The following is a 72089-nucleotide window of genomic DNA, read 5'->3' on the forward strand; positions in this document are numbered from 1 at the left end:
CCCGATCGTTATCTCCTCGCACCCGCTGGTGCGAGGGAGTTCCCGGCCGCGTGTGCTTCACGTGCTCCCCGGCCATTGGCGGGGGAGGATCTTGGAGGCGGCCGTGGCGCGCTCTGCATGCGGCAGCCATCTTCTGCCTCGGCACACACATGGCTGGGTCGGTTCAGCGGGTCGGCTCCCTATACCTCTCCCATATTTGCTGTTTATTTCTGTGCAGGTATTTTTCTTAGTGGGTTACTCAACCCCTTTGCTGTTTAGGTTATTTGGTTCCCTATTTCTTGTTCAGTTTGGATATTTGACATCTGTTACTGCCCTGTACCTGTAATAGATATTTAAAGGTACAGTACTTGGTCTTTTATTTTATTCTGCTCATTATGCAAGCTAGGGGTGAGGGTTCTGGTAGCCCCAGCTACCCCATTATGGACCCCTCTCAGACCCCTATCACTGGGGAGATGGGCCTTACACCCTCTCAGGGTTCCAGGCCCTTATTGATTCTACCATGCAGAGGGCTCTGGCTTCGGCCATGGGGAGCGTGTCCTCGTCCCTCTCTCACACTATTCAGCAGGCGCTGACACAGCCTTTGGCCCCTACCATGTTGCCTGCTCCCCTGCCTGCACTACAGCCTCAGGCGAGTTGCAAGGCACAGGCAAAATTTAAGCATGTCTCTCCAGATGTGACACAGGTGTTACCTGCCCTGACTGACGTGCCTATGGCCGTTCAAGATGGCGCGTTTACGTGCAAAAGAGCTGCTGGCCCGGGCAAAATCGGGCCGGAAATGGAAACGGGCGCGTGCCCGTGATGGTGATGGATCGGATACCGATCAGACTGGAGAGACAGACTCGGATCCCCCTGATTACGCCTCCTATGAGGAAGGGGGCTCCGGCGATGAGGCGGAGTTTGACGCTTCGGCGCTTCCTCCGGGTGAGGGGCAGGACATTTGTGATCCTCAGGGTTACCCCCTGTTCGATCCCAATGACCTTCGCCATCCTCGCTCAGCGGAATGGGACCCACCCGCGCACATTGCCAGTTATCTGGCACTTCGCATGCGTGCCCCTCTTTCCAAAGAAGGGCGCAGTAAATTGAGGGCCGAGTGCCCGAGGCCTTCGGTGCCTGATGCAGCGTGCAAGACGCCAGAGGTTGACCCTCAGATTTCCCAGTTCCTGGCTAAAACGGGTTGGAAACCCCGAAAGGGGCTGGAATTTTCGCTGCATAATTGCCAGGACAAGATCCTGGACACCCTGGGCCCCGCTGCCAAGCTTAATGAGCTTTTGGAAGCAGCTAAGGCTGGAACAAAACCCATTGACTTCGATGAAGCGATTGGGTGGGTCCAGAGATTGATTTGCCTTCTCGGCAACGCGAATACAGCCATGTCGGCTGAACGCCGCAAGGCGATTCTGCTCAAAATTGAGCCCAAGTTAGTTAACCTTGCGGTGAAGGAACCGGGTGCCTCGGCCATAGGTATGCTCTTTGGAGAGTGTTTTGTTAAGGATTTGGGCTCCTTTGTACGTACCTTCACCGCTCTCGATAAGGCCCAGTCAAACCTGAAACGGGTTTTTGGCCCTAAGGTTTTCCATGGGGCCGGGAGGTATAGGAGCCCGGCCGTGGAGCTCGAGGTCCCTCGCGGACTCACAGAGGTTCCTTTTCTGCCCCCGAGCCTACCAGGACTATAAACCAATGCCCTTCTTTCCCTCACGTGGGAGACCGTGGCAAAGTCGAGGAGGTCGTGGACAACCCTCGTACAGATGTCCTTACGGTGAGTACCCCAAAACGTATGTTTTGCAGGACAAGTGTGGGGGGCAGATTAGCACTATTTCTCGATATGTGGGGTATGATCACCACAGATGTATGGGTTCTGGATACGGTCAGGGGTTTCCGCCTAGATTTGTTGTCTCCCCCTGTCCATACTTTTATTCCACAGGAACTGAAACTGCCGGTAGAGCAGTCCGAACTAATTACCGGCAGTTCACATGTTTTACTTGTATTAACTACATGGTAATTGTATAGTGCGACATATGCACATATGCACATAATATTCTGACTAGGATGCACTTTATATGCAGGTCACGTGATTTTGATATGTTACACTCAGATCCTAAGTTTGGAGTTTACCACCTATTTCTTTGTTTTACAGCTTGATTCGTTCTGATGAAGTTTACCAGTTTGACGTTTGTTATTTACTGCAGTGGATGTTTCGGTTTGGGTCTTCGGTTCAGAAGGCAAAGAAGAGGAAGTGGAAGTACACGGATAGAGACTTATGGACTGTTCCTAGAGACTGATTGGCTGCCCTGTTACTAGGCAGATCTGGTTGTATCTGTTATATATTGTTCATATTTTGAACAATTTGAAAAAAATTTCTCTTTCAGTTATATATTTCTCTTTGCTGCTGAGGAATAAAGTAAGAAAGAGATAGCATAATACTCGCCTCCGTGTCATTAATAAAATCATGACTTTACGTCATGTTATTAGTAAAATCTGGGAATTAAAAAAATGTTTTTCCAGAGGTTGAAAGTCTGTCATGTGTTCTTTTTTTTTTTTTTCTATTGATGCTTTAAAGATATATTTTATACATATATTCTATATCAGGTGTAGACAACCTAGGGCACATGTGCCATGCACGGCACTCAAGGTGTCTTTCCGCTGCACTCAAGGCTGCTAGAGCCAAGCAGGCTCTGGCCTATCAGGAGTCCCAGTGACACTTCAGATATCTGCTAATATGAAAAGGTGGTGTAGGACAATCCTCAATTTATGCACTGCAGCATATAGAGGAAGTGATGTCAGATCACTTCATTCCAGCACTTGTAAATGGTCCACACTGTAGTAGAGGATAGGTATTGGATCAGCGCTGAGTGATCTAATAGGAATGGGGACAAATAGAAAGCTGCAACCTATGGGTATGAGGTTCCCTCTAATAACCTCAAAGGAAAAATGGCAAAAACACAATAATAGGTCGCGCTATAAACAGATAAATGTATAATAACAATGTAAAATAAATAAATAACAGGATAAAATTAAACAAGATCAAAAAGACAAAAAGAAGAGGAATAAAAATATTAATATTAATCCACTTGCACACACTCTAACAGTGAAGAATGGAACAATAATAATGAATATATACTGAATATAAAAAAAGTAGTCCCAATACTTAATAGTCTGCTTGTATATTCCAATAAATTAGTGGAAGGCTTGGTATGTAGGAATTTCCAATAAAGAAGATGGATCTTCTAATTCATGGGGTGTCTTGACTCCGTGGTAGACATAAAAAGACAAAGCAAAGAAACTCCAATAGTGCAAACTGAGGACCAATAAGAGCAGGATAAATATAAGGGAGGTATTGTACTCACCTATTATTGAGCATAAACTAGCTCAAGTATAATAAGCATTCAGTGGCGTCTGCCCCCCACTGGTGGGATAAGGTGAAGATAATTCCTCGGTATAAAAAAAAAGGGGGACAAAAACAACCAAATATAGTGCTCACTGTAGATATGATAAAATAAGTATAAACAGTAGAAATGCAGGTACTCACATATGAATGAGCAGGATATACTGCTCAATCTATTCGTTTGGGTGGTATAGTCCCCACCTAGGATTCTTTAGCAGGTATCAGCTTCACAGTAATATATGACCAGGTAAAATAAATAAATAAAAGGATATATGGCAAAATAATTGAAGGTAAAGCCAATATTCCTTTAATAAAATAATCAATATATAAAAACAGCCAAAACGCGTTTCGCCACACTGGGCTTTATCAACTGGCAATAGTAAAAATCAGCCTGGTACATAGATGCTTAAATAAGCTAAAAACACATGCTTATTCAAATTTTTGCGCCAAAATGACGTCATCAATACACAGTATAAAATACAAATACATATTAAAACAGAAAAAATACAAGTCCATAATGATAATAATATAAAAATGAATGAAACCTTTTATTCTGGCTTTAAAACGAGTGTTATTGGGTAAGAAAGATAAAAATGAAAAAGGGGTACTCGATCACGTGATCGCGGATAGCCGCGATCACATGGAGTTCCCTAAAGCCTATTGGGAAGTGTAGTGCACAGCGCAGAGCATGAGAGGACCGGATGGGTGGAAGGGACAAATAAACACGTGATCGCGATCATCCGCGATCACGTGGCATACCGCAATGAGCATTGGGAAATGTAGTCTAGACGGAGGTCGGCACAACAAAGCACACCTCCGTCTAGTAAACAAGCAAACTACATAAAGTAACTGCACTTTTGGTCGAAGTGCATGGTGCAGAGTGTACAGGAAAAATAAAAACAAGCATAATGAGGATAAAAAAGAGAAAAGGGGGGGAAAGGCAAACTCTGGAACAATGAGAAAGTGAAGAAAGAGAAATGTATATGTGTAAACAGAGTATGGAAATGTAAATATGTATAGTGAAAATGTGTGTGTGTGTATTGGGTATACAGGGGTGGGAAGAATATATACAAACTGGATAGTTGCCTTATGAAAGAATAGAGACACCTTCTGAGTAAGTAATAAGAGATAAATATAAAATGTGCTTTGTTGTGCCGACCTCCGTCTAGACTACATTTCCCAATGCTCATTGCGGTATGCCACGTGATCGCGGATGATCGCGATCACGTGTTTATTTGTCCCTTCCACCCATCCGGTCCTCTCATGCTCTGCGCTGTGCACTACACTTCCCAATAGGCTTTAGGGAACTCCATGTGATCGCGGCTATCCGCGATCACGTGATCGAGTACCCCTTTTTCATTTTTATCTTTCTTACCCAATAACACTCGTTTTAAAGCCAGAATAAAAGGTTTCATTCATTTTTATATTATTATCATTATGGACTTGTATTTTTTCTGTTTTAATATGTATTTGTATTTTATACTGTGTATTGATGACGTCATTTTGGCGCAAAAATTTGAATAAGCATGTGTTTTTAGCTTATTTAAGCATCTATGTACCAGGCTGATTTTTACTATTGCCAGTTGATAAAGCCCTGTGTGGCGAAACGCGTTTTGGCTGTTTTTATATATTGATTATTTTATTAAAGGAATATTGGCTTTACCTTCAATTATTTTGCCATATATCCTTTTATTTATTTATTTTACCTGGTCATATATTACTGTGAAGCTGATACCTGCTAAAGAATCCTAGGTGGGGACTATACCACCCAAACGAATAGATTGAGCAGTATATCCTGCTCATTCATATGTGAGTACCTGCATTTCTACTGTTTATACTTATTTTATCATATCTACAGGAGCACTATATTTGGTTGTTTTTGTCCCCCTTTTTTTTTTATACCGAGGAATTATCTTCACCTTATCCCACCAGTGGGGGGCAGACGCCACTGAATGCTTATTATACTTGAGCTAGTTTATGCTCAATAATAGGTGAGTACAATACCTCCCTTATATTTATCCTGCTCTTATTGGTCCTCAGTTTGCACTATTGGAGTTTCTTTGCTTTGTCTTTTTATGTCTACCACGGAGTCAAGACACCCCATGAATTAGAAGATCCATCTTCTTTATTGGAAATTCCTACATACCAAGCCTTCCACTAATTTATTGGAATATACAAGCAGACAGATTAAGTATTGGGACTACTTTTTTTATATTCAGTATATATTCATTATTATTGTTCCATTCTTCACTGTTAGAGTGTGTGCAAGTGGATTAATATTAATATTTTTATTCCTCTTCTTTTTGTCTTTTTGATCTTGTTTAATTTTATCCTGTTATTTATTTATTTTACATTGTTATTATACATTTATCTGTTTATAGCGCGACCTATTATTGTGTTTTTGCCATTTTTCCTTTGAGGTTATTAGAGGGAACCTCATACCCATAGGTTGCAGCTTTCTATTTGTCCCCATTCCTATTAGATCACTCAGCGCTGATCCAATACCTATCCTTGTCTATCCATTTCCCTCTGGTGATAGCAGCTGAGTGCTCCATAGGTACTATGTCTATTTTTGATTATAGACGTAATTATACTATAGACATCAATCATGCTTTTGACACAAACAATAGCGATTTAATTTTTAATGAACATCCAACTCATAATCAACAAGATCTATTTAGACAACTAGAGAAATCCTTAACCTCAGAGATAAAATTAAAATGGGAAATAGCAACTCTGAAAAAGTACATTGACGAGAAAATTACTCCAAGAGGTCTAAGATTGTATAAATTACCTACTACAGATCAAGACGATGAAGAGTTTATGAATGACTGGTTTAACAAACTGGAGGTATGCACCTTCGGCCTCATGGAAACCCTAATCATAAAGAAAAGTAAGAAACTCTCTATTCTAGATATGGAGATAAATAACCTCAAAGATAAGCTACTACCCTTTACAGAAACTCACTCCTACAAACAAAATTCAGTCTTAATACAAAGTAAAATTGAAAAAGTAGAGACGGACACAAAACATATCAAAATAAAAAAATATATAAGAGACAAACAAGATTATGGCAATAATCAAGTGAGGACATATAATCTACACAAAAAATACACCACTGATACATTCACAACTAAGAATAGAAATCAAAATTATGAGCACACTCACCATGCTAACTCTTACCGTTATAACAAATCTTCACATCACTCTTCCCCACCGCCACCATACCGTCACCGTCAAAACAATTACTATCCTCAAAACAGACAAAGACCTCCCACCCATTTCCAAAAAGATTATGATAGACAACACTCTTCACCGAATAGATACAGAGTATCACACAACTACAAAACATCCAACCATCACACCAACAAATATCACAAATCACCAGATTACCAAAATTTCCCTCACCGCACTACCACAAATAAGTCTAGCTACACTCAATCCACAACACCTACACCAAGACCCCAAAGACCTAGATTTGGCCATAAATATCCAGATGTTCCCAAGTCACCACCCAATTACTCCCACAACAACAGGTACCAATTACTGTCGATTGACTCAGAGATTGAAGAAAATTTTTTAGACATTCGCACACACAATCTACCTCACACACAGACCCCATACCTACCCAGAACAAGGAAAAGAAGCTTAAGTATAGAGGAGGGAGAGGTGGCAGAAGACTACAAAAGAGAAAGGAAAGAGAGACAATAATAAATAATATAGATGAGAAAAAACTTGGAATTTTTAATCTCTCCCAAAAAGTTTTAACATCCACTGAAATTTTGGTTTTAAGTAAAGGTCTTAAATATGCTCCTACTAACGCTTTTAAACCTTTCCAAGCCTTTCTCGACATTAATAAATTTGTAAGGAAAGCTACAATAAAAAGATTTTTTAACCATAACAGTCATATCTCCACAGAATCTAATTCAGCCTCACAATATCCTAATTCAGACACACCTAAGGAAAGCTCTACTACACATACCGTTTTAAAAAATCCTTCTAAATTTTATCCTGCTAATTTTAAATCAGGCCCTATTGAAGTTTTCGAAAAACTGGTTCTCAAAGATTTCGATAAAATTAAATACAATAAGTATGATCATCAAAACCTCACTCAGAAAGAATGGAAAGCGTTAAAAGAACTTCAAAAAGATGACGAAATCGTCATAAAACCCGCTGATAAAGGCGGGGGTTTAGTTATTTTATCTAAGTCCATGTACATAAAAGAAGCCAATCGTCAGCTTAATGATGTTGAGGTATATAACAAATTATCTTATGACCCTACCCCCAATATCAAAGATATTTTAAGTGAATTTTTAAAAGATGGAGTAGAGATGGGAATTTTAAATAAACATGAATTAGATTATCTTAATATCCTTTACCCTAAAATTCCAGTTATTTTTTTTCTTCCAAAAATACACAAAAATGCTGAAGAACCCCCTGGAAGACCCATAGTGTCGGGTATTGGATCAGTTTTATCCAATCTTTCAGAATATATAGACATTTTATTACAACCCCTGGTTAAACAAACGAGATCATATCTGAAAGATTCTCTGACTCTTTTATCTTTTTTAAGTGATTTTAAATGGTGTCATAATTATATACTGGTAACTTGTGATGTACAATCATTATACACTATAATCCCACACAATATTGGATGCCAGGCAGTAGAAAGGATTTTAAAACAATACAGTTCCATCCCAGATTCTCAAATTAATTTTATTATACAAGGTATCAATATAATTCTTACCAATAACTACTTTTGGTTTTTAGATTCATTTTATATTCAAAAGAAGGGTACAGCTATGGGAACCAGGTTTGCCCCCAGCTATGCTAACCTCTTCATGGCGGATTGGGAATCTGTAGCTATTTGGGGTGATCATTGCTGGCGGGCAAACCTGGTTTCCCATTTCCGTTATATTGATGACTTATTTTTTATTTGGCAAGGCTCAGAAATGTCTCTTAAACTGTTTTTAGACCATTTAAATGTGAATGATAGAGGTATTGTTTTAACTTCAGAATTCAGCAATACGTCAGTGAATTTTTTAGATTGAAATATTTTTATCCAAAACGGATGCATCCAAACAAAAACTTTTTTTTAAAGAAGTCTGTACAAATACAATAATAGATCAGACGAGTTGCCATCATAAACCTTGGTTGGATGGCATCCCAAAAAGCCAATTTCTTCGCCTCCACCGAAATTGTTCATCTACAGCTGATTTTATTGCCCAATCTACCTCATTGAAAAATATGTTTTTAGAAAAAAACTATGAAGTAAATAAATTAGATGTAGCTCTGGAGTTGGTAAAAGAGAAAGAAAGGAAAGAGCTCCTAACATATAAAGTGAAAAAAGCAGATCCCCCACAATTGCCTATTATCTTAGATTTTAACAACAAGAATAAAACCTTAAAGAAAATCATAAACAAACACACATATTCTGAAACAAGACGATCTTTTAAAAGCCTACATTCCAGATAGACCTAATGTTATATTTAGAGGAGCGCCGAACTTCAAAACAATCCTTACCAAAAATTATACAAAAAAAAGTGTACAACAAAAAAATAATTTTTTATCTAAACCTAAAGGTTGTTTTAAGTGTAACAATTGTATTGTATGCAGAACCACAAAAGGTACCACAAACTCTAAAATTACTCATTTTTCTTCCACTATTACAAAAACCTCTTATCCTATTAAAGACTTCATTGGTTGTAACACTAAAGGTGTTATATACCTATTGGAATGCCCATGTGGACTCCAGTACGTGGGCATGACTAAAAGATGTCTTAAAGTAAGATTGGCAGAACACTGCCGTAACATTAAAAGAGGCTATGACAACCACTCAGTTTCTAAGCACTTCACGATACACAATAAAGACCCGACACTTATGAAAGTTATTGGGATAGAACACGTTACCCTCCCATGGAGAGGAGGTAACATTACCAATATCTTGGGCAAAAGGGAAATGTATTGGGTTTTTCAACTCAGAACCCTTGCCCCACAAGGACTCAATGCAGAATTTGATCTTTTTAATTTTTTATAATATACTATATTATTATTTCTCTTTCCTCTGCTCTCTATATTCATACCCTTTCATTCATATTCATATATATCCTTCCATATTTATTTATTTATTTTCTTATCTATTTATTTATTTATTTTTTCGTTATTTTATTATTTTTCTATTATTATCTCAATATTTATTTTTATTCTATTTTTATTTTATTTTTATTAATTTTACTCATATATTTTTTCTCACATTTATTTTTTATATTCTTATGCTATAGTAGAAGTAATAATTTTTCTTATTCTTACTTTTTCTTCTATGACTATTTAATTTATTTTCATTTTATATTTATCTCTTATTACTTACTCAGAAGGTGTCTCTATTCTTTCATAAGGCAACTATCCAGTTTGTATATATTCTTCCCACCCCTGTATACCCAATACACACACACACATTTTCACTATACATATTTACATTTCCATACTCTGTTTACACATATACATTTCTCTTTCTTCACTTTCTCATTGTTCCAGAGTTTGCCTTTCCCCCCCTTTTCTCTTTTTTATCCTCATTATGCTTGTTTTTATTTTTCCTGTACACTCTGCACCATGCACTTCGACCAAAAGTGCAGTTACTTTATGTAGTTTGCTCGTTTACTAGACGGAGGTGTGCTTTGTTGTGCCGACCTCCGTCTAGACTACATTTCCCAATGCTCATTGCGGTATGCCACGTGATCGCGGATGATCGCGATCACGTGTTTATTTGTCCCTTCCACCCATCCGGTCCTCTCATGCTCTGCGCTGTGCACTACACTTCCCAATAGGCTTTAGGGAACTCCATGTGATCGCGGCTATCCGCGATCACGTGATCGAGTACCCCTTTTTCATTTTTATCTTTCTTACCCAATAACACTCGTTTTAAAGCCAGAATAAAAGGTTTCATTCATTTTTATATTATTATCATTATGGACTTGTATTTTTTCTGTTTTAATATGTATTTGTATTTTATACTGTGTATTGATGACGTCATTTTGGCGCAAAAATTTGAATAAGCATGTGTTTTTAGCTTATTTAAGCATCTATGTACCAGGCTGATTTTTACTATTGCCAGTTGATAAAGCCCTGTGTGGCGAAACGCGTTTTGGCTGTTTTTATATATTGATTATTTTATTAAAGGAATATTGGCTTTACCTTCAATTATTTTGCCATATATCCTTTTATTTATTTATTTTACCTGGTCATATATTACTGTGAAGCTGATACCTGCTAAAGAATCCTAGGTGGGGACTATACCACCCAAACGAATAGATTGAGCAGTATATCCTGCTCATTCATATGTGAGTACCTGCATTTCTACTGTTTATACTTATTTTATCATATCTACAGTGAGCACTATATTTGGTTGTTTTTGTCCCCCTTTTTTTTTATACCGAGGAATTATCTTCACCTTATCCCACCAGTGGGGGGCAGACGCCACTGAATGCTTATTATACTTGAGCTAGTTTATGCTCAATAATAGGTGAGTACAATACCTCCCTTATATTTATCCTGCTCTTATTGGTCCTCAGTTTGCACTATTGGAGTTTCTTTGCTTTGTCTTTTTATGTCTACCACGGAGTCAAGACACCCCATGAATTAGAAGATCCATCTTCTTTATTGGAAATTCCTACATACCAAGCCTTCCACTAATTTATTGGAATATACAAGCAGACTATTAAGTATTGGGACTACTTTTTTTATATTCAGTATATATTCATTATTATTGTTCCATTCTTCACTGTTAGAGTGTGTGCAAGTGGATTAATATTAATATTTTTATTCCTCTTCTTTTTGTCTTTTTGATCTTGTTTAATTTTATCCTGTTATTTATTTATTTTACATTGTTATTATACATTTATCTGTTTATAGCGCGACCTATAATTGTGTTTTTCACACTGTAGTAGAGCAGCCTGGAGCTGCTGTTGCAGCTCCTGTCCTTGACCTGTACCTGGCCAGTCGGATCCCCACTGGAACACAGGGAAGCCACCAGCACTGCACCACCACCAAGCCTACATGCACACAACCCCACATGCAGCCTCTCACATGCAACACCCCAAACAGCCCCTCACATACACACACTACCAAACACACAATGTGACTTATCCATCAACACAAACAAGTCCACAAGCACCCCCCATACACAGCCCACATTCATAGGGACACGATACTAAAAACTACTCATGAACATATAAAATATAATAGCTCATATACGCACAAATACAATGATACAAAGCAACTGCAGCATAAATAACACAAGCAGAATATGGCAACATACACACCTCAATTTAAAAAAAATAGGACCGGCACGCTACGGGCCATCACAATCTTATTTCGGCACAGTGCTGCTAGAAGGTTGCCTGTCCCTGTTCTATATCATTCTTTTTTATAACTCACTTTGTAATACTTGTTTCTTTTTCCCTCTTTTACATATTGTGTGTGTTATGTTGGACTTGTAATGGTTTAATTATCCCTTGAGTACACTGGGAGTATAATGGCAAGCTGAACACTCATCTGAGATCGATTTCCAAGATGGCCACCGAGTAAATGGAACACAAAAATGGCGGCTGAAACACAATACCCGGAAGTGATGCGGTACAACCTCATGGGCACCAACATGGAGGCTGCGAGGTGTGCCGATACAGAAAGACACTTAAGGGCGGATCTGAGCGCTTGTTTGGCGCCAAACTGTTTTTTAAAGTTCTGCTTTATTCCTGAGGAAAACAATTGTTTCTTTTCCTGCACTTTACTTCAGTGTCACACTCAAACCTTTTTACCTGAGCCAGTTAAAGGAACAGGCTCATGAAAATGTAACCATCATTTATTCTTATTATTTTATATTGATGCTCTGCTGTATTATCCTATGAGAGTTCTCTTTTTTTCTGTCCATCCAGAGACTTATTACCTCCTATAAGGATATGTATATCCAATTTGTATCACTTTTATATACATGGTGAATGTGTTTTATATGTAAGACACTTCATATGCTGTTCACTTACAGTATTTATGGTGTGTGTTTTGGTTTTATATTTGCGCTGTTCACTTTATTCATTTTTGTGGGTATTTATATGATGAAATTGTAGTGATTAAGTTCACAGTGAACACAGCTGCACTTTCTTCACTTTTTAGCGCCGGTTTTGCACATATTGCTTGACTCTGACTTTCAATAATAGATCAATTTAGATTTTTTTTCTCAGAGGTGTAAAGTCTGTCATGCGTTCTTTTTCTTTTCTATTTGTGCTTTAAGGATGACAATGTGAATACATGGTGCTGCACGTTTTGTAATATATTATTCTATGTTGACTGGACACATTGTATTCCTACTAAATCTATTAACTCTGAACAGCATCTCCCTTAAATCTCTGCTAGATCTGAATGTAAATAATGCACCTATAGAAACAGAGAGTATCCCCTTTTAGTTGTTTATTTATTTATTATATTCATATAATACATTTAAAATTGTGTAATTTGCTGTCTCAGGTTTCCCATTACAACCTTGATTTAATAAGCTTTACATGTGAGCCAATGCTGTTAAAAAAAACTTTCCAAATGCTATCAGAAACAACTAGATCACGATTAGTCTATAGCATTTTTTTGTAGATAAATCATTTAGAAGAGATTAGTTAATGTTATATTTACTTTTTTTTATTTTTTTACCAGGTAGAATTTGTTGCAGGCATTACATAGAATTTTTTTGTTCTTAAGAATTTCTTGCCATACGTTCATGTGATTACCTTTTAGTAATCTCATCAAAAAGCCAATAAGGTTGAAAGCAGAGACATGTGATGCAATTTGCATGTAGAAACTTTAATTTTAGGACACTAATGGGGAGATCCTTAAATCTAAATTAAAAAACAAACACTCCAACATTTGAAATACATGTATTTATTTGTAACAGTGTAGTGTTTCCTCTAATAGACTGAAAGACGCCTTTGTTTGCCATCTTAATATTTTGTATTCTAAATTTTGCACAACATAGAGTTATAGTTTGTATCTATTCTTATTGTCAATGAATTTGTGATCAGTTGTATTTTGCATTAGCACTACATTGTTGTGTGTGATTTCATAGCATATTGCATGACGTCAGTTATGTTTATAACATATTAGGAAACAATACAATTAAAAGGGTGTCACTCTATATATGTGCTTCTTTATTACATGTTACTAAAATTAACAAAATCTAGTTTTTGTGTGTGTTTGTCTCTAAAACACTGACAGGATGATCCTATCTTTGCATTCTCACTACGAACAAATGTAATCCTTTTTTATTCAGCAATACAGTCTAAATGAACCATTGTGATTTGTGTTTACATGACACATAGTTTGTTTATGTAGCTTAACATACAAATAAAGTTATTGTCCCTATTAATATATTTCATACTAACACCAAGGAATTCTCACCATAATGTGTATGTCAGTTATAAGCATTATTTAAGAATCTTTCCCAATCAGTACCACAAGTATTGAAAAGAACAGACTCTTGTTTGCACCCTTGTTGGATTAACACTCAAGCCATTTAGACTCGAGGGAAAATGACTTCCAGTGTATTGAAGTGTGTATAAAGGTTAATGTAGGAGAACTAAGGCCAACATCACGCAGGGGACAAGGTGATCTATCACCTAAGGGCAGAGGAAACCTCAAACCTTCATGTCATGTCCAAGATGTGGACAGGCTCGGAAAGAAAAACTGGCATCCATGGTGACAGCACATGTTCCTCTTTAAAGAACTTGTCACAGCTGCTGTTCCATCTGCCAGAAAATAGCACGAGGAGCCTGTGGGGCATTCTGTACCATGAAGGTGACCACAGACAGTTAGGGACAAAAAGAGCAAGTCTCGAGTTCCCTAAGGAGACTTGTGTTGTGCTATGTATGTCCATCTGAAGTACCACCACCTTTGCAGTCACCATTTTTGTGAGCTGCCTGTGCTTTGTAACATTCACAGACTTCAAACAGTGCCTCAATACTGGGTTTAACATTTATAATTAAACCTTTTTATACCAATCCTTGTGGCATTGAAAGCTTATTCCATATATCTAGATGCATGAGGGTTTATATATATATATATAAATGCTTACTCTGTTTACAGTATTTAGCATTTTTGTCACTTTGTGTCTTTCCAGAGTTGTCTTGTCTTTTACTTGGCCTCTTATACTGAAATTCTATGTTTCTGTGTGTCCGTCATCACACTAACTTTTTTTCCTGTTTCTTATATATATTTTTTTTTTTATTTCTTTTTACTTGCTTATAAAGCAACCACATGTTTCCAGAGTTGCCCAGTAGGTAAATGAAACACATTCTATTTGTCTATCTACCTCTTTTATTTTTTTGTTATTAACTTATTAGCTCCCTCATGTCAAATAATGTAACAGGATCATTATGATATATTAATATTTGCATACTTTCTGTCATGAGAGGCTTAAAATAAATACATAACAAAAAGAAGAAATATCTCTTTCTAAATAATCCTCCTACATTGCTTGATATATTTAGATGTAATAGGAGAGATCTATACAATATAATCTATAAATCTACTGGGCGAGTAAATGGGACACTCCAAATCCTTAAAGCACTTTAGCTTGCTGAAGTGCTTTATGTAAAAAGAGAGTGTCCTCTTTTTTTCATTTCACAAAAAGTGCAGGTTTCAATAGAAATAGACACTTTTAAAATTAAACATTGTTGCACCCCTTGGCTGTCAATCAGACAACAGGTTTTGTTACTTCCTGGTTTGCTTAGCTCAGTAAAGCTAAACTGAAGAGGCAGTAATTGCCCAGAGCACCTGCATTGCAAATATGTATCATTGGGAAATCATTGGACAGCCATAGAAATAATGAGTTATTTTAGAAGGGGGAGGGTTTGCAAAGGCTTCAGACTGGAGATCTGCAGTTGTTGCAAGCTATTTTTATATATACTCCCATTAAAAAAAAAAAAAAACTGCACAATTAAATGCATGGATGTTTTTATTTGGGCTATATCTACTAAACAGTGATTTGACATGTTATTTATTTCTTTATCTGGAGTGTCCCTTTAAAACTTGGGAACCACCCAATTACCTGTTGAGAAGTAGAATAGCATATGTCATTTAAAACACTGAATGGTATATAATAAGGCATTCAGTGACATTCAGTGACATTAACTGTCACTTCCTCGAATTTTAATATTTTTACTTTTCCCTATATTTAACAAATAAATATATTTATGGGGGTAGAAAATAAAATGACATGCAGAAACCCAAATTACATGCAGAAACACCCTCTTTATCCTGCAGCTGGGCACCCCCATCTTATCTCTCTGTCAGTGTTATAAGGACTGTCCTTTGCTTGTGGCACTCAGTGTAGATAAACGTACACAGGGTTGTTCACTAAAATGAGAATTGCTGGGAATTCAAAGTGAATTTCAAGTTTAAGACCATAATAGCTGAACTGGAAGCATGGCTGACTTGGAGTATTTCTCGAGTTTGGCTATTTTAGCCTTAAATTTGAAATTCAATTTGAATTCACTTTGAATTCCTGACAATTCTAACTCCATTTAATAGCCATGTCAGAGAAGAGGAGAAATGAATCAATGTTTCTATTTATTCTCTTCATTTACAATTTATGCCCTGGCTTTACCTTGTTTGAACTGGATTATTCTGCAATTTGCTAAATCTTTAAAGGAACACTATAGTCACCAGAAAAACTACTGCTTATTGTATTTGTTCTTCAATCCCTTCAGGCATTCAGTAGTAAACACAGTTTTTTCAGAGAAAATGCAGTGTTTACAATACAGCCTAGGGATACCTCCACTGGCCACTCCTCAGATGGCTACTAGAGGTGCCTCCTGGGGAAGTGCTGCACAGTGTACATGGAGAAACTGAACAATCCTCATAGAGATGCATTGATTCAATGCATCTCTATGACGAGATGCTGATTGGCCAGTGTGGTGTTTGGCTCCTTGGCAATCTCAGCCAATCCCATGCCCTACCTCCTTGGCAATCTCAGCCAATCCAATGCTTTCCTACACAACATCATTGTGATTGGCTAAGATCATAACTTCTGATTATGTCAGCCAATGATGCAGATCAGAGGCAGAGCCAACACCAGCAGATTGGAATAATGGCAAGATTATACTATATTTAGGGAGGGAGGGGGATTAGATAGTGTTTTTTTAACACTAGAGGCTCAGGGTTTTTGTTATATTCATGTAACAATACTTATTAGAACTTTATTTGCTTTAAGTAATCAGGAAATATGTGTGTAGGCTTTTGTCATCGGATATGGCAACGTGTATGTAGTGTTTGCAGTGCTCTTGTGCTTTGTGATGGTTGGTAACTTTTGTTGTTGTCTTTATAGTTTAGCAAATTCTTTAAAGTTGTTACGTGTGATAAGGGTACACCGGTTCCTTCAAGTTGTCAATGAACATTTTTCTGAGAGATTGTGATTGCTTAAGTTTGTCTGCTTGATGTAAAAGGTGAAAAGTATGATTGTGTCAGTATTAATTTTTCATCTGTGTCCGTTAACATTTACAGGGTTATTTACTAACTGGACAATTCAAAGTGAGCTTCATGTTTCCTGTTTGGCTATTTTGACCTTAAATTTTAAATTCCTTTTAAATTCTCACTTCAGTGAATAGCCCTGTTAGATAATCAAATAATATAAGAAGCCCACTAGCAATGTCTTATCATTATCTATTTTTGTTTTCATGAGGTATATGGTACTAATAAAGGTACATTGATTTTGTTAATGTGTTGAATGTTTTTCTTTGGAATGATTGTAATTGCTTAAGCTTGACCACTGACGTTAGTTATATACCTAGGGATAATATCCCCACCATGTTTTCTGTGAAACATATAATTTATTCAATTGATGGTCAACATACAGAACGTGCTGCCCTGCAGTATGTAGAAGTCATATCAAGTAATAAATCAATCAGGAATCCTGCAGCGTACACATTGTACATAATGCAGGGCAGCATTTTCATGTGCTGCCAATCACCATGATGAAGCTATGTTACATACCCATTTTTTCCCAAACCAATAATGTCAAAAGTGCTATTGAAAATAATTGGAAAAGTGTAACTGTGATTGTGTCAACAGCTCATCGAAAGCTATTACCATGTGAATGAAATAAAATGATATACTGTGATCAAGGAAGTAAACTAAAATGTGTGGCCTTACAGAAGAATAATCAGTATTGTCTTCTCTTTGTGCTACCCTTGTCATATAGAATATGTAATTGCACAAAAAACTGTACCTAGAGAAACGTTTGAGAATTAGCAGGTGCAATATCTTCCTTATACAGGGTCTTCAAATATTAACTTGGAAATTAATATTAGAAACATCTAATTCCATAGGATACAGCTGATCTGGTCACGCTTTAGTTTTTCAGGCCCAGAATATGGTTGTACTAAAGTCAGATCCGTAAGCCACTATGTTACTTGTTGGGACACATTTCCAGCAGTTCATGTGTTCAATAAACTTTATATCTTTGAAACCTGTAATGGGGTAGTGGAATGTCATCCATTTACCTGCCCCATTTCCCCCTCACCAGGCTCTCAGTGTACTAGAAAATTGTCCATTCTGTAAACGCACCTCCCATTACACAGCTGCCTGGAGACAGCATTGCTCCTTGCCCTTCTCTCGCGGGTCATGAAGCTTTATGAAGAAAAGCGTCTTTCTCTCTTCACTCCATGACCTGCTCTTTTTGTTTGTGGTTATTTTAAGAAATAAAAGCTTTTTGGCTTTTCGTCTTACATTTTTCTGTTTTGTAACACGAGTATTGTCGATCCATATATCTTTATAACCATCCAGCCGAAATGAGAGTACCAGCATAGAGGGGGATTGAAGAGAAGGTCTGTTTCTTACTTTGTACGATTAACCCATTAGGTGCTGAGCTTCCTATTATATGAAATTACCATCTTGGAAATCTTTAATGGACATTATACATGTCTTTAATTAGGTATATGAGGCAAGCATGCAATATACTTATACTGTACAATACCAAGGTATCAGACTTGTATACAATATCTTAATTCACACTTTGACTCAAGCATAGAAAATGTCACCAACGATGAGGAAAAAGTACATTATTTGTAAAAACAAAAATGTACCTTTTTATACAAGTTGGAATAATACTGAAATAGTTTATTTCATTAATAATGCTTCTGGCTTTCACTTGTGTCTGCATTTGTGTTGTGAACAATATTTATTAAGATACATTAAAGGGACACTGTAGGCACCCAGACCACTTCAGCCCATTGAACTGATGACAGACAAAATCAGTTTCTACACTTTGGTTGTGAGCGTGCCATCAAGTTTAAAGAACCACTATCGGCACCCAGACCACTTCAGCTTAATGAAGTGGTCTGGGTGCCAGGTCCATCTAGGGTTAACCCTGCCTGCTGTAAACATAGCAGTTTCAGAGAAACTGCTATGTTTACACTTGGGTTAATCCAGCCTCTAGTGGCTGTCTCATTGACAGCCGCTAGAGGCGCTTCCGTGCTTCTCACTGTGATTTTCACAGTGAGAAGACGCCAGCGTCCATAGGAAAGCTTTCCTATGAACTGACTGGATACGCGCTCAGCTCTTGCCGCGCATGCGCATTCAGCTGCTGACGTCGGAAGAGGGAGGAGAGTCCCCAGCGCTGAGGGAGCCCAGTGCTGGAGAAAGGTAAGAATTTAACCCCTTCCTACCCTTAGAACCCAGCGGGAGTGGGACCCTGAGGGTGGGGGGGGGGGGGGACCTATTAACACTATAGTGCCAGAAAAACAAGTTTGTTTTCCTGGCGCTATAGTGGTCCTTTAAGCTTGTAACTCCTTCCCGCCTCCCTACGGTCTTCATTATATATTTTGTTTGTTTGACTGTTTGTTTGTCTCTTTATTCTCACTACATTGTGAACTGTCTGGAATTCAGAGTGAATTCAAATTGAATTGCAAATTATAGACCAATGTAACCGAATGTAAAAATTTGTGAGTCAAATTTTTTTTTGAGTTTTCCTTTTGGCTAATCTGGCTTAATCTTTGAAATTTAATTTGAATTCCTGACAATTCACGTTTAGCGAAATGAAAGTATTTTATAAATTATTCTGTGACTTCCCTTCCTAGTAAATAAGGGACTGCCTTTAGCTGCAGGCAGACCCACTAACCAGGGCATCTGCAGAGAACTTAAAGTGTAAATAACCTTTTAGTTTTTAATGTATTTTAAAAATATATATATATATATATATATTTGATGCATTATACATGAAAAGAGAATCATTTCCCCTTCTTTTCCATAGTTCCCTTGATTTATATAATGTAAAACTCTCAACCCTGGCAATACTGTTGATGCTCTTTTAGCAGTAGGCATGTAGAGGAACAGCATAGCGTTAGGAAAACAAACATGTATTCCTAACACTATAGTGTCCTACCCTCTGTTTAGGTTACGTCCCCCCTCCTCCCGTGTGCAATAAAAAAGTACATATACTCCGCCTTTAGTTCTCACAGAACCATTCTCTCTCCTGCTAGCATTCCACCTTGAATGATATCATCCATCTACATGATCTGAGCCAATCCAATGCATCCCTACAGGGACGTATCAGGAGGATAGTCTGTTTGCGCTGCAAATCACCACGCTTTGCTAATCAAATGCTCTCCATGAGAAGCACTTGATTGATTAACCGAGTGATTCAGTTATTGCAGCAGAAGTTAATAATCTAATTGTCCTCTGTGTGTTAAAAAGATGCTTAATCCTATGTATCTTGAATCATAAACTCCGTTCCTCATACAAAAAAAGAAGGTTTAGGAGGAAAATCACTTGCAACCTACAGAGCAGAGCAAAAAGATGGTGTATATATTTAGAACACCTACCCCTATTTGGGAGTCCTGTCAGTGGCTGTCAGGAAGACGGTACTGTTATTATTATTATTATTTTATTATTTATATAGCGCCATCATATTCCGTAGCGCTGTACAATGGGAATGTTATGAAGTGGGCTGGATGCCCTTGGAAGTCAATGTGTGCAGATGACATATTATTAGGTAAGGCAATGCATTATGAACAGAATCTTTCATATGTAGAGAGGAATTTGGATGAAGTGGGGGACCTGACAAAAAAAATAGCCAGGAATATTTGTAAAGATTTAACAAATGACCTCATAATCCAGTTCTAACAAGGCAAACATTGCAACTGAAACATTGTTTAATTTCTCATCTTATCTGTATGCTTTCTCTGTGCTGACTGTTGGTTACAAAGGGCACAGTTTATAACAACTAATAGAGAACTTAGAAGTATATGGATAAGTTAACATAATATTACAAATCCAGGGGCGTGATTGTTCTCCTTTTAAATAATGAGGATTTGAGAATAAATGAATACAATAGACTAGCAAAATTGTGCCATGTAAATCAATGGCTGCAAAGACTTGTAAGATGTCGTTATAAAAAGGGGTATTGACCTGATAGAGAAAATATAATTTTGCCTCCACTGACATAGAGCAATGGCAGGTGACAAATCTAAAAAGAAGAGAACAGGGACAAACACTGTCACTTGAGGCATATGTATTTATTTATTTTAGCAAGCAACAATTCTGAATCTGGCAGTCATACAGCAAAACACATTGGGCCATAATAATAGTAACAACCGTGTTTAACCAGGAATGGTAAATTCAGATATTCTTTGGTTTCCACGTAATCTTTGTAATATCTACATTATTGATACCACTTTTGTTCTATTTTCACTTGCAGTTTATACATAAATAGCTCATTATATGCTGGAACTGTTAATATTATTCTATATCTGAAAGTCATGTCATTAGAAAGGAAGACATGGGTGGCAAGAGGTTTAGTCCTTCCAAATATTCCTTTGTAAATCAACTTTAGTGACTTACGTTATCCAGAGGGTGGCGCCAGAAGTCTTAGAAGCAAAGTGGAAAGTGGCAGAGAGGATTAAAAAGAGTTGAAACATTACATCAAGCAATAGAGAATTCTATAAACATTGGGCTATCTTTACTCTCTGCACAGGCTCTTGATTGGCTGCACGATTAAAATACCAAATGCTGATCAGAGAGAATTCATAGCCCTTGTCTTGGTACAAAGCTCAGCCTATTGTAAAGGAATGCATTCGCGAAAATCTTGTAGTAAATGGTTAGAAATAGCTGTGGGCATTCTGTAACTAAACTTGTCTTGGATACTTTTAATAACAAAGTTCACTGACAACCAACTTTGGAGAAAGGCCATGATATATATTGTTTGCTTAACGTATACATTTTATGAACAGTGATAAATGAGTCATAAAACCAAAAATCAATATTTATGGGCAAACCTCTCAAAAGTTTGAGAGGTGCAACCAATACATCCTTATTAGCCCAAACTAATTATGGGGTACAATCATTAAATAATTAATTGACACATTAACAGCTGCCAGTCAAGTAAAAATTCAAGGTAAATTCAAAGTGTCAAAGTTGAAAAATATTCTAAGTTAGCTATGCTTTCATTTTGGCTACTCTGGCCTTAAATTTATAATGCTCTTCGAATTCACTCAAAATTCTTGCTTCTGTAAATACCACTGTTAATGTTATTTATTTAAATTATATATAGATTTTTTTATTTTTTTTTTAGAAAATTTCATTTTTTTTAATCTGTCTGAGAAATTATGTTTGTTTCAAAGTCTAATGATATCTGACCAACTGCTGCCTAACCAACTGCTGTGGTTGCTCTGTATGAAACACGGTGTAAGCAGTCAAGTATAAGTGATCATAGTACTATTTATCTAAATGAGCGAGCTAGGGATAGGCTAAGTGTCAACTGACTGGCAAAACCATCCTCATACTGACATGAATGTAGCCAGTTGGCAACGATAGAAATGGGGCAACTAGGGTGTTAACTCATTGGAAAACGCTTATAATGCGGAAGGTAAGGTGACACTTGGCCCTCCTTCACCCATAAGAGCTTCAATGAGCAGTCCAAATAAACACTGTCACACAGAAATATATAGTAAGATTGATAAGACAACAAATAAATATGTACACAATATCCTATATGTCTGATTTAAATATGGCTAAAGGAACAAACATGCATGATAGACGCTACCTCTAATTAGCATCACTGCTCTATAAGCTATAAACTGGCCAGTCAGGTCATTCCAAGATGGTGTTCATTATGTTTTTTGTTAAAGAAATAGTCAATTGATATAAAAACATTCAAACCATTTAATAGATATACCCTGCAAAAACATGAATTTGATATTTTTGTAGGAATGTAGAAGAAACTAACTTACAATAACTGTAGCCGTGCAGACAAATTGCGCATGCACCATTACAGCTCAGTGAGTAGTATATGAATGCTGTGAACTGTAATTCAATTGAATTGACAATGTAAGCTCAGTCTGTCTCCTATGAGGATAATATGAATAATACAAAAATACAAAACTCATAAGTCTACAAATACAAGACATGTTTACGACTAGACTGTGGGGCAATGCTCAATTAATATTTTAATAATCCTCTGTATTTTATTTTTTTTATCATGTACGCTATGTTGGGAATTTTAGGTGAGTTTCAAATTTTAGACCAAAATAGTCAAGTTGGAACATTTAAATAGTCAAGGGGGATTTATCCTAAAATGTTAAATTCACATTTTTGATTTCCAACAATCCGTTCTTTAGTGTGTAAGCTTGTCTATAAAATAACGTTAATGCTAGAGAAATGCTGTCTAGTGCAGTGATCACTGTTAGATTGGACACTGTCATGTTTGTCTTGAGAGAGTGCTGTGAGCTTACTGGCCTGGATGTAGCATGTAGAGGTATGAGATCCCTTCAGTGTATCATATTGCACAGAACCTATGTGCCAAATACTGTTATCACCTCAGCCATATTTATCAGCCACAAATTGCTTTCAATTCTAGCTTTCAGGATATGTACAATGCCGTTTGGCTGCATCTGCCACAGAGTGAGATCAACTAAAAAATAATGCTAAGGATAGTTTTGTGAATCCTATGTGTAATAAATGAACAAATGAACAAGCAGACAGCAACATGTGCAAATCAACAGCTGATGAATATTACACATGACCATGGGGATAACCCTAGTGCTAAAGTTAGAGAGATTTTACACATTTCAAAGGCCGAACAGAATAAAACGGGTTCCAGGAAGAGATTTTTTTCAATGGGATCAAAGCTTGTTTATCACACCTCATTGTTTGCTAGTTTCCTCAAAACAGTCTGTCTTTGAAAGATATCTCAACACGAGTACCAGTGAGCTAATCAGTCCCTTAGTGATTTGCCCTAAAAAAATAAAATGGCTTAGTTTGCTGTCCTCCAAACATCAGGGGACTTGTGTTTGTGCTCAGCTTACCTACAAAACCCTTGTGTTTCTAGCTTATGAACAATGTGATGTCCCCCCTGAGATGTGTGCGATCTGTTTCTTATATACTGTAATAACTTTGCTTATAAAAAATCATTACTTTTAACTGCTACAAGTGAAAAAAACAAAAACATTTTCCTTTAAGAGGGAAACACATGCACACAATAATGATATTTTATTAATTGCACACTAAATTGTAGTTAATTGAAAACAAAATTTTGGCAAAAAAGTGTTGAATTGGAAAACTTTTCATACTTTGCTATAGCCACAGATCCCTTTAAATTCTTGGCACGTCCCACTTTAATGAAACACCTTGACAGTGTTTTGACTGTATGTGGTTTTGTATTGTCTTTTATTTAATTGTAGGATATTTTCTTTTATTTAGATTATTTATTGTATTTTTAAAAGGTTTATTCGCTGTACGATTTTTAGCAAATTAGCCCAGCCTTTATTAGGATAAAAAGCGTTTGTCTGGATAATCCTCAGATATGGCTTTGTTTTTCCACAATACGGTGGGGTGTGTAAAGTGAACGCTTATTATTTGAGGGCACTGATTAGCAAAAGGTTAATGCAACCTGTTGTACCTGGTAAATAATGTTTTGAATTCAAGTGTTGTGGGGGTTGTAGTAAAGGTGGTTGCTTTTGTAACAGACCAGCTACATGTGATTTTACACAACATCATCCACCACTATTGCATCCACTATATTCGATGTCCTAGAGTTCCGTTTGGAACACCACACTTCCTTTACTTTGCAAGGTAGGAGAAAAGGAAAAGAGTGCAGTGACACAAAAACACTACACCCCCATACAGGCTGGAAAGAACAAATATTAAAATGGAACATGTTTGAGTTAAACACCCCAATTCCCCCAGGTGACCTCTTAGACAGCTTTCTGTTCATATTTGATGTTGTTAACAAGAGACTGAATACATCAAAACATTGGCAGGAGATTAAATACAAATAATCCCTGTCTTGCAAACAGAGTGTCTGGTGGGAGCACAAGGGTTAAGTCTGACTGCCACAGACAGGATGCACGCTCTCTCTCTCTGTTAATACCCCCACCCATTTCTGGAGCCAATGCCTTCCCTCATTAGGAAAGCTCTCGCCCTGTCAACTTTGGTCTACTAACAGGAGCTGACTTGATTACAATATGGATCCCAGCGGGTGGGAAAGAGAGAGGGCAGCTCAAGTCCTAGTGTTTGGACTAAAGATTTATTCTCATTAGAGCCAAAGTGAAGGTGATATGACCATCACTCGCTTACTATGTGTCTTCGTGGCTCGTGAATGGTCCTCTTCATGTCACCTACAAAAGTCAACAATATTGAATGTTATATGACATTCCATCTTTTTTCTTTTCCACTGCATCAATATACATTTATAAAACAACACTGCTGTCCACTTTTACATCTTTATGTGGAAGAATATGTATGTATAAAGTATCTGTATAAGGTACATCTCCTTATAATCTTCAGAGAAATGTTCACCAAGGGTCTACATTAGGAGAACATTCTTAGATTTTCAATGCAACTATAAAGACAGAGTACTAACAAATAATAAGTAACAGTGCTTCTTTCTTAAGGTGATAATTGTTCACTTGTGTCATTTATTTAAACATAGGTTTTTAGAATACAAGAGTAAAACAAAATTACAGACCCCATAAAAAGTTATATTGAAATCTGCACTTTGCCTGCTCAAATCTGGATCTCTTTTGAAACAACTGATCTAGATCAGGGCTAGGCAAAAGGTATCTCACCAAATGTTATAGAACTACAACTGCTCTGATACTTTACAAGCTTCTAGAATAGGAAAATATTATGGAAGAAACAATTCTGCAGCATTTGGAGATCTACCATTTTCCCACCAAATAAAAAGTAAGATGCTACACCAATAATTCTGTTAACATGTAATGTCTAAATTGGTATCCATTCAAACAGAAGCTAAAAGTTTTGGTCATAATTAAAGGGATTCTATAGTGTTGTAATACAAATCTGTATTCCTAACACTATAGAGCCCCATACACTCCCTCTTAAACCCCTTTAGTCATCTAAACCATTCCAGCCGGATGTCCTTCGGTGCTGGGTAAGCTCTCTGCCTCCTCCACTGTCAACCAATGAGGAGGTGCTAATGCGCAGTTGCGGTGACCGCCACAAGTGCGTTGGGCCCGTTGGGATTTTACTGATGCTGGATGTTCTCATGCAGAGTTTGAGGACGTCCAGGGTCAGTGAGGCAAAAGTCGGTTAGCAAGAAAGAAGTGCCTCTAGTGGCTGTCTGACAATATAATTATTGCAGTTTCCTTAAAACTGCAATAATTTACATTGCAGAACTAAGTGGGCCTGTGACACTGCACCCAGACCACTTCAGTGAGATGAAGCGGTCTGGGTGCCTATAGTGTCCTTTAAAGGGACACTTCACTGTACAAATACAAATAAAAAATCACTATTTAGTAGATATTTCCCCAATGAAAGTATTCATACCTGTATTTTAATTTTTTCATTTGAATTATAATCTCTACAGCCTGGAGTACCCTGGCTCAGTTCTCCTCTAATTAACTGATTATGAATGGTTTGCCTTCTTACCTGGGTTGCCACCGGGCTCCGATACTCTCTGATGGCCTAATGACTGTAGTGGCCGGAAAGCCGCAGCAGTCACAATTTATTGGCTGGTTCTGTGCAATGAAATGTTTACAAAATTAACATTGGCCAGCCTGGAACTCTAGTTCTGATTTGGCTAATGACACCCCTATGACGGAGATGGAGTTACACCTCCGGCAGCACAGGGATTAATCTCTGTATATGTAGCGAAATAATGAGCATACAGACTCTAGGCACAATAACTACTTCAAGTCACTGAAAAAAAAATAGTTTTATAACCATGTGAGATTTGCAAAGGTAGGGTAAAATGCAGAACATATATTAAATTTGTGGTCGAGATGTTCACATTGCACTCAACAGGGTACCACAGCCCCTGTGAAAGATAGGTAGGAGGCATTGTGGCGGTAAGAGCAGTGTATATCGGCATTCGGCAATATAGGGTGCTATTAAATTATGAAAACCCCCATGTTGAGAGTTGGTTGTAAAGGCACATCCCAAACCTCTGCTGTGATGCAGCTGGCATTGTTTGCAGGAAAGAAAGTCCAGAAACCTTGCAATATGGGACATAACCATCACAAATGCAAATACATGCCCACAGAGCTTTGCTTTTCATGACCCATTCTAAAGAGCTTGGTTAAGGTTAGATACCAATTAAGTCAAATTTCATAAGCTTTCCCATTGTGATTGACACAAATTGATATTGTCAAAATAGCTTTCCATAAGCTTGTTTAGACACGGCCCTCTTCACCTGCTCATCCAGTATATTAAACATGTTTTGTTAGGTTTAATTGTCTTGTTTAACCTATTGCACTGTGCTGCAGAATACTTTGGTGCTATATAAATAATTGTATTTGATATCAACCCAGTCTGTGTCTGCTGGGGACCTGCGTACTTATGTTAATGTGTGTAACAAGTGATGTGTTATTGTGACTACTAGTGATGTACCGAACTGTCCGCCGGCGAACAGTTCCCGGCGAACTTGGCGTGTTCGCGTTCGCCGCGGCGGGCGGACACATGCGCAGTTCGATCCGCCCCCTATTCGTCATCATTGGGCAAACTTTGACCCTGTGCCTCTCGGTCAGCAGACACATTCCAGCCAATCAGCAGCACTCCCTCCCTTCCCATTGGCGGATCCAGGGGGGGCAACGGGGCAATTGCCCCCCCCAAGATTCCCCCCTGCCGGCTAGTGCAGGGCTGGCATTGCCCAAGCGCCAGCCCAGCAATGTGCCTGCGGACCGGGGAGGGAGATCAGTGATCAGTGATCTCCCTCCCCGGTCCGCAGGCACATTACTGACAGCCGACCGGCAGGGGAGGGAGAGAGGACCCGGGAGCTGTTACCAGCAGCTCCTCCGGGTCCTCCTCTCGCGAGATTTGGAGCGTTGCCGCGGTTACCACGGCAACGCTCCAAATCTCGCGAGAGTGAACTCTAGCCCTGGAGCGCGGGCTAGAGTTTACTGGAACCACTGGACCACCAGGGATTCCCCACTGGGACCACCAGGGATCCAGAAATGTCCCCCCTCCTCCTCAATAAAGGTAAGAAGGGAGGGGGGACATAATATATTTTATTAAATACATTTTTTTTTTCTCATTAAAAAGCATCCCTTCCCTCCTCCCCTCCCCCCCCATGAGGGGGTCATAAATATATTTTATTAAATAAATTTTTTGTTTTTTTATTAAAAAAGCCCCCCTTCCCTCCTCCCCTCCCCCCATACACACTGCCCCAAATACACTGCCCCATACACACACTATACACACACTACACACACTGACCCCATACACACACTGCCCTATACACACACTGACCCCATACACACACTGCCCCCATACACACACTGCCCCCATACACACACTGACCCCATACACACACTGCCCCATACACACACTGACCCCATACACACACTGCCCCCATACACACACTGCCCCCATACACACACTGCCCCCATACACACACTGCCCCCATACACACACTACAAACACTACACACACTGCCCCACATACACACACTGACCCCATACAGACACTACACACACTGACCCCATACACACACTGACCCCATACACACACTGACCCCATACACACACTGACCCCATACACACTGACCCCATACACACACTGACCCCATACACACACTGTCCCCATACACACACTGTACCCATATACACACTGTCCCCATACACACACTGCCCCACAAACACTGCCCCATACACACTACACACACTTCCCCCTTACACACACTGACCCCATACACACACTGACCCACAAACACTGCCCCACATACAAACACTACACACACTGACCCCCATACACACACTGTCCACATACAAACACTGCCCCCATACACACACTGCCCCCATACACACACTGCCCCCATACACACACTGCCCCACAAACACTGTCCCCATACAACACTGTCCCACAAACACTGTCCCCATACAACACTGTCCCACAAACACTGTCCCCATGCACACACTGCCCCACAAACACTGCCCCATACACATACTGCCCCGCACACTGCACACCCATACACACACAGTGCCCTACACAAACTGCTGCCCCCATACACACATTGCCCCAAACACACACACACGACCCCCCCATACACACACTGCCCCACACATACATACAGTACCCCCATACACACACTGTAACCCTTACGCACTCACACTCACTTCACCGCTCACACACACACACTGCACCTTTCACACACACTTCACCCCTAACACACACCACTTCTCCTATGCCCTATATCCCAGCAGACCCCAGGTAAGTTGTCAAACTGTTCTTAAACGGTATGACTACTTACTCTGGGGTGGGGTCCTGGCACTACTGGCACCATAACTACTACACTGAGCTGTAGTGGTTATTGTGCCAGGATTATTTTTTTTAAATAATCTACAAGTGCCCCTCCCGAGATCAGGCTCTGGATCCGCCACTGTCCCTTCCACACCCTCCAACCTCCCTCCCAGCATCCATTTTCGATTCATTTGGAAGATGCATGCTTAGTGAGAGGAGGGAAAGTTTAGCTGCTGTTGATTAGATAGGGAAATTGATAGCTAGGCTAGGGTATTCAGTGTCCACTACAATCCTGAAGGACTCATCTGATCTCTGCTGTAAGGACAGCACCCCAAAAAGCCCTTTTCAGGGCTATAACATCAGGCTGCTTTTTTTTTTCCTGTGTAATGTAATTGCAGGTGCCTGCCTGCCAGCTTCTGTGTGAGGTTGGATGCCTTGCCCATTTGCACAGTCAGTGCCACCACTCATATCTGTTTTAACAATTGGTTAAGCTTTAGATTTAAAATAAATAATTTTTTTCACTGTAATAGAAGAGCAGTTGCCTGCCTGCCAGCTTCTGTGTGAGGTTGGATGCCTTGCCCATTTGCACAGTCAGTGCCACCACTCATATCTGTTTTAACAATTGGTTAAGCTTTAGATTTAAAAGAAATAATTTTTTTTCACTGTAATAGAAGAGCAGTTGCCTGCCTGCCAGCTTCTGTGTGAGGTTGGATGCCTTGCCCATTTGCACAGTCAGTGCCACCACTCATATCTGTTTTAACAATTGGTTAAGCTTTAGATTTAAAATAAATATTTTTTTTTCACTGTAATAGAAGAGCAGTTGCCTGCCTGCCAGCTTCTGTGTGAGGTTGGATGCTTTGCCCATTTGCACAGTCAGTGCCACCACTCATATCTGTTTTAACAATTGGTTAAGCTTTAGATTTTAAATAAATCATTTTTTCACTGTAATAGAAGAGCAGTTGCCTGCCTGACAGCTTCTGTGTGAGGTTCACATTGGATACTGTGCCCACTAGCCCAGTGCCACCACTCATATCTGTTTTAACAATTGGTTAAGCTTTAGATTTAAAATAAATAAAAAATGTTTCACTGTAATAGAAGAGCAGTTGCCTGCCTGCCAGCTTCTGTGTCAGGTTGGATGCCTTGCCCATTTGCACAGTCAGTGCCACCACTCATATCTGTTTTAACAATAGCTTAAGCTTTAGATTTAAAATAAATATTTTTTTTTCACTGTAATAGAAGAGCAGTTAGTTGTCTGCAAGCGTCTGTGTTTCAGGCCTACTTCAGCGTGTGCTCTGCAGACCTGTGCCAGCGTGCTTTGACAGTTGCCACTCATATCTGGTGTCTCTTTAGCGTGCTTTTACAAAGAAAAAAGGTTTCCAGTGTAAGCTAATAGCAGACAGTCAGTGTCCTTCAAGCGGCTCTGTCAGGCCTTCCTTCAGCGTGTGCCCTGCACAACCCTGCCAGCGTGCTTTGACAGTTGCCACTCTTATCTTGTGTCTCTATAGTGTGCTTTTACAACCAAAATTTTGTTTCCACTGTAATAGAAGAGCAGTTGCCTGCCTGCCAGCTTCTGTGTGAGGTTCACATTGGATACTGTGCCCACTGGCCCAGTGCCACCACTCATATCTGTTTTAACAATTGGTTAAGCTTTAGATTTAAAATAAATATATTTTTTTCACTGTAATAGAAGAGCAGTTAGTTGTCTGCAAGCGTCTGTGTTTCAGGCCTACTTCAGCGTGTGCTCTGCAGACCTGTGCCAGCGTGCTTTGACAGTTGCCACTCATATCTTGTGTCTCTATAGCGTGCTTTTACAACCAAAATTTTGTTTCCACTGTAATAGAAGAGCAGTTGCCTGCCTGCCAGCTTCTGTGTGAGGTTCACATTGGATACTGTGCCTATTTGCCCAGTGCCACCACTCATATCTGTTTTAACAATAGGTTAAGCTTTACATTTAAAATAAAAAAAAAATTTTCACTGTAATAGAAGAGCAGTTGCCTGCCTGCCAGCTTCTGTGTGAGGTTCACATTGGATACTGTGCCTATTTGCCCAGTGCCACCACTCATATCTGTTTTAACAATAGGTTAAGCTTTAGATTTAAAATAAATATTATTTTTTCACTGTAATAGAAGAGCAGTTGCCTGCCTGCCAGCTTCTGTGTGAGGTTCACATTGGATACTGTGCCTATTTGCCCAGTGCCACCACTCATATCTGTTTTAACAATAGGTTAAGCTTTACATTTAAAATAAATATTTTTTTTTCACTGTAATAGAAGAGCAGTTGCCTGCCTGCCAGCTTCTGTGTGAGGTTCACATTGGATACTGTGCCTATTTGCCCAGTGCCACCACTCATATCTGTTTTAACAATAGGTTAAGCTTTAGATTTAAAATAAATATTATTTTTTCACTGTAATAGAAGAGCAGTTGCCTGCCTGCCAGCTTCTGTGTGAGGTTCACATTGGATACTGTGCCTATTTGCCCAGTGCCACCACTCATATCTGTTTTAACAATAGGTTAAGCTTTACATTTAAAATAAATATTTTTTTTTCACTGTAATAGAAGAGCAGTTGCCTGCCTGCCAGCTTCTGTGTGAGGTTCACATTGGATACTGTGCCTATTTGCCCAGTGCCACCACTCATATCTGTTTTAACAATAGGTTAAGCTTTAGATTTAAAATAAATATTATTTTTTCACTGTAATAGAAGAGCAGTTGCCTGCCTGCCAGCTTCTGTGTGAGGTTCACATTGGATACTGTGCCTATTTGCCCAGTGCCACCACTCATATCTGTTTTAACAATAGGTTAAGCTTTACATTTAAAATAAATATTTTTTTTTTCACTGTAATAGAAGAGCAGTTGCCTGCCTGCCAGCTTCTGTGTGAGGTTCACATTGGATACTGTGCCTATTTGCCCAGTGCCACCACTCATATCTGTTTTAACAATTGGTTAAGCTTTAGATTTAAAATAAATATTTTTTTTTCACTGTAATAGAAGATCAGTTAGTTGTCTGCAAGCGTCTGGGTGTCAGGCCTACTTCAGCGTGTGCTCTGTAGACCTGTTCCAGCGTGCTTTGACAGTTGCCAATCATATTTGGTGTCTCTATAGCGTGCTTTTAAAACCAAAATTTGTTTTTCACTGTTATAGATTGAATAGCAGTTACTTGTCTTCAAGCGGGTGTCTCAGGCCTACAGTGTGTGCTCTGCAGAACTGTTCCAGTGCACATTGCCAATCATATCTGGTCTCACAGTAGCTTGCACGCATAGTACCACTAATCCCCAAAAAAATGACAGGCAGAGGCAGGCCACCCTGCAGGGGCCGTCGTGGTCGTGGTGCTGTGATTCCCTTTTGCCCTAGAATAATGCCCAGTTTTCAGAAGCCACGTACCCTGAACTTGAAAAGTTCTGAGGACTTAGTTGACTGGCTAACACAGGACACCCAATCTTGTACAGCCTCCGCTCGGAACCTTGACGCACCATCCTCCTCCAGCTTAGCTTCAGGCACCTCTCAAGATAGCACTCACCCGCCTGCCGCCACCACCAAAACTAGCACCACAGCCGCTTTACTTGGTATGTCAGAGGAGTTATTCACACACCCGTTTTAAGAAATTAATGATGCGCAACCATTATTGCTAGAGGATGTAGATAACAGGGATATGTCTCAGTCAGGCAGCATTAAACACATGGAGGTACGGTGTGATGATGATGATGTTGTACCCGCTGCTGGTTCCTTTTCTGAGTTGTCAGATACAAGCGAAGCGGTTGATGATGACGATGCGTCCATGGATGTCACGTGGGTGCCCGCTAGAAGAGAAGAAGAACAGGGCGAAAGTTCAGATGGGGAGACAGAGAGGAGGAGGAGGAGACGAGTTGGAAGCAGGGGGGGGTCGTCGCAAGGAGCTAGTGGCACAGTCAGACAGCATGCATCGGCACGCGGGGTCAGCCCGACAGCACGCCAATCAACGCATGCTGTGTCCACCACCAGAATGCCGTCATTGCAGAGCTCAGCAGTGTGGCATTTTTTGTGTGTGTCTGCCTCGGACAACAGCGATGCCATTTGCAACCTGTGCCAAAGGAAACTGAGTCGTGGGAGGTCCAACACCCACCTAGGTACAACTGCTTTGCGTAGGCACATGATCTCACATCACAAACGCCTATGGGATCAACACATGAGTACAAGCAGCACGCCTACTCTAAGCCGCCATCCTCCTCCTGGTCCAGCATCTTCAGCCACGTCAACCACTGCTGTCCTTCTTGCTCCCTCTCAACCATCCGCCACTCCGTCTCCCGCCTTGAGCAGTTCCCGCTCATCTGCCCACAGTCATGTGTTTCTGTCAAGGACATGTTTGAGCGTAAGAAGCCAATGTCACCAAGTCACCCCCTTGCCCAGCGTCTGACAGCTGGCTTGTCCGAACTATTAGCCCGCCAGCTTTTACCATACAATCTGGTTGAGTCTGAGGCGTTCAGAAAATTTGTAGCTATTGGGACACCGCAGTGGAAGGTACCCGGACGGAATTTCTTTTCACAAAAGGCAATCCCCAACTTGTACTCGATTGTGCAAAAGGAAGTCATGGCATGTCTGGCACATAGTGTTGGGGCAAGGGTCCATCTGACCACTGATACCTGGTCTGCAAAGCATGGTCAGGGCAGGTATATCACCTACACTGCGCATTGGGTAAACCTGCTGACGGCTGACAAGCAAGGAATGCGTGGCATTGCAGAGGAGTTGGTGACACCGCCACGAATTGCAGGCAGTCCTGCTGCCACCTCCTCTACTCCTCCTACTCCATCCTCTTCCATAACCTCCTCGGCTGAGTCCTCTTGTGCCGCTGCTTCTTGCTCCACATCAACGGCACCCCCCCCAGCTCCCCAGGTACTATTCCACATCCCGGATACGGCAGTGTCACGCCGTCTTGGGTTTGACTTGCTTGAAAGCAGAGAGTCACACCGGACAAGCACTCCTGTCCGCCCTGAACGCACAGGTGGAAAAGTGGCTGACTCCGCAGCAACTGGATATCGGCAAAGTGGTGTGTGACAACGGAAAAAATTTGATAGCGGCATTGAAGTTGGGCAAGTTGACACATATGCCGTGCATGGCACATGTGTGTAATCTGATCGTACAACGCTTTGTGCATAAGTACACAGGCTTACAGGACGTCCTGAAGCAGGCCAGGAAGGTGTGTGGCCATTTCAGGCGTTCCTACACGGCCATGGCTCACTTTGCCGATATCCAGCGGCGAAACAACATGCCAGTGAGGCGCTTGATTTGCGACAGCCCTACACGTTGGAATTCAACACTCCTAATGTTCGACCGCCTGCTCCAACAAGAAAAAGCTGTTAATGAATATTTGTATGACCGGGGTGCTAGGACAGCCTCTGGGGAGCTGGGAATTTTTTTGCCACGTTACTGGACGCTCATGCGCAATGCCTGTAGGCTCATGCGTCCTTTTGAGGAGGTGACAAACCTAGTCAGTTGCAGTTGTGTGTGTGCGTGTGTATGGCTGTCTGCCTGTGTGTGTGTGTGACAGGGTGAAGATTTCTTGCACATGGTGTGACAGGGTGAAGATTTCTTGCACAGGGCGCCCAAAGGCCTAAGGCTGGCCCTGCGTATTGGTCAGTGGCTCTGCACCAGACTTCCCTCCAATTGATCAAAGTTAAAGGATTTCAAGTGGACTGATTACAATTACAGGGCCTCTAAAGAGTCCTGTATTGTTATTTGTCGTCACTACCTTCCCGCGTCAGGAGTGGGTCAATTGCGCCCCTGCTGCCTTCCTTGCATGTGGTAGCTGTTTGTCAGGGATTTGTCAATCCATATCTGCCAAGTGACCCTATGACAGGGTGAAGATTTCTTGCACATGTGTGTGACAGGGTGAAGATTTCTTGCACAGGGCGCCCAAAGGCCTAAGGCTGGCCCTGCGCATGGGTCAGTGGCTCTGCACCAGACTTCCCTCCAATTGATCAAAGTTAAAGGATTTCAAGTGGACTGATTACAATTACAGGGCCTCTAAAGAGTCCTGTATTGTTAGTTGTCGTCACTACCTTCCCGCGTCGGGAGTGGGTCATTTGCGCCCCTGCTGCCTTCCTTGCATGTGGTAGCTGTTTGTCAGGGATTTGTCAATCCATATCTGCCAAGTGACCCTATGACAGGGTGAAGATTTCTTGCACATGGGTGTGACAGGGTGAAGATTTCTTGCACAGGGCGCCCAAAGGCCTAAGGCTGGCCCTGCGCATGGGTCAGTGGCTCTGCACCAGACTTCCCTCCAATTGATCAAAGTTAAAGGATTTCAAGTGGACTGATTACAATTACAGGGCCTCTAAAGAGTCCTGTATTGTTATTTGTCGTCACTACCTTCCCGCGTCGGGAGTGGGTCATTTGCGCCCCTGCTGCCTTCCTTGCATGTGGTAGCTGTTTGTCAGGGATTTGTCAATCCATATCTGCCAAGTGACCCTATGACAGGGTGAAGATTTCTTACACATGGGTGTGACAGGGTGAAGATTTCTTGCACAGGGCGCCCAAAGGCCTAAGGCTGGCCCTGCGCATGGGTCAGTGGCTCTGCACCAGACTTCCCTCCAATTGATCAAAGTTAAAGGATTTCAAGTGGACTGATTACAATTACAGGGCCTCTAAAGAGTCCTGTATTGTTATTTGTCGTCACTACCTTCCCGCGTCAGGAGTGGGTCATTTGCGCCCCTGCTGCCTTCCTTGCATGTGGTAGCTGTTTGTCAGGGATTTGTCAATCCATATCTGCCAAGTGACACTATGTAGGGGTAACAGTCTCTATTCTGCTCTGTGTCAGTGTGTATCATGGTCTCTGTGGACGGTGAACAGTCTCTATTCTGCTCTGTGTCAGTGTGTATAAAGGTCTCTGTGGACAGGGAACAGTCTCTATTCTGCTCTGTGTCAGTGTGTATCAGGGGTTTTGAGGACAGGTGTCAATCCATATCTGCCAAGTGACCCTATGTATATCTGCTGTCAGTACACAGGAAAAGTTTAAATATTTCTTGTTCTACGTTCTCTGCAACTCCATGCACCGACTCATCCAATACGTGAAGATCTGGGGTTTCTCTGACTCTCCTCAGTAGTGTATCAAACAGAGTCTGCACTGTGGTAACACGGACATCTTCAGGACATAACTCAACTATTTGCAGATAGGCAGTCTGCAGCTTCTCTTTCACCTGTTCTCTTCTTTGTCTTATGCGTATTCTTGTCTATATGCAGGTGGTCTCTTGCCTTTCTTTTAACCAATTCGTTCCTTCCATATGGTTTCAAAAGATCTCTGGCATCATTACTTTCAACGCAAATAACGTCATCATAGTTAGTCTCCTCATTATTCACCGGGAAGAGAGTGTTTGCACTGACTACCCACAGCATGCTCTTGCCATTGCCTACTCCACCTTCAACGACAGGGTGCAAGTCCCAAGGAGAAGGATCATTCACTTTATTATCTGTCTTTATTTCACAAGTAGTGCCTGGAACATCCTCATGGGTCACAAGATGTAAATCTGGACTAATGTCAACCCCAGGGTCTGGAAAATCATCAATTTGCAATTTTTCGAATAATCCCAGTGGGCTGCCACATTCTTCCTCCTCTGATGGTATTAAAGTTTGCAGAGATTCACTATGGGGTGGTGTCAAGCATTTTGGAGAACAATTAAGCATCTCCATCCCAATACGTTTCAGATGTCCTATCAGCTCTTCCACCCTATGCGATACTATGGGCAGGCTACCCGTGACGTCATTACTCACGGCCCTATTTCACGCGGACACTCTGTGTCAGTGTGTATCATGGTGTCTGTGGACAGGGAACAGTCTCTATTCTGCTCTGTGTCAGTGTGTATCATGGTCTCTGTGGACGGTGAACAGTCTCTATTCTGCTCTGTGTCAGTGTGTATCATGGTCTCTGTGGACAGGGAACAGTCTCTATTCTGCTCTATGTCAGTGTGTATCAGGGGTTTTGAGGACAGGTGTCAATCCATATCTGCCAAGTGACCCTATGTAGGGGGAACAGTCCCTATTCTGCTTTGTGTCAGTGTGTATCATGGTCTCTGTGGACGGTGAACAGTCTCTATTCTGCTCTGTGTCAGTGTGTATCATGGTCTCTGTGGACAGGGAACAGTCTCTATTCTACTCTGTGTCAGTGTGTATCCATATCTGCTAGTGGCAATCCATATCAATCCATATCTGCTAGTGGCACAGTCAGACAGCATGCATCGGCACGCGGGGTCAGCCCGACAGCACGCCAATCAACGCATGCTGTGTCCACCACCAGAATGCCGTCATTGCAGAGCTCAGCAGTGTGGCATTTTTTGTGTGTGTCTGCCTCGGACAACAGCGATGCCATTTGCAACCTGTGCCAAAGGAAACTGAGTCGTGGGAGGTCCAACACCCACCTAGGTACAACTGCTTTGCGTAGGCACATGATCTCACATCACAAACGCCTATGGGATCAACACATGAGTACAAGCAGCACGCCTACTCTAAGCCGCCATCCTCCTCCTGGTCCAGCATCTTCAGCCACGTCAACCACTGCTGTCCTTCTTGCTCCCTCTCAACCATCCGCCACTCCGTCTCCCGCCTTGAGCAGTTCCCGCTCATCTGCCCACAGTCATGTGTTTCTGTCAAGGACATGTTTGAGCGTAAGAAGCCAATGTCACCAAGTCACCCCCTTGCCCAGCGTCTGACAGCTGGCTTGTCCGAACTATTAGCCCGCCAGCTTTTACCATACAATCTGGTTGAGTCTGAGGCGTTCAAAAAATTTGTAGCTATTGGGACACCGCAGTGGAAGGTACCCGGACGGAATTTCTTTTCACAAAAGGCAATCCCCAACTTGTACTCGATTGTGCAAAAGGAAGTCATGGCATGTCTGGCACATAGTGTTGGGGCAAGGGTCCATCTGACCACTGATACCTGGTCTGCAAAGCATGGTCAGGGCAGGTATATCACCTACACTGCGCATTGGGTAAACCTGCTGACGGCTGACAAGCAAGGAATGCGTGGCATTGCAGAGGAGTTGGTGACACCGCCACGAATTGCAGGCAGTCCTGCTGCCACCTCCTCTACTCCTCCTACTCCATCCTCTTCCATAACCTCCTCGGCTGAGTCCTCTTGTGCCGCTGCTTCTTGCTCCACATCAACGGCACCCCCCCCAGCTCCCCAGGTACTATTCCACATCCCGGATACGGCAGTGTCACGCCGTCTTGGGTTTGACTTGCTTGAAAGCAGAGAGTCACACCGGACAAGCACTCCTGTCCGCCCTGAACGCACAGGTGGAAAAGTGGCTGACTCCGCAGCAACTGGATATCGGCAAAGTGGTGTGTGACAACGGAAAAAATTTGATAGCGGCATTGAAGTTGGGCAAGTTGACACATATGCCGTGCATGGCACATGTGTGTAATCTGATCGTACAACGCTTTGTGCATAAGTACACAGGCTTACAGGACGTCCTGAAGCAGGCCAGGAAGGTGTGTGGCCATTTCAGGCGTTCCTACACGGCCATGGCTCACTTTGCCGATATCCAGCGGCGAAACAACATGCCAGTGAGGCGCTTGATTTGCGACAGCCCTACACGTTGGAATTCAACACTCCTAATGTTCGACCGCCTGCTCCAACAAGAAAAAGCTGTTAATGAATATTTGTATGACCGGGGTGCTAGGACAGCCTCTGGGGAGCTGGGAATTTTTTTGCCACGTTACTGGACGCTCATGCGCAATGCCTGTAGGCTCATGCGTCCTTTTGAGGAGGTGACAAACCTAGTCAGTCGCAGTTGTGTGTGTGCGTGTGTATGGCTGTCTGCCTGTGTGTGTGTGTGTGACAGGGTGAAGATTTCTTGCACATGGTGTGACAGGGTGAAGATTTCTTGCACAGGGCGCCCAAAGGCCTAAGGCTGGCCCTGCGCATTGGTCAGTGGCTCTGCACCAGACTTCCCTCCAATTGATCAAAGTTAAAGGATTTCAAGTGGACTGATTACAATTACAGGGCCTCTAAAGAGTCCTGTATTGTTATTTGTCGTCACTACCTTCCCGCGTCAGGAGTGGGTCAATTGCGCCCCTGCTGCCTTCCTTGCATGTGGTAGCTGTTTGTCAGGGATTTGTCAATCCATATCTGCCAAGTGACCCTATGACAGGGTGAAGATTTCTTGCACATGGGTGTGACAGGGTGAAGATTTCTTGCACAGGGCGCCCAAAGGCCTAAGGCTGGCCCTGCGCATGGGTCAGTGGCTCTGCACCAGACTTCCCTCCAATTGATCAAAGTTAAAGGATTTCAAGTGGACTGATTACAATTACAGGGCCTCTAAAGAGTCCTGTATTGTTAGTTGTCGTCACTACATTCCCGCGTCGGGAGTGGGTCATTTGCGCCCCTGCTGCCTTCCTTGCATGTGGTAGCTGTTTGTCAGGGATTTGTCAATCCATATCTGCCAAGTGACCCTATGACAGGGTGAAGATTTCTTGCACATGGGTGTGACAGGGTGAAGATTTCTTGCACAGGGCGCCCAAAGGCCTAAGGCTGGCCCTGCGCATGGGTCAGTGGCTCTGCACCAGACTTCCCTCCAATTGATCAAAGTTAAAGGATTTCAAGTGGACTGATTACAATTACAGGGCCTCTAAAGAGTCCTGTATTGTTATTTGTCGTCACTACCTTCCCGCGTCGGGAGTGGGTCATTTGCGCCCCTGCTGCCTTCCTTGCATGTGGTAGCTGTTTGTCAGGGATTTGTCAATCCATATCTGCCAAGTGACCCTATGACAGGGTGAAGATTTCTTGCACATGGGTGTAACAGGGTGAAGATTTCTTGCACAGGGCGCCCAAAGGCCTAAGGCTGGCCCTGCGCATGGGTCAGTGGCTCTGCACCAGACTTCCCTCCAATTGATCAAAGTTAAAGGATTTCAAGTGGACTGATTACAATTACAGGGCCTCTAAAGAGTCCTGTATTGTTATTTGTCGTCACTACCTTCCCGCGTCAGGAGTGGGTCATTTGCGCCCCTGCTGCCTTCCTTGCATGTGGTAGCTGTTTGTCAGGGATTTGTCAATCCATATCTGCCAAGTGACCCTATGTAGGGGTAACAGTCTCTATTCTGCTCTGTGTCAGTGTGTATCATGGTCTCTGTGGACGGTGAACAGTCTCTATTCTGCTCTGTGTCAGTGTGTATCATGGTCTCTGTGGACAGGGAACAGTCTCTATTCTGCTCTGTGTCAGTGTGTATCAGGGGTTTTGAGGACAGGTGTCAATCCATATCTGCCAAGTGACCCTATGTATATCTGCTGTCAGTACACAGGAAAAGTTTAAATATTTCTTGTTCTACGTTCTCTGCAACTCCACGCACCGACTCATCCAATACGTGAAGATCTGGGGTTTCTCTGACTCTCCTCAGTAGTGTATCAAACAGAGTCTGCACTGTGGTAACACGGACATCTTCAGGACATAACTCAACTATTTGCAGATAGGCAGTCTGCAGCTTCTCTTTCACCTGTTCTCTTCTTTGTCTTATGCGTATTCTTGTCTATATGCAGGTGGTCTCTTGCCTTTCTTTTAACCAATTCGTTCCTTCCATATGGTTTCAAAAGATCTCTGGCATCATTACTTTCAACGCAAATAACGTCATCATAGTTAGTCTCCTCATTATTCACCGGGAAGAGAGTGTTTGCACTGACTACCCACAGCATGCTCTTGCCATTGCCTACTCCACCTTCAACGACAGGGTGCAAGTCCCAAGGAGAAGGATCATTCACTTTATTATCTGTCTTTATTTCACAAGTAGTGCCTGGAACATCCTCATGGGTCACAAGATGTAAATCTGGACTAATGTCAACCCCAGGGTCTGGAAAATCATCAATTTGCAATTTTTCGAATAATCCCAGTGGGCTGCCACATTCTTCCTCCTCTGATGGTATTAAAGTTTGCAGAGATTCACTATGGGGTGGTGTCAAGCATTTTGGAGAACAATTAAGCATCTCCATCCCAATACGTTTCAGATGTCCTATCAGCTCTTCCACCCTATGCGATACTATGGGCAGGCTACCCGTGACGTCATTACTCACGGCACTATTTCACGCGGACACTCTGTGTCAGTGTGTATCATGGTGTCTGTGGACAGGGAACAGTCTCTATTCTGCTCTGTGTCAGTGTGTATCATGGTCTCTGTGGACGGTGAACAGTCTCTATTCTGCTCTGTGTCAGTGTGTATCATGGTCTCTGTGGACAGGGAACAGTCTCTATTCTGCTCTATGTCAGTGTGTATCAGGGGTTTTGAGGACAGGTGTCAATCCATATCTGCCAAGTGACCCTATGTAGGGGGAACAGTCCCTATTCTGCTTTGTGTCAGTGTGTATCATGGTCTCTGTGGACGGTGAACAGTCTCTATTCTGCTCTGTGTCAGTGTGTATCATGGTCTCTGTGGACAGGGAACAGTCTCTATTCTGCTCTGTGTCAGTGTGTATCAGGGATCATTAGGATAGGTGTCAATCCATATCTGCCAAGTGACCCTATGTAGGGGGAACAGTCCCTATTCTGCTCTGTGTCAGTGTGTATCAGGGGTTTTGAGGACAGGTGTCAATCCATATCTGCCAAGTGACCCTATGTAGGAGGAACAGTCCCTATTCTGCTCTGTGTCAGTGTGTATCAGGGATCATTAGGATAGGTGTCAATCCATATCTGCCAAGTGACCCTATGTAGGGGGAACAGTCTCTATTCTGCTCTGTGTCAGTGTGTATCAGGGGTTTTGAGGACAGGTGTCAATCCATATCTGCCAAGTGACCCTATGTAGGGGGAACAGTCCCTATTCTGCTCTGTGTCAGTGTGTATCAGGGATCATTAGGATAGGTGTCAATCCATATCTGCCAAGTGACCCTATGTAGGGGGAACAGTCCCTATTCTGCTCTGTGTCAGTGTGTATCAGGGGTTTTGAGGACAGGTGTCAATCCATATCTGCCAAGTGACCCTATGTAGGGGGAACAGTCCCTATTCTGCTCTGTGTCAGTGTGTATCATGGTCTTTGTGGACGGTGAACAGTCTCTATTCTGCTCTGTGTCAGTGTGTATCATGGTCTCTGTGGACAGGGAACAGTCTCTATTCTGCTCTGTGTCACTGTGTATCAGGGATCATTAGGATAGGTGTCAATCCATATCTGCCAAGTGACCCTATGTAGGGGGAACAGTCCCTATTATGCTCTGTGTCAGTGTGTATCAGGTGTTTTGAGGACAGGTGTCAATCCATATCTGCCAAGTGACCCTATGTAGGGGGAACAGTCCCTATTCTGCTCTGTGTCAGTGTGTATCAGGGGTTTTGAGGACAGGTGTCAATCCATATCTGCCAAGTGACCCTATGTAGGGGGAACAGTCTCTATTCTGCTCTGTGTCAGTGTGTATCAGGGATCATTAGGATAGGTGTCAATCCATATCTGCCAAGTGACCCTATGTAGGGGGAACAGTCCCTATTCTGCTCTGTGTCAGTGTGTATCAGGGGTTTTGAGGACAGGTGTCAATCCATATCTGCCAACTGACCCTATGTAGGGGTAACAGTCCCTATTCTGCTCTGTGTCAGTGTTTATCATGGTCTCTGTGGACAGGGAACAGTCTCTATTCTGCTCTGTGTCAGTGTGTATCAGGGGTTTTGAGGACAGGTGTCAATCCATATCTGCCAAGTGACCCTATGTAGTCTCTATTCTGCTCTGTGTCAGTGTGTATCAGGGCTGGGCTTTGAGTTAGGTGATTTCTGCCCTTTATGGATTAAAAGCAGACTCTGCATCAACTGTGCAATTTTCCATGGGAGTTTTGCCATGGATCCCCCTCTGGCATGCCACAGTCCAGGTGTTAGTCCCCTTGAAACAACTTTTCCATCACTATTGTGGCCAGAAAGAGTCCCTGTTGGTTTTAAAATTCGCCTGCCCATTGAAGTCAATGGCGGTTCGCGCGGTTCGCCGGTTCGCGAACATTTGCGGAAGTTCGCGTTCGCCGTTCGCGAACCGAAAATTTCGGGTTCGCGACAACACTAGTGACTACATATTTGGTCAGTATTTGTCCCATCTGAACTTGTTGCCTTATTGAAACTCATTGATTCATGTTGTCTTTTTATCCTTCTGTATAACCGCACACACATTCATTCTCCAGAACACAACCGTTTCTAAGCATGTGGGTGTACTTTTCTCTTGCAGTGTCTAAATGCCGTGTTCTGTTGACCTCTATGAAGAGCATAGGTCCATAAATAATAGGTTTATATGACTCATTTGATAGAAATGCACATAACCTCATTTACTTTAGCAAATAATCCTGCAAAAATGTAACCAGACAGCCTTTGGGGTAACCAGCACTGGACAATGTGTGATTTCTCCCTGCAGTGGGAGAATGTCTGTAATGTCTGCATACCCACTATGCTGATACATAGAAGGGGGGAAGAAGAGAGAGGAAGAAGTGTTCTCTTCTCAAAAGTGGTCAAAAGTACTAAATATGAGCCAATCACCACGGAAACATTTGGAACCAGCAGGCATATTCCATCGGAGACCCCTGTTACATTTTTTTCACTGCTTTTTGGAACAGAACACTTTAATAAATATCCTCACAGTGTTGCCAGTTTGTGTGAATACCTTGTGCTGGGTAATGCATTTGCGCATGTGCAGGTATGCACTTAATAGCAAGTTTACCGTATTTTCTCCAGGGTGATAAAATAACATATAAAACAACTTAACACATTTATCTGTTCATGCACATGTGTCCTTGTGTGTCATTTAAATATATAATTTCTAATATAAAATGTTTGTAATTTGTTTGTTTTAGTAATATCTAGAGGAAGTATGAGCGACAAAACAAAAACTCATCCCATTAACACCTGATTATTAGGGTGTAAATGTAAATGTGCCTTTTTTGGTTTCATTTACATAAACATTACATTTCACTTGTATGCATTTATATACATACATATTCACATAGTGTCTGAAAGTGTTAAAACTGGATAAGCAAGTTTGAGTACAGGTACTGAGTGTGAGGTCAGAGTGGTCTGTAAAGAATAGGCAGCAGAGGACAAAGAAGGTTGGAGGATTAGGTCAGGAGAAGGAATGGGGTGTCTACACAGGAAAGAAAGAGGACAGCTGGTGGTCTCAAGGTGAAAGGCACAAAAACAAAATCAGAGAGATAGAGTGGGATACAAGTTGAGGGGTAGGACCATACACCTACACAGCGAGAATCAACATACAAACATACAACTTGCAGTCCAATACTGTTGAAAGAGCACCGTCTCTTCGACCTCGATGACATTCCAAACTTGTAGACTTATTTAGCAAGAAGAAAGGACACCTGCAGGCTGGCTGATGTTTGGTGATATGGGACGAGGGAGGGTCGTTGGTTGAGACAATTGTCCTGAACGATTACCAGGACACTTTCTTTACTACTTGCCTGTACATAGGTTTCATATGACACCGATACCTTCAATGAAGAGTGGCTCTCCCCATACTACAGTAGTTATAAAGTAGTAGGACGCCTGATCAACAGGATCTTTTGTAGTGTGTCCACAGAATCTTAGGTAGGGGATAACCCTTGAATATTTAATAAATATAGAGACTGGGGGTGGACCCGAGCCCACAAGAGCTCAGGGACACCAAGAAAGATTCTATGAGTCTACTCTTAGTGGACTGAAAATGAAAAACACCTTTATTGTAGGGTACAAATTCCCCAAAAGTAGTAAAGTAACTACTTTTGGGGAATTTGTACCCTACAATAAAGGTGTTTTTCATTTTCAGTCCACTAAGAGTAGACTCATAGAATCTTTCTTGGTGTCCCTGAGCTCTTGTGGGCTCGGGTCCACCCGCAGTCTCTATATCCATACTACAGTAGCACTAGCTGAATGTAATTGCCAAAAATCATGCCTCAGGTCAGAGGCGTAACTAGAAACCATGGGGCCACGGTGCGAAAATTGCCCTGGGCCCCCCCATATGTCTATCCCCCGCCATCCCCCCATACGATACCCCCCCCCCCACCACACATGCAGATAAACAGATACACATGCAGTCACAAATACATATACAGACACTCATACATACACACAGACAGACACACATACAGAGAAACATTAATACAGGCACACATTCACAAACACACATATACAAACACTTTCATATACAAAATGTTTTAGTCACCCTTCTGTTGCCTACCTTTTAGATGCAGGAAGGTGACTTTCCCTGGGGTCTATTGATGGCTCAGCTTGATGGGGAACTCCTCCTCTCCTTCCTCCTGTGCTGTTCCCAATGGTTGCTGGGAGGAATGACTGGGGCTGTCACTTCCTCCCAGCTCTGTTGTCATCTCACCACAGCGCTTATCGGGCCCCCCGGAAATTAATTTCCATCGGGTGACCTAATAGCATGGTCCACCCGATGGGACCCTTCAATGCCGCCGGGGCTGCGTTACTTAGCCAGCGGGCACCCCGGTCGCTGGGGTCCGAAGGGCGTCCGGACCCCCTGGAGTGGCAGGCCCGGTCGCAGCTGCAACCCCTGCGACTGCGGTAGTTCCACCACTACCTCTGGGGTATGGTGTAACCTGATTGTAGCAGTGTAATGACTTACCTTGATAAAGCTTACTGTACAACTGATGATATTAGAATGTGCCATGCATGCTATTGGAACCTGCACTCTTTATAACCTATAGCCGTTTTTTCTTACTAATGTATCTATGACATAGAATATACAAATAAAGATTGTCAATATAGTTAAAAAGGATAAAATTGCCTAATTTAATCTATGATGAAAATTATAACATTTCCCAGTTTGGCACAAGAAAGAGTAAATGGACAGCAATTTGTATGACATAAACATGACAGAAGGTCAAGGATATAGTCAACAATATAGATGCCATGAAGAAGACTGGTGAATGTCCTCGAAAAAATGATGGCATGTCTGATCGAAGTGTGGAGTGATGATAACAGTGAAATACAAAATGGGCCAAGTTACTCTACATATGAAAAACATTAAAAGCAAAACACCATCCAAGATAATGTTTAACACCCACAAGAAAGTGTAGTATCAAATCTGGGCATCCTCTAAGTTACAGTTCCCTTAAATTGTGAAGCCAAGTTCTCCTTTGTGCTGAGTAGATGTTTCTTGAGTATTTGAATTCTCTTTTTGTCCTTCAAGATATGTCTAATAATGAAGTTAGCACAATGTTAAACTGCAGATTTTTTAAAAACATGTGAAATTTTTGACATTACATATCTTGTCTCAAACACGTATTCAGAGAAAGCAATTTTAGTGCTTCCTGCAACAAATATTTCACAGTAAGTTTCTGTAATCCTACAGGCAGAGTGTGTGTGACAATAGGAGAGGACCCACACAAATGTGGTAGAGAATGCAACATGCCATGATGCGGTTGTATTGTTTGGCTCCCTAATATGATCCAGACAACTAAACCCAGTCTTTAACAGCCTAAAGTCCCTCATAGATTCTCTCTTCTGAGGGTCTGTGGATTTCCTCCATATCCAGCAGCATTACTTGTGCGATAGAGAGATAATACTTATAAAAGTTCAAAAGAAATATCTTCAATGCCAAATAAAATAGATAGATAGATAGATATAAACATTGGGGGATGACCAAGCATATATGCAGACTCACTACCTGCACAATGGACAGTATCTAAATAACTATACAGACATATCTTCCTCATGTGCACTTTAAAGGATGTAGTTACGGTAACCACATAAGAAAACCAAACTGTAGTTCATGGAATGCTACACTTTCAAGGTCCTGCATATGTTCTTCTCATCTTATAGGACAGCAATAATGGCCAGAATTTCATTCTCATGTGTATAAAAAAAAATAGCAGTCAAGGCATCTACATTTTGAGCCTGTTGCCTTTGACTCTCATCATGAGGAGCAAAAATGTGTCTGTTCCAGTAAAACGTACCATTATAAAGTCAAAAGAGACTGACCAGTAATCTGGTCAGATAATGATTGTGTGTTGTATGATGTAAAAAAGATGGTGTAGTATACATTGCTAAGAAGAAAGAGCATATAATTGAGTTCAACAGCCAGGTAGACCACCAAAAAATGCAGTTGTGGGTGAAAAAATTATGGCCTTGATTAAATAAGCTTTCCAAATGATTTAATACCATCAGAAACCTTTCCAAATTATTAACCCCTTAAGGACACAACTTCTGGAATAAAAGGGAATCATGACGGAATATATCCGTCATCTGTCCATAAGGGGTTAATTTACAAAAATTCCCATAGACTTTAATGAGGTCATCTGTTGATAAATCGCCAGCATAACCACACAGTTTATCTCTTAAATGCTAGGAAGAACCTAGACATACATATAGCATTATAGAACAAGTCTTCTACAAGTGTGAAAGAACGATTAACCAGTAAAGAAAAAGAGACAGCGGTGTTAGGCATGTATGTTCGTTGCCTGAATTGGCTCATTTGTCTTTATATTTTGACTGTTGACTGCAGCTTCGGGATGTCTTCTAAAGTGCAGAAAAACAACTTATCTGTTGAAAGACAGCTACATGCCTTCAAACTCATTGGAAAGGACAATGACCTCAGACAAGCAAGGAGAGACAAAACAGTTGACTTTCAGAATGACTTCATCCAGATGTATCTTTGCAAGAGAATTCAGAAAATTTGCACTGCTACTCTTCACATTGGGGCACTTTTCATCATAAAATATAAACTAGAGCTTATTTTGCACTTGCCAAGCTATGGTATGGTTTCAGGTCATTAAACACTAAACAGGCTAAGTCACTAAACCTGGAATTGTCAGGAATTGACCAAGCAATTGTACGTTTTAACTTGAAATAGTTTCATTGGAAAGTTATAAGCTATGTTTAAAGCAGGCAATGGCAAGGATGTTGGCAATACATTTAGCAAAACTCGGAATATGTGATTTAAAAAAAAATACATATAATACATACATATAATAAAGGCAAGTATGATATGAGGAATATTTAATTTTAGTGCGTATCCAAAATTTGGGATTAAAAACTATTTTTTTGTTTCTGCAGAATTAAGACTTGTTATGAGTCCAAGTGCAGTTAGGTCCTTAAATATTTGGACACTGTCACAAGTTTTGTTATTTCAGCTCTTAAATTAAAGTCACAGTTATGTAATGAATATGGGCTTAAAGTGCATTTTCTCAGCTTTCATTTAAGGGTATTCACAACGGAATATGAAAAAGGGTTTAGGAATTACAGCTCTTTAATATTTAGCCCTCTCTTTTTTGAGGGACCAAAAGTAGTTGGATATTTGACTTAAAAGCTTTTCCTTGGAGAGGCTATTCCTTTGTTATTTTTTCATCAGTCAAGCAGGTAAAAGGTCTGGATCTGATTCCAGGTGTGGCACTCACATTTTGAAGGTGTTGCTTTGAACCCACAGATGCGGGAAAAGGAGTTTTCAATACAAGTGAAACGGGCAATCCTTAGGCGGCAACAACAAAAAATATCCATCAAAAAGATTGTGGGAAGTGACCAAATCAACAGTTTGGTACATTCTGAGAAAAAAAGAACGCACTGGTAAGCTCTGCAACACAAAAAGACATGGACATCCACAGAAAACAACAGTGGTGGATGATCCTTAACATAGTAAAGAAAAACCCCTTCACAACATCCAGTCAAGTAAAGAACACTCTCCAGGAAGTAAGCATATCATTATCTAAATCTATCATAAAGAGAAGATCTCACAAGAGCAAATACAGAAGAACCAAGAATTTCAGGTCAGATTAAACACCTAAAAAAGCCAGCCCAGTTCTGGAACAGCATTGTTTGGACAGATGAAGCTAAGGTCAACCTGTACCAGAATAATGGGAAGGAAAGTGTGTCAATGTTTGGCTGTTGAATGTGTATGCCCCAAGTGAATGGAATCCTTGTTTTTATGACAGTGTACCCTCTATGATTGAAGACAGTGGTCACCGGTTGGTTTTATCACAGGCTAAATTTAGGTCCCTTTTGGATTTTGGTTTAGACAGCTCACCCATGGGGACCCAGAGGACATCTCATCTCAATGAACTTTACTTTGAACACTTAATCAAGGTGACAGTTCTCTGCAGTCCCTGGAAACTTGAACATTTGGTGAGGCTGCTTACATCTTCTACTTATTTCCCCATAACATGTACTCTAAGATAGACTTTATATTGTTCAGAACATGCTAATGACTCCACAATGATGCTGCGGCAGGTGGAGTTACACCTCTCTTCTGATGTTGTGTTGCAGGGTTTGTATAAAACTTTTTAAAAGTCAGTAAACCAGACGGGCTTCACGGTACATCGCTGAGATGAATGACTATAAAAGCTGGTTAATGCTGGACATAGCTAAATAATTTGATTTCTATAAAGCTCTTTATGAATGCACCACAGTGAATCCTTTTTGGAAGTTTAAAATGTTGAAAGTGCAAGAATTTTTAAATAATCTGCCAATTCTAAAGTTTCTGGATGGGGATTTTGCCTATCTTACAGAGGATACCTCCGTTAAAGTGGTCCTGGCTGTAATGAAGAATCTAAAGCAGGCTTCCCCAAACCCCAGCCCTCCAGATGTTGCTGAACTACAACTCTCATGATTCTCAGCCTATCTATTTCATTCATAGAATCATGGGAGTTGTAGTTCAGCAACATCTGGAGGGCCGGAGTTTGGGGAAGCCTGGTCTACAGGGAGTGCAGAATTATTAGGCAAATTAGTATTTTGACCACATCATCCTCTTTATGCATGTTGTCTTACTCCAAGCAGTATAGGCTCGAAAGCCTACTACCAATTAAGCATATTAGGTGATGTGCATCTCTGTAATGAGAAGGGGTGTGGTCTAATGACATCAACACCCTAAAGCAGGTGTGCATAATTATTAGGCAACTTCCTTTCCTTTGGCAAAATGGGTCAAAAGAAGGACTTGACAGGCTCAGAAAAGTCAAAAATAGTGAGATATCTTGCAGAGGGATGCAGCACTCTTAAAATTGCAAAGCTTCTGAAGCGTGATCATCGAACAATCAAGCGTTTCATTCAAAATAGTCAACAGGGTCGCAAGAAGCGTGTGGAAAAACCAAGGCGCAAAATAACTGCCCATGAACTGAGAAAAGTCAAGCGTGCAGCTGCCAAGATGCCACTTGCCACCAGTTTGGCCATATTTCAGAGCTGCAACATCACTGGAGTGCCCAAAAGCACAAGGTGTGCAATACTCAGAGACATGGCCAAGGTAAGAAAGGCTGAAAGACGACCACTACTGAACAAGACACACAAGCTGAAACGTCAAGACTGGGCCAAGAAATATCTCAAGACTGATTTTTCTAAGGTTTTATGGACTGATGAAATGAGAGTGAGTCTTGATGGGCCAGATGGATGGGCCCGTGGCTGGATTGGTAAAGGGCAGAGAGCTCCAGTCCGACTCAGACGCCAGCAAGGTGGAGGTGGAGTACTGGTTTGGGCTGGTATCATCAAAGATGAGCTTGTGGGGCCTTTTCGGGTTGAGGATGGAGTCAAGCTCAACTCCCAGTCCTACTGCCAGTTTATGGAAGACACCTTCTTCAAGCAGTGGTACAGGAAGAAGTCTGCATCCTTCAAGAAAAACATGATTTTCATGCAGGACAATGCTCCATCACACGCGTCCAAGTACTCCACAGCGTGGCTGGCAAGAAAGGGTATAAAAGAAGAAAATCTAATGACATGGCCTCCTTGTTCACCTGATCTGAACCCCATTGAGAACCTGTGGTCCATCATCAAATGTGAGATTTACAAGGAGGGAAAACAGTACACCTCTCTGAACAGTGTCTGGGAGGCTGTGGTTGCTTCTGCACGCAATGTTGATGGTGAACAGATCAAAACACTGACAGAATCCATGGATGGCAGGCTTTTGAGTGTCCTTGCAAAGAAAGGTGGCTATATTGGTCACTGATTTGTTTTTGTTTTGTTTTTTAATGTCAGAAATGTATATTTGTGAATGTTGAGATGTTATATTGGTTTCACTGGTAAAAATAAATGATTGAAATGGGTATATATTTGTTTTTTGTTAAGTTGCCTAATAATTATGCACAGTAATAGTCACCTGCACACACAGATATCCCCCTAAAATAGCTAAAACTAGAAACAAACTAAAAACTACTTCCAAAAATATTCAGCTTTGATATTAATGAGTTTTTTGGGTTCATTGAGAACATGGTTATTGTTCAATAATAAAATTAAGCCTCAAAAATACAACTTGCCTAATAATTCTGCACTCCCTGTATAGGGTAATGTCAAGGGTTTGGTAGGTAGAGTCAAGACCTTAGTGGGTTGCTAAAGTTAAAACAAAATAAAGAATCCAGGGTAACAAATCCAATAGGAGTAATCCAAGAGGCATAGTCAAATTGTCCAAAGTAGCAAATACGGGCAGCAAGGTGTCAACTCCAAAAGTCAGGCCAAGGATCAAATACTAGAAAGACAATATAGAATGAGTGTATCCAAGGCACAGAACAAATTAGCAATAATAGCTCAGTTGCTTTGGGTTAAAATATGGTGCCTTTTACCATGCCTCCACACTGCCCCCTGCCCCCTGCCCCCTGCCTCCCTAACGTGTTCTGTTGCAGTGGGTTGTCATTGGAACATGTGGGTTACATTTACTGCCTAACCATGCCTCAGAGGCGGTCCCATGACCTTACTCTAGTTCGCATGTCATCTTGATACATCTGGTTGTCCAGGAGACGCGAGACTCACACTGGAGATGGCAATCCCCAGGCAGGGATAGGCAGACACCAAAATATACAGTAAAGATGGGCAGTCATAGACTCTGTAGCCCCCCTCCACCTACATGCCAGCCGATTCGGAAGCTGGTGATGGAGATAAGTTGTGACAGGTGATAAGGCCCAGGCCTAGGAACCTGATGGATTCAGACTTAGATTGGTTCCACACTTCTAGTGCTTTTTTAATGAGGTGCTTCTAGAAAGATGTTGGAAGCTTTCTGTATTACCCAAAGAAAGTTGAGATAGATCATTATGTAAAAACTACAGACCAATATTTCTGATCAATGATATTCCTTTCCATTCATATTTAAGTCTGCTATCTGTGAAGGTGTATTTGGCTTCTTTGTCACCCCAATTAGCCCGTGCCTGCTCGTCTGAGTCTCTGATTATCCTTTTCGCTCCCCACTCACCTTACCATTTTTTTATGTAATTTTTGTATTATTGAATTTTTTTCCCTTTTGTAATGTTTTCTTGTCTATCACAATGTTGAAGTGTCTCTCTTAGTTCTTTGGTAGTTGCCACCTTTTTAATTTAAGGTCTATAGACCTTATGTTGGCTATGTTTTGATTTTATCTTTTTTAGTCTTTACAAATTTTTTGACACCCAATATTTATAGTGATGGATTGTAAGTTAAAAACTTAAAAGGCGAGAGTGAGAGTGCACGTCTGGGAATTATTTACGATACACGTTTTTAAGTCCATCTGGAGTCAGTCCTAATATTGTGCACTTATATAATTGTTGTAATAACATGTGATGTTATTACAGTTCTTGCAATGCTTATATATTTGTATATATACACCTATAATCCTTTGTATCACTTTCTTCCCCAATACAATTTCAGTAAAAAAATTGCTCATTAAGCACCGGTATAAAATGAGTTGAAATATCAAATATGTATTTTTGCATTAATGCATTAAGATATAAAAGTACTTTGTTTCAACCTGCCGTGAATACCTCACATGGGTTTTAGAGGTGTGCCCTGGGCAACCTGTGTTGTATATGGAAGATTTCGTTCTTCAGTTTTCCTCCATGAGAAATGCTCCAAAAACATCTAACTGTAATTCACCTTTTAACCTTTCCCTGGGACCTGTTGCTTTTCACTTTCATTTCAGTGACCCTTAGGTCATCTGTCCTGGGCAGTGAGAGAGAGGAGTCACCAACCCATAGATAAAGCTTAGCCCTAGTCTCATCTTTTTCTGATAATAACGAACAATACTAAGAAGCACTTAAGGTCCGTCTCTGCTTCTTTTCTATTATTCCTCCAAGACAGACTCCTTCAAACCCGCATTCACATTTCTGGCGTTGATACTGAATATGTTATCTCGTTAAGACACTTCAAATCCTCATCTTAATGGCTGTGATATCTTCCATTTATTACAAAATACGTTCTCTAGAAAATGAAATCTTAACTCGTGTTTTACTAGATACTTCACTTGTCTGGGATTTATTCTCTGCTGTTTACTTAATCCATTCGGTGCAAAGTGAGGGATATGAACATCGTAGTGTCGATCATGCCCACACTCCAGCATTCTAAGAATCAGTGTTGTTTTTTTGTGATGGATTGCATGGAGTAGAACCCAGTTTCTCATAATGATGAGTTAATTCACTGAGTTAGGAATTGTGGAGGATTGACTAAAGAATTGCAAATTTCAGGGCAAATAATCTCTAACTGAGTTACTCTCACAATTTCCTTACTAGTTTATTGGATACTCCTAATATTAAATTAGCCTTAAGAATGCTAGAACTGGCTTATTCAATAAACAATGACTAACAGTGAATTGAAAAAATTTAGGTCAAAATATTGGATTTAGAAAAATTCTCCAACTCAGCTATAGTCACAACTTGGCTATTTTATCCTGCATTTTGAAACTCGGTTTTCATTACAATAACTTCTTTAATTTAATAATAATTAACCTAATTTTCTTCTGTTTTGCCTTAACCCCTTAAGGACCAAACTTCTGGAATAAAAGGGAATCATGACATGTCACACACGTCATGTGTCCTTAAGGGGTTAAAGTGATTGCAACACAGTTTTAGTGCAACATCTAAACTATATTTTGCTTAAATATGACAATTACGTTACAAACCTATCGAGCTGAAAATATACCTCTCTGGCATAACTCCACAAAGAGTAAAAGAAGGTAAAGTAGACAATATGTTGATAATTTACTGTTGAAAAGCATGAGTATGTTAGAATTGCGCTTTTATGAGCTTGGTCCTAAGTCCCCAAATAAAACTGTTGGATTTTGACATATTTAGTGATAACAAAAAATAAAAACAAATGTCCTTTTTTGGACTTGGGGAACTTTGTGCAATCTTGGTAGCATTGACTTCCACTCTAATGTAGCCAGTTGCATTGCTGGGGGGGGGGGGGGGCATGCCCCCTTACATCATTCTGTGCCCCTCCTTCTGCACCCTCAAATGCAGGCACTGTATCAAGGGCAATGTGTTTGTTTTTTTAATAATCCCTGGTGGAGAATAGTAAATCCTCCTCCTGGGATTATTAAAAAAACAAACACATTGTGGCGGGGGTGGGGTGGGACTAAAGATGCCCAGAAGACATCGGCTTCTTCCTCCGCTGCTGCTCCTCCTCTGTATTACGTGCTGCACAGGAAGGGGGAAGCAGGAAGGAGTCCCTTCTTCCCTAACATCCAGACTCCAGGAGCTGCATTGCCTTAACCAGGGCCGGATTAAGAGCACACTGGGCCTGGTGCTGACAATTATGATGGGCCTAATTACATAATCTTATCGACCAAAAACACTAAAACAGTCATACCTCCCAAGCGTCATGTATCTGATGGAGATGGTGCTGGAGGGAAACTCATAGGATGCAGCTATAAGAAAACATACTCTATGCTAATCTCTCTCTAATTTATGTTTTCATCTGTCAAGTAAATCCATAACCCCTAACAGCAGTGAAGCAGGAAGTCAATGGGCGGGGTAAAAGGGTGGGCCACTGCTGCGAATCACGTGACCAGACCTGCCAAAAGGGGAGAACATGCCCAAAAAGGGGGCATGTCTGTCCAAAGAATTTGAAGGACAGCCTGGCATGAATGCATGTCAGGCTGCCCACCAATCCTGCAGGCTGCCCAATTAAGGGCATATTATGCAGGCAGCACCCTGAGCTTGACATAAATGCGTCTAATGATGCGCCTACTCCACGCTTTCTAAGGACTGTCCCCTAGCACTCGCTGGTCCACTTGTCTCCTTACCTTCTTACTAGCAGGCAGAAGTTCCTGGTATATAGTCTGAGACAGAGAAAAGGTGTATGTAGTGAGTGTAGAAGAAAGGGGACATGCCACAGTGTTAGAGAAACCAACGTCTGCATTACCTAAACTAATGTTATTGTCAGCCAGTCCACACAAGTTTTGTTCACATACATCCCTCTTAAGCTTCCAAACTTAAAGGGACACTATAGTCACAAGAACAACTACAGCTTATTGTATTTGTTCTGGTAAGTAGAATCATTCCATTCAGGCCTTTTGCAGTAAACATTGTCTTTTCAGAGAAAATAACTCCACTGACCACTCCTTAGATGGCTGCTAGAGGTGCTCCCTGGGGCAGTACTGCCTAGTGTGCAGCACTGCCATTCAGTGTCTCCACCCTCTGCATGCAGACACTGAACTTTCCTCATAGAGATGCATTGATTCAATGTATCTTTATGAGGAGATGCTGATTGGCCAGGGCTATGTTGGACTTGTGCTGGCTCTGCCCCTGATCTGCCTAGTTGACAGTCTCAGCCAATCCTATGGGGAAGTATTGTAATTTGCTCAGACCACCACTTCTGATGATGTCAGCAGACAGTCAGTTCAGAGGCAGAGCCAGCAGCTGCAGACTTGAATACTAGTTATATTTTACTATACTTAGGGAGGCAAGAAGGGGCCAGGAGGTTTTAACATAATCGGGTCAGAAATACATGATTGTGTTCCTGACCCTATAGTGCTCCATTAAGCAAGAGTATGTGAAGAGTAGTTAGGGTTGCCACCTTTCTTGGAAAAAAAAATACCAGCCTTAATCATTTGTATAATCACAAGAAGTGACATCAGAGAAAATTCTGTAGAATAACCAACAAACTACTCACAGTTTGATTCTGCTGTATAGATGGATTGTTCCCAGTGTCTCAGTCTCGCAAGTCACCCAGTGTCTCAGTGTCCCTATGCATTACAGTGTCAGTGTCCCCATGTCGCCCAGTCCCCTAGTCTCTCAGTGTCCCCATGTGTCCCAATGTCTCCGTGTGTCCCCATGTCACTAGGATACTGGGGACACAGTGAGACATGGGGACACTGAGAGACCCGGGGACACAGAGACCTGGGGACACAGAGACCCGGGGACACAGAGACCCGGGGACACAGAGACCCGGGGACACAGAGACCCGGGGACACAGAGATCCGGGGACACAGAGACATGGGGACACAGAGACATGGGGACACATGGGAGACATTTAGGGAAACTGGGAGACATTTAGGGAAACTGGGAGAAATGGGGACACTGAGACATTAGGGGCACAGACACTGGGAGACATGGGGACACTGAAACATTTGGGGACACTAAGACACTAGGGACACAGAGACATGGGAACACAGACACGGGGAGACTAGGGGACACTGGGAGACTAGGGGACACTGGGGACACTGGCTGGGAAACAGACACATGGGGACACTGGGACATATAGGCACACTGAGACACTAGGAACACAGACACTGGGAGACTTGGGGATACAGACACTAGCGACACTGGATGTGGGACACTGGGAGAAATGGGGACATAGTGTTTCCGTGTCCCAATGTCTCAGTGTCTCCCAATGTCCCTATGTCTCACAGTGTCCCCATGTGTCTCAGCATCCCCATGTGTCCCAGTGTCCCCTAGTGTCTCAGTGTCCCCATGTGTCCCTTCTGCCTTTCCCCCTATCCCTCACTTACCTGAGCTGTAGAGCTGCTGTCTGGACTCTGTGCTGTGTTGCTGCTCCCCCACAGATCAGTAAGTAGTAGAGAGAGGCAGGGATATGCTGTAACTTCCTATCCCTGCCTCTCTCCACACACAGTGACCCCTACTGGCCGGTGCTGGTATTGCAGAGTAATCTCCATTTATTCGGAGAAAAATACCTGCATTTGTATTGCCGGTATTACTGCAATACCGGCAAAGCCCAGCAGCCTCAAATATTGGCTGTGCCAGTAAAATACTAGTCAGGTGGCAAACCTAAGAGTAGTGTGTAAAAAAAAATATATATATATATTTTTTTTTTTTTAAATGGGCCTATTCCATGGGCCTGGGCCTGGAGCTGCAGCTCCATCAGCCCCTTTGTTAATCCGGCCCTGGCCTTAACTCCAGCCCATAATGGACAGAGGTAAGTGTGTGTTTGTCATTGAGTGTTTGTGTTCCTGTCATTGAATGTGTGTGTGTGTGTGTGTCAGTGAGTGTATCTGTGTCTGGCAGTGAATGTGTGTATGTCAAATCAGTGAAAGTCTGTGTCTGCCAGTGACGTCTGTGTGTTTGTCATTGAATGTGTGTGGCTGTCAGTATGTATCTGCCAGTAGGTGTATGTCTGTCAGTGAGTGTGTCAGTGAATGTGTGTGTGTGTGTGTCTATTAGTGAGTGCATGTGTCTCTGAGAGTGTGTTCATGTCAGTGTATGTCTGTCAGTGAACATGTGTGTTGGTTAAACAGTGTATGAGACAATGACTGTCAGTGCTGTCTGTTAGTCTGTTAGTCTGCCTATCCACACTGTCATCCCCACAGTCATCCACACTGCCTATCCACACTGTCATCCCCACAGCCCATAATGGACAGAGGTAAGTGTGTGTTTGTCATTGAGTGTTTGTGTTCCTGTCATTGAATGTGTGTGTGTGTGTGTGTGTGTCAGTGAGTGTATCTGTGTCTGGCAGTGAATGTGTGTATGTCAAATCAGTGAAAGTCTGTGTCTGCCAGTGACGTCTGTGTGTTTGTCATTGAATGTGTGTGTGGCTGTCAGTGTGTATCTGCCAGTAGGTGTATGTCTGTCAGTGAGTGTGTCAGTGAATGTGTGTGTGTGTGTGTGTGTGTGTGTATTAGTGAGTGCATGTGTCTCTGAGAGTGTGTTCATGTCAGTGTATGTCTGTCAGTGAACATGTGTGTTGGTTAAACAGTGTATGAGACAATGACTGTCAGTGAGGGCATGCTGTCTGTTAGTCTGCCTATCCACACTGTCATCCCCACACCCTGCCCACCACACTGTCATCTTCCTACACCCTGCCCCTCATACTGTCACCTTCTAACACACTTCCCCCCACACTGTCACCTTCCTACACACTGCACCCCATACTGTCACCTTTCTACACAATGCCCTCCTATACTGTCCCCTTGTCAGGATCGGGACAGGGATCCAACACGCAGAGTACAAACAGGTGGTAGGTACGTATACCGGACCTTAGAATGGCCGGACTTAACGTAAGGAGTAAGTAGAGAATGGTCTAGGAACAAGCCGAGGTCGAGGGAACGAGAGGACAGGTAAGCGAGAGACAAGCCGGGTCAAAGGGTAAGAGAGATAAACAGGGTAGTACAAACAAGCCGGATCAGAACCAAAGAGACAACTAGAATACAAGAGCACTGAGTGACTAGACAGGCTAGAACCACGACAGGGCAATGAGCAGATGCCGAAAGCCTTACTTTATACCTTGATTCTAGAGGGTAATCACGCCCCCGACGAGTCCTGATTAGTGCTCGGGACTTGACTGACAGGTCGAACCGGGTTGGCGTCATGACGTCGACTACTGAGCGTCGCGTCATATAAGGAAGTGGATCCCTCGCGGTCGGCTTGTAAATGGCCGAGAGGACCGCGAGGAACGGAAGAAACAACCCCTCTGGGAGGATAAACGTCTAAGTCTCTCACCTCCTCTGAGGTAGAGACTACAGGTACCCTGACAGTACCCCCCCTCTCAGAAACGCCCACCGGGCGGAAGGAACCAGGGCGAGATGGAAAACGGGAGTGAAAAGCCCTGCGGAGGCGAGGAGCATGTACATCCTCCTGAGGTACCCAAGTCCTCTCCTCAGGACCATATCCCTTCCAGTCAATAAGATATTGTAACTTCCCCCGGGAGATTCGAGAATCGATGATGGAGTTGATTTCATACTCCTCCTGACCCTCAACCTGAACAGAGCGAGGAGAGGATATAGTGGAGGAAAATCTGTTACAGACAAGCGGTTTCAGTAGGGAAACATGAAAGGAGTTAGGGATGCGTAAGGCAGCTGGAAGAGCTAGGCGATACGCAACCGGGTTAATTCGAGTCAGAACCCTGTAAGGGCCAATGTAACGAGGAGCGAATTTCATAGAAGGAACATTTAAACAAATGTTTCTTGTACTCAACCATACCCTATCACCTGGAACAAAAACCGGAGCCGCCCTTCTGTGCTTATCAGCGTGTTTCTTGAACAACATGGAATTATGTAGGAGAATTTGTCGAGTCTGATCCCACAACTTCCTCAAATTGGCAACATGAACATCAACCGACGGTACCCCTTGGGAAGGAGAGACCGAGGGAAGAATGGAAGGATGAAAGCCATAATTCATGAAAAAGGGGCTGGAACGAGTAGAATCACAAACGAGATTATTGTGTGCAAACTCCGCCCAAGGAATCAAACCGACCCAATCGTCCTGGTGTTCAGAAACAAAACAACGCAAATATTGTTCAATCTTTTGATTGGTACGTTCAGCAGCTCCGTTAGACTGAGGGTGATAGGCAGAAGAAAAAATCAATTTGATGCCTAGTTGAGAACAGAAGGATCTCCAAAAACGTGAAACAAATTGGGAACCTCTATCGGAAACAATTTCGGAAGGTATCCCATGTAAGCGAAAAATCTCTCTCGCGAATATCTCCGCCAATTCAGGAGAAGTCGGGAGTTTAGTTAAGGGCACGAAATGAGCCATCTTAGTAAACCTATCAACCACCGTGAGGATCACAGTCTGTTTTTTAGAAACAGGCAAATCTACAATGAAGTCCATAGCCAAACAGGACCATGGTCTCTCTGGAATGTTCAAGGGATGTAACAAACCACATGGAAGCGTATGAGGTTGCTTAGTCTTCATACAGACCTCACATGCTCCGATGAAATCCCTAATATCCTTCCGTAAAGAAGGCCACCAGAAATCTTTAGAGATCAAGGAACATGTCTTGCGAATACCCGGATGCCCAGCCGCCTTACTGTTGTGAAAACACTGTAAGAGTTCCAGTTGGAGTTCAGGAGGAACGAAATGCCTTGCCCCAGGAGTCTGTCTAGGCGCCAGATGCTGCAACTTCATGATCTGACCAAGCAACGGAGAGTGAATCTTGAGACTCGTGTTGGCGATAATATTGCACCTGGGTACTATAGAAGACAAAACCGGCTCAGATATCGCAGAAGGTTCATATTGGCGAGACAAAGCATCGGCTTTAGAATTCTTAGAACCAGGTCTATAAGTGAGCACGTAATTGAAATGCGTGAGGAATAAAGACCAACGAGCTTGCCTGGAGGACAAGCGCTTGGCCTCCCCAATATAGGACAAGTTCTCGTGGTCTGTCAAAATAGTAACAGGATGTAAGGTGCCCTCCAATAAATGTCTCCACTCTTTTAAAGCCATGATAACTGCTAGTAGTTCCCTGTCACCAATGTCATATCTGCTCTCAGGGCCTGATAGTTTCTTGGAAAAAAAACCACATGGATGTAAGGGCTTATCCACACCTAACCTTTGGGACAGGATAGCACCTATACCTGTCTCTGAGGTGTCTACCTCGAGTAGGAAAGGCAGAGTCGTATCAGGGTGAACTAAAATTGGTGCAGAAGCAAACAGTTCCTTGAGTGTTTTGAAGGCAAGAAGGGCTTCAGTAGACCAGTTCCCTGTCTGGTCATATTGGTAAATGGAGCTATAATTGAAGAGTATCCCTTAATGAAGCGCCTATAATAGTTGGAGAATCCAATAAACCTCTGAATGGCCTTGAGGCCCTTGGGTAAAGGCCAATCTAAAATGGACTGGAGCTTATCCGGGTCCATCTTAAACCCTTCCCCAGAAATCACATAACCAAGAAAGTTTATCTGGGATTGGTCAAAGCTGCATTTCTCCAATTTGCAGTACAGGCCATGTTGAAGAAGCTTGCGCAATACCCTTCTGACTTGTCTGTGGTGAGTCTCAATCTCTCTAGAGTGTATAAGTATATCATCCAGATATACAATAACGCAGTCATGTTGAAATTCCCTAAGAACTTCATTGATCAGGTCCTGAAATACTGCCGGTGCATTACAGAGACCAAAAGGCATTACTGTGTATTCATAGTGCCCATAACGGGTATTGAACGCCGTCATCCACTCGTGTCCCTGCTGAATTCTCACCAAGTTATACGCCCCTCTGAGATCTAACTTGGTGAAAATTTTGGAGCCTTTTAGACGATCAAAGAGCTCGGTAATCAAAGGAATTGGGTAGGCATTTCTAATGGTTATTTTGTTCAAACCTCGATAATCAATGCAAGGTCTTAGTGTACCATCCTTCTTCTTAACAAAAAAAAACCCAGCCCCGGCAGGAGAGGAGGATCTCCTAATGAATCCTTTTTCAAGGTTCTCACGAATATACTCCTCTAAGACTAAGTTCTCTTTAGTGGACAAAGGATATACATTACCCCTGGGAGGCATAGTACCAGGTAGTAGATTAATCTTACAATCAAAAGACCTGTGTGGAGGTAAAGTATCAGCATTCTTTTTGTCAAATACTGCCTTTAAATCCAGGTACAGGGGCGGTATTTGTACCTCTGTAGAGTAGGTAGAATTAATCGGTGTGTTAACTGTGCAAAGCGGTGACACTGTCCGTAAGCACCTGTCCTGACAACCCTGACCCCATGAGACTATCTCCCCTAGTTCCCAATCAATAATAGGGTTATGTTTTTTTAACCAAGGATACCCCAGGACTATGGGAACAGAAGGAGACGAGATAAGCAATAAAGATATATCCTCCTCGTGTAAGATACCAACAGTTAATTTAACGGGTTTGGTTTCACGAAAAATAACAGGCTCAACTAAAGGTCTACCATCTATGGCCTCAACGGCCAAGGGTGTTTCCCTTAACTGGGATGGGATAGCGTGTTTGGTAACAAAAACTTGGTCGATAAAGCTCTCAGCAGCTCCGGAATCTATCAATGCCATAGTCTCTAGTACTCCCTTCTCCCAAGTTAAAGAAACGGGTAGCAGAAGCCTGTGATCTTTATAATTATGATTAGAGGACAAAATAGAAACACCCAAGGCCTGTCCTCTAGAGAAACTTAGGTGCGAGCGTTTCCCGAGCGATTAGGACAATTTACGCGTAAATGACCTCTGACTCCACAGTACATACACAACCCCTCCCTTCTCCTGTACTGTCTCTCCTCTTCTGAGAGGCGAGTATTGCCTATCTGCATAGGTTCTGGAAAAAGTGAGGTTGTGGATTAAGAACTTTGAAATGAAGGAGCTAGTTTAAAGGAAGGTCTACGGTTTCTCTCTCGAGTGTTCTGCCTCTCTCTTAAACGTTCATCAATGCGAGAAATAAAAGAAATTAAATCCTCCAAATTTTCAGGAAGCTCTCTAGTAGCAACCTCGTCAAGGATTACGTCTGATAACCCGTTTAAAAATACATCTATATAAGCCTGTTCATTCCACTTAACCTCTGCCGCCAAGGACCTGAACTCTAGTGCATAATCCACAAGTGTTCGGTTATCTTGTCTAAGGCGCAACAGTAATCTAGCTGCATTGACCTTTCTACCTGGAGGGTCAAAAGTTCTTCTGAAAGCAGCTACAAAGGCATTATAATTATATACTAACGGATTATCATTTTCCCACAATGGATTGGCCCATCTCAGAGCTTTCTCAACAAGTAATGTGATAATAAATCCAACCTTCGCCCTATCTGTAGGATAGGAGCGGGGTTGTAATTCGAAATGGATACCTATTTGGTTTAAGAAACCACGACACTTCTCTGGAGAACCACCATAACGTACAGGTGGAGTAATACGGGAAGAAGCACCTACAGTGGCTACCTCTAGACCTGAACTCACAGGGGAGATAGAAGTATTACGCATCTCTTCTGGTTGATTACTAGAACGAGATAGTAACGCCTGTAGTGCTAGAGCCATCTGGTCCATTCTGTGATCCATGGCATCGAACCTAGAGTCAGAAGGACCAACCTGAGTGTTTGTACCTGCAGGATCCATTGGCCCTGTCGTAATGTCAGGATCGGGACAGGGATCCAACACGCAGAGTACAAACAGGTGGTAGGTACGTATACCGGACCTTAGAATGGCCGGACTTAACGTAAGGAGTAAGTAGAGAATGGTCTAGGAACAAGCCGAGGTCGAGGGAACGAGAGGACAGGTAAGCGAGAGACAAGCCGGGTCAAAGGGTAAGAGAGATAAACAGGGTAGTACAAACAAGCCGGATCAGAACCAAAGAGACAACTAGAATACAAGAGCACTGAGTGACTAGACAGGCTAGAACCACGACAGGGCAATGAGCAGATGCCGAAAGCCTTACTTTATACCTTGATTCTAGAGGGTAATCACGCCCCCGACGAGTCCTGATTAGTGCTCGGGACTTGACTGACAGGTCGACCCGGGTTGGCGTCATGACGTCGACTACTGAGCGTTGCGTCATATAAGGAAGTGGATCCCTCGCGGTCGGCTTGTAAATGGCCGAGAGGACCGCGAGGAACGGAAGAAAAAACCCCTCTGGGAGGATAAACGTCTAAGTCTCTCACCTCCTCTGAGGTAGAGACTACAGGTACCCTGACACCCCTTCCTACACACTGCCACCTTCCTACAAACTGTCCCTCCCCTTCCAGTCCACAGGTAAGACGCTGGGAGGGGGGTTAAGTCCCCAGCACTTATCCAGCACTACATGCAGTACACAAACACTACTACATGCATATACACTACATCCACTACACAGACACTGCATCCACTAGACACATTGCATCCACCACACAAACACTAGTTACACTACACAAACACAGAAACTGCATCCACTACACACACTGCATAAAATACAAATGACATCCACGACATGGAAGAAGGGTGGGAGAAAATGCATGAAAAGGAGAAGAACAGAGACATGGATGGTGGGGGGGAGGAGGGGCAAAAAAGTGATGGAGTCTTCAATTCATGGGGTAAATGCGAGCTGAACGGACAGTGGCTGAGACTGCAGTTTGCAGAGGGATTAAGGGAGTGTGTATATACACACATACACTCATTTTATAACTGCCCCCCTACTTTTGTCCCTGGCCCCCCATGTGCTAAATATTAAAGGGAATCTCCAGTGCCAGGAAAACAATCTGTTTTCCTGGCACTGCAGGTCCCCTCTCCCTCCCACCTCCCAATCCCCGGTTGCTGAAGGGGTGAAAACCTCTTCAGTAACTTACCAGAGGCAGCGACATGTCCCACGTCGCTGCTTCTTCCTCCGCCGCTGCTCCTCCTCTGTATTACGTCGGCCGGTGGGCGAGACTTATCCCGCCCATGGGCTGGGGAGACCTAATGCGCATGCGCGGCAATGCCGCACATGCGCATTAGAGCTCCCCATAGGAAAGCATTGAAAATGCTTTTCAATGCTTTCCTATGAAGAATTGAGCGACACTGGAGGTCCTCACACAGCGTGAGGACGTCCAATGACGCTTTAGCACAGGTTTTCTGTGCTATGATGCAGGAAGTGCCCTCTAGTGACTGTCTAGTAGACAGCCACTAGAGGTGGAGTTAACCCTGCAAGGTAATTATTGCAGTTTATAAAAAACTACAATAATTACCTTGCAGGGTTAAGAGTAGTGGGAGTTGGCACCCAGACCACTCCAATGGGCAGAAGTGGTCTGGGTGCCGGGAGTGTCCCTTTAACTCTAGAGATGCCATTGAATGTAGCTGTTAATCCAATGATGGTTGACCTTGGCACAACAGACTTGTTTTTTTTCACTTGATGCACAGTTATCCTCGGTATCAACCATTTTGATCGCATGCAATTTGGTCGCATGCATTTTGGTCGTGACAAATTGGTCGAATTACACTGTTTGTGCATTTTGATTGCATGCAATTTGGTCGCCATTCATTTTGGCCGCATTTTGATATAAGGTGTCATTTGGGTAATATAAGGTGTCACTATCTTAGGGTAAGGGTTAGGGTTAGGGTTAGGGTTAGCTTTTTCCCATGAGTGGGGATCGTCCCTGTGCACTACCTAAGATGGCTACAGAGTCCCAAAGTCCCACTGCTGGATGCAGCAATTGAGGTCCGCTCCCATAATTTCTCCTGTTTGTTGGGTGAGTATGGGTACGGTACCTGTTGTGCTTCCGTATCAGGGTGCGATCTGTCGCGTTGTGGAGTTGGGGCATGGGGGTGGGGTCACTGGGTGTCCTCCAGGTACAGGTCCTTGGTGCAGGCTTCATGGTAGTTGGTGGGTCATACTCGACCGGAGTGCGTCTTGCGCCTGTTTCCTGGGAGTGCCACAGCTGTGCGGGTATGCGTGAATATGCAGGCTTCTGTGGTGCTTGTGTGTCTTGCGGTCAAAAATCCATGCAATCACAATGCCATGCAACCAAAATGCATGGCGACCAGATTGCCTCGACCAAAATGCATGCGACCAAAATGCATGCGACCAAAATGCCCTAAACCGTTATCCTCCCCTACACTTTGTCCCTGCTGGAGTCAATGACAACTTGCGAATAACGCAGTTCTCAGGATTAATTTTTGTACCTAACTCAGAATCTTGACCTTAAAGAAACAGAATAAGGTCAGGAAAACAAATTTGTATACCTGACCCTATAGTCTTAAAACCACCATTTAGGTGGCATGCCCCCCTTACCGCAATTAAGCCCTTAGTGACCAGACCATTTTTAAATTTTCTGACCGTTAAGGACCAGGTCTGTTTTTAAATTTCTGCGGTGTTTGTGTTTAGCTGTGATTTTCCTCTTACTCATTTACTGTACCCACACATATTATATACTGTTTTTCTTGCCATTAAATGGTCTTTCTAATGATACCATTATTTTCATCATATCATTTCATATAATTTACTATAAAACAAATTATAAAATATGATGAATTTGTTTTTAAAAACACACTTTTTCTAACTTTGACCCCCAAAATCTGTTACGCATCAAGAACCAGTGAAAAATACTCGTGCTAAATAGTTTCTAAATTTTGTCCTGAGTTTAAAAATACCCAATGTTAACACGTTCTTTTTTTTGCATGTTACAGGGCTATAAGTACAAGTAGGACATTGCTGTTTCAAAATATATATTTTTCAAATTTATCAATAGTGACATTGTAACACTGTTATCTGTCATAAATCTCTGAATCACACCTCACATGTACATATTTTTTTAAAGTAGACAACCCATGGTATTCAATATGGGTATGTCCAGTCTTTTTTAGTAGCCGCTTAGTCACAAACACTGGCCAAAGTTATCATTTATATTTGTTTGTGTGTTAAAAATGCAAGCTAACTTTGGCCAGTGTTTGTGACTAAGTGGCTACTAAAAGACTGAACATACCCCGTTTGCAATACCTTGGGTTGTCTTCTTTTTTTTTTTTTTTTTTTAATTCTTTATTTTATTTGTGCATAGTGAGAACAAACGTGCGTGCACTGCCACAACAGCTAATGCATGCAGATACATAAACATAATATTATAACTTTGGTATGGCATCGAAAGGCATAGCACATTTTTATTTTTTGTGGTAATTCGAGCATGCAACAAGTCGTTCATTAAGCGTCAAGTAATCTCAGTGTAGGCTAGCTAAGCTTGTCCACCGATGGGGGTCACAATGGGGTCTTGAAGCGTTTACCGTACCTTTACAAGGGTCTAACGTGTGTGCTAATGATTAAAGGTTAATATAAAATAGAAACAGGTTGAACTCTAGTGTTAGGTTGGCGAGCTGCGAGGTGCTCTGAAGGGCACGCCGCATAACTTCTTAAACAGTACTCCGTACAAGTAAAACTACAAGTAAATGTCCCTAAGGGGGAGCGTGGTGGCGGCCGCCTCCATTTAGCAAGCTGCTGGGTGCTCTTAGTGCTATCCAGGGGAGCTTTGCTGTTGTGTCAAGCACCCTGTGGGTAAGCCAGTGTTTGGTGGTATGCAGAATCCTTGCTGTGTAAATCAGCTCTAGTGAGGTGCCCCTAATCGTGTGCTGTGGTAGGCAGTCGGCTGGTCAATTGAGATCAGGGTGCTGGCCGTATGGGGTTTAATGCCAACTTAATATTCTTTGGATCCAAGGGCTATTACTCTTTAGAAAAAAAAGAAAAAAAAAAAAAAAGAAAAAAACCACTTAATAAGTAGTGTGAATATTCTAGATGCACATGTATATTTAAGTACGGAAAGAAATCCAATATCACCGTCAGTCTACTACAGAATGTACTCACTCAGTCTGTCTGTCAAGGCAATGCAAAAAATCTATGCAGTTTGATGTTTGCGATTTAACGTTCTGCAGATATGGACTATTAAGAAGTACTACAGTATAAGTAGGGGATGCTGGTCTGCCTTCTAGTTGTGTCAGCGGGCGATATTAGGGTAAAGTATGTCCTGGTGTGTGTTAGAGATGGGGGAAGAAAGGTTTAACATAAATTATTACATAAGTAAAACATAAGTAAAACATAGTCCTGTGTAAATTCTTGCGGTCGGGGTGCTGAAGTTGGCTCTCTGTGGAGGGCTCTCTGTGAAGATCAGTGACCCGAGTTTAGGTAGTGACTGCCTGGTATGCCTCCGTGTGGGGTCTTCGCGGCACAAATGGGGCTGTGCCAGCCGGGTCCCAGGTGTGTGTCGTGGCCGTTGTCCCCGACCTCTTATTGGTGAGAGCGTCTTGTGGGATACCCAGGGTCTCTAGTAAGGCCTCAGCTCCTGCGAGGTCTTGGATCGGGTGCGCGGTGCTGCCTTGCATTACCGCTAGGGCGTGGGATCCTTTCCACCTATAGTGAATGTCTCGTTCACGGAGGAGCGATGTGAAGGGCTGCAGTGTTTTGCGCCATGCCAAAGTGCTCCCTGATAAGTCTGCATAGAAGGTGAGAGATGAGTTTTCGAAGGCATATGGAGTTTTCCCCCTGAGCGCCCCCATTACTGTGGCCTTGTCATGCTCCGTTTGGAAGCGCGCTATCAGATCCTGTGGGGCCCTAGCAGGTGCCATTGCCGGTCTCGGGATCCGAAATAAGCGCTCGATTACCACCGTTTTTGCCTGTTTGGGGGTCAGTATCGCTGCCAGGAGTCTTCTCATGAAGTGTGGCAGCTCTGCATTGGGTACCGTGTCCGCTACCCCTCTGATTTTAATATTGGTGCTGCGCCTGCGGTCTTCCAGTACTGCAAGCTGCCGTTCAGTAGCTATTTGCTGATGAGTAAGCATGTGGATTTCTTTTTGTAGGTGAGTGAGCTGTGCTTTTGCGTTGTGGGAGTCGCTTTCCAGGGTTCCCATACGGCCAGTCAGGCCTTGCAGGTCTCTGCGGATGGTTGCCATGTCCGTTTGGAGGTCCCTCCTGAGTCCTGCCAGTAGTTCCTGCATGTCAGCTTTAGTGACCGGAGCTGAGTCCGGTTTGGGGGTTGTAGTTGCCGGTTTCGGGTGTGGTTCCCGCAGGGCAGGTAAGTGGAGGTCCCCTGGTTCCAGGGTTTGGTCATCCGAGAAGTCGGAGCTTTCCCCCATGTAGGCGGCCATCTTGGGCAGTGTGTCGCCATGCGCCTGCCGCCATAAGTCGCCTATGCTCATGCCTGGTCTCGGTTTGTCAGGTCTTTGTTTTTTTATTTTCCTGCCCATATCAATGTTGGTAGCCTGGGGGTCCAGGTGGGGTCGATTGTTTGAGGCTGGTGTCGTTGAAAACGAGTCTATTGGGCCTTTGTTCACGGAGCTCAGCAGATTTGCGACCGTTCAGAGCTATGGCTTGGCTCCGCCCTCTGGGTTGTCTTCTTTTGCAAATGGTATGCCATCATGGGGGTAATTCTCATTCCTGGACTACCATACACATTAAAAGGCACCATTACCAATCTGGCAAATATCAATGTGAAAAAAATGGACAATCAAGTCTTATATTTGAACCTGTAACTTTCAAAAACACTATAAAACCTGTACATGGGGTTACTGTTATACTCGGGAGACTTCGCTGAACACAAATATTAGTGTTTCAAAACAGTAAAACGTATCACAACAATGATATCATCAGTGAAACTGCCGTTTGTGTGTGAAAAATGCAAAGAAAGTCACTTTCACTGACAATATCATCACTGTTATATGTTTTACTGTTTTGAAACACTATAAATTTGTGTTCAGCGAAGTCTCTCGAGTAAAACAGTACCCCCCATGTACAGGTTTTAGGGTGTCATGGAAAGTTACAGGCAGTGGTGTATTTTGGATTTGTGCTGCCCTAGGCACAACTAAATTCGGGCACCCCCAAAATCTAAATTTGCCCCCCTAATTCGTGTCAAGGCCATTTCTTTGACTGACAGACACATGCCCTCATTGATATATGGTCAGTGGCACACACATACAGTAATTGGCACACACTGTTTAACCAACACACCCACTCACTGACAGACACACACTGACACACCCACTCACTGACAGGCACACACTCTCAGATACACATAAAATTACATACACACACTGACATACACTCACAGGCACACCCATTCTCACTCACAGACACACACTGACAGCTACACTCACTCACTCACTGTAAGGTGGGCAGCCCCAGAACACGAGGCAAACAAGGCATTTGTCTGGGAGCTTGGGGTGACATTTTTTGGCGCCCCCCCCCCCTGAAAGTGCCGCCCTAGGCAAATGCCTTGTTTGCCTTGTGGTAAATACATCCCTGGTTACAGGGTTGAATACAATGCTAGCAAATTAAATTCTCTTGGCCTGTTTTGTCAGGCAGTCTCTCAAATTGCAATCAATAAAATTACTTAATTATGTAAAAATATTACATAAATACAGGGCCGGACTGGGAACTAAAATCAGCCCTGGAAAAAAATTCTATACCAGCCCAATAATGCGTCGCGCCAGCATAGTGTGCTGATATAGAGGGTGAAAAAATAACTTAAAATTGAAAACTCTTACTCCAACGAAGGAACGCATATAGGGCTTCAAAATAAACAAAAGAGCGCCTTTATTTTAAGTAGACGTACATTTGCATGTAATCAATGTTTCAGTACAACTACTTTGGCCTATTAAGGACATTTTAGTAATGATACTGAAATGCTGAATGTCTGCAGTTGCACAACTAAAAAAAATGAAGTGATCTGGTTAATTTTGAAGTTCTATGGGTGCGCTCTTCACTTTGAATATGTTATTGTGCATGAGTATGCATCTAGCAACAAGACAGGGCCAATACGTGCTCATTACACACATACACACATACACACATACATACATACATATATGACATTTATGTGTGTATTATGCATATATAAATGTATATTACTATATGTGTAAATATTATAGGCTTAATTATATGTTACTAATACACACATCAATATATATATATATATATATATATATATATATATATGTGTGTGTGTGTGTGTGTATTACTGTCAGGATCACATCAATTTACGTCTATTACCTTTACCTTGTTTAGTGTATCTTGTCTCCAATTGTCTCCTTTTTTTTCCTCTTACAGCAACCCTTGTGCATCTTTTACTTCATCCCAGTCCCTGTTTGTTTCTTTTTACCCTTCTCCAGCCTCTGTATTTCTCTTTCCCCCAGCCCCTTTTGTGTTGTTCTTAGCCCCAGCCACTTTGTCTCTTTCTCCCCTTCCAAATCTCATCTGTGTGTCTCTTTCTAACTCCAGACTCTCTTTTTCCCCAGCCCAGCGTTGCCTCCCACAAATCTTGTGTCCCTTTGTTCCCCTTCCCTACTGTATGTCTCTTTGTCCCCCCAACAAACCTTCAGTGTGTCTCTCTTCCCCATCTCCTCCCTGTGTCTCTCTTCCCCATCTCCTCCCTGTGTCTCTCTATTACCCCATATGTCTCTGTGTCCCCCCTTCTCCTGTGTCTCTCTAATACCCCTCTCTTTGTCCCCCCCAACCCCTATGTCTCTCTTTTACCCCTCTGTCTCTTTGTCGTCGTCCCCCAACCTGGTGTCTTCCCTCCCCCCTATTTGCCCCCCTCCCCTCTATTTGCCCCCCTTCCCCTCTATTTGCCTCCCCCTTTCCCCTCTTTGTCCCCCCATTCCCCTCTATTTGCCCCCCCTCCTCTCTATTTGTCTTCCCCCTCCCCCTATTTGCCCCCCTCCCCTCTATTTGCCCCCCCATCCCCTCTATTTGCCTCCCCCTTTCCCCTCTTTGTCCCCCCCATTCCCCTCTATTTGCCCCCCCCCCTCTCTATTTGTCCCCCCCTCCTCTCTATTTGTCCCCCCCCCTCCCCTTCTGACCTTTTTACAGGAGGACTGAGGGAGGGGGCAGAGCTAACTACCAAGCTCCCTCGCGGTTCCCATAATTCCCAGCATCTACACATCATAGAGTAATCCTTACTCTATGATGTGTAGATGCTAGGAATCATGGGAACCGCGAGGGAGCATGATAGTTAGCTCCGCCCCCTCCCTCAGTCCTCCTGTGCTGACAGCTATGCTGCTGTCAGTATCAGTGAGTGTGCTGCTGGATCGCTTAGGCGGCCGCCCGGCATACTCACTGATACTGACAGCAGCATAGCTGTCAGCACAGGAGATGGGGCCGCCGGCCGCAAGTAATCACCTCATAGTGTGCCGCCGGACCGGCCACCCGGCGGCACCGACATGCGGCCGGCGGCCGCGATATTCTTGTGCAGCAGGGCTCCATCTCTCCCTCCAGCCCCCCAGGTGCCGCGGCCCACCGGGAAATTTCCCGGTATCCCGGTGGGCCAGTCCGGCCCTGCATAAATATGCACGTAGAATTTATATATATATACATATATAGTTGAAGTCTATGTGTCTATAATTATTTATGTAATTAGGTATATAGATATATATATATATATATATTGCATTATTTTAATTTATTTATATATACATAGATATATTTATAATTTCATTCTAAGTGTATTTTGATATAAATATATATATTAATATCAAAATACAGAGAATAAAATTACATATATAAAAAAAATATGTTACACAATATATACACAATATATATTTATAGCTATTATATGTATTATATATGTATATGTGTGTGTAATTTTACTCTAAGTGCTTTTTTATATTAATATATGTATATATTAATAAAAAAATACATGTAGTATGACATTATATATAAGATATATATATATTTATACATATTATATATAGATATAATATATGTATATGTGTATCTATCTCATATATTATTATTATAATAATTTTTTTATTTATTAACTTTTTTTTATTTGTTTTTACACA

Source organism: Pelobates fuscus, chromosome 5 (assembly GCF_036172605.1).
Source record: "Pelobates fuscus isolate aPelFus1 chromosome 5, aPelFus1.pri, whole genome shotgun sequence".
Lineage (NCBI taxonomy): Eukaryota > Metazoa > Chordata > Amphibia > Anura > Pelobatidae > Pelobates > Pelobates fuscus.